A 72089-nucleotide genomic window follows, 5' to 3' on the forward strand; every position below is an offset into this window, starting at 1 on the left:
CTACATTTAAGATGGCTGTGTTCTCAATCTCCATTAAGTTTAGTCATGGCCACAGCATTTTCCATATGGCGACGATGGGGCAAAACACCAAGGCAAAAGAATTGGGTTTCAAGCATTTTATGTTCTATTGGCTTTACCATCTTTCTCTGTCTTCTGGGAAGGCCATCCATCCAACGTCCTTTCCCTATCTTATGCTCATCTGTCCTTGTTTTAAGCCATTTGGAGTTGGGTAACACCTGGCTCCTTAAGATGGCTTTACTACTCCAATTCAATGTGCTGCAGAAACAGAGTCCCATAGAGTCCCACTGAAAGGCCCCTTACGTCATGTGATGGCCTCCATTGGGACTTCCATGGGGCTTTGTTGGAAATACGTAGTGGAAACAGTGTGTGGAAACAGACGGCTGTCTGATAAGATCTAGTGAGCCAAGGCTAACAAGCAAGGGTGTTTTCTGCAAGCATGGGTGTTTTCTTGTCCAATTTAAATGAGAAACTAAAATCCCTTAGCTAGCTAGCAATGCTCCTTTTTCAAGCTAGACTGCAGGGAAACGAAGAACCTCCTTCCATGATGTGGAAGATCTGAAAATTCAGAACGAGAAAAATACCTTGGAGGACTAGATCAAATAAGCATCTGGACCAGTGACTACTTTTCTTTCTTTCTTTTTTTTAAAAAATAAATCTTTATTAAAGGTTTTCCATACATTTTTGATAAAAAAAGAAGAAATCGGGAGGGGGGGTATTGTGAGGAGGATCAGGAAAGGAATAGTAGGGAGGTTAAGGGACAAGTGTCTACTTTTCAATGGAATTCAACAAAATGGTAACAATCCTTTTTTTTGCTCATCATATGGAGGGTTGCAACCACTAGAGGAGGTAAAATGAGGCTGTTGCTCCCCCAATAAGAATTTTGTCTCCCAAATAAAACATTAATTCCAACTGCTGCTTTTAAAATGTCCCAGAGCCCATCACACTGAAAACTTAGGTCAGTAGAGAAGAGGATCAGCCCCACAACAGCCAAACATCACAATGGACTATGTGTTGTCGAAGGCTTTTATGGCAGGATTCACAGGGTTGTTTTGTGTTTTCCGGGCTGTATGGCTATGTTCCAGAAGTATTCTCTCCTGACGTTTTGTCCATATCTGTGTGTGAAACATCAGGAGAGAGTACTTCTGGAACATGGCCATACAGCCCGGAAAACACACAACAACCATCACACTGGGTTACTCTGCTGTTATATGGGGCAAGGCCACCTTAACATAGCATTGCCCTGTGTTACACAAAGTTGAGGAAAAGTCTGAATTCTGCCTGAATCTATATTGTCATGCCACTGATGTTAAGAAATCACATATCAGATGATGGTGTCTCTATAGTACCTGGTTCAGTAATAGAGGGAAGAAAACACTAAAAATAAAAGATATAAAATGCTAGCTGACACCTAAAAAACCAAAACTGGATTCACTTTTTAACATGAGTCTTTCATAGATGGTTATAAAATGAGACTCTAGAAACAGTACTCATAGTTACAGAAAAAGAAGCCTATCTGTATATCCATTTATCTGTCCAGTGAATATCTATCTATACTCACAGAATGAAGATAGGCTTCTAGTAGAAAGTGCAGGTCTGGTGTGTATTATGTATGCATTCACATACATAGACTAATCATGTCTGCAGAGGATCATCTTTATTTATCTACCTGGGTATATGACACAGAAGGCAGATAAACTGAAATCTCGGTAAGTGTGCATACATGACTTCAAGGTGCCCGTTGACTTATGGCAACCCCTTGAATTTCATCGGGTTTTTGTCAGGCAAGGAATACTCAGTGCTGTCCCTTTAATGTTGACTTTGGCCAAAGATTTGCAAACAGTATAAAAAGTAGCTCCTTCTGTAAAATCACAGTTTTGTGTTTGTCCAAAGTCAAGAGGAAATGAAGGAAATGTTGGTTGGGGCTCAAAATCAAAGCCAACCTTTCCACACTCCCAGTGGGAATTGTCAACAATCGCTTTTCAGCTTTCTTCTAATACCTGAATATATCGCTATGCAAATCTAGTAATTAAGGGAAATGATCATCTCTCCCCCCCCCCCCTCCAGTGTATACAAAGAGCATTAACTATTTGCTGGGGACTTGTAGAATAATACATTTAAAAAGGGGGGGGATATACCTAGTTGTTTAATCACTCTACATTGTTTATTCTTTCTGTCCCTGGAGAGACAGTAACAGGGTGTACATCTCTAGCAGAAGCCATGTGAAAGCTTGCCAAAGTAGGGCCTCTGTTCGTTCTCTTCTTGGAGTCCTGGCACGTAGAATCATGAAAGACAACAAAAGGCATTTTGTGCAAGGAAGAAAAATTAGCAGTAGGAATGGAGAGAAAAGGCACTCCTTATGAGAAGGCTATGATTACTTAATGAAACTAGGCATGATCTAAAATCCAGAAACACACAGGCACCATCTAAAACCGGGAGAGTAAAGTGATCAATAACACAATTGGGCTAGAAACAGCAGCTGGCATACATGCAGGGGTCAGCAGCATACATGATCATCTGCCCCAGCATCCTGGCAAGTCTGTCTTGGCATTATTTCATGTTTACTCTGCCTGGCACTAAAAACAGCATTGAGTGACTAAGCCTACATGTCATTATATCTCCTCACAATACTGGAGATAGCATTGCTTTGGGATATTATGTGGGATTGAAATATTGGCTACTCGTAGTAATTCCTTTCTATTTGGATCATGCTGCCACACTACCCAAGTGCTAATTCTTATATGTTTTGAAATAATAGTGCTTTGAGATGGTTGCTGAATACTTAAAATACATTGCACCTTTATTGTTATTGGGTTTTGCTGTTATTTTATCCTGTTTCATACATTATGTTGGTAATTTATACTTTTGTTTTATGAAATGCTTTGACTGCGGTGGTGCAGTGGGTTAAACTGCTGAGCTGCTGAATTTGTTGACCGAAAGGTCGGCGGTTTGAATCCGGGGAGTAGGGTGAGCTCCCACTGTTAGCCACAGCTTCTGCCAATCTAGAAGTTCAAAAACATACAAATTTGAGTAGATCAATAGGTACCGCTTCTGTGGGAAGGTAATGGCGCTCCATGCAGTCATGTCACATGACCTTGGAGGAATCTATGGACAATGCCGGCTCTTTGGCTTAGAAATGGAGTTGAGCACCAACCCCCAGAGTTGGACTCGACTAGACTTAATGTCAAGGGGAAACTTTACCTTTACTTATGACTTTATATTTATATAATGAAAGTTGCTTTGTGAAGTTGCCTGATAAATCATTAAATGAATGACTTAATACATAAAGCCCTAGGAATAATTATTTGTATGTTAAATCCATTGAGTTCAATAATACATATTGGAAAGTAAGTAGGCCAAGGCTAACCTTAACATACACACTTTTCAGTAAGTGTTATTAAACATATGTTGTTGGGAGTAAGCTCCATTTAATTCTTTATATTCGAGTAAACCTAATCTACCTGGGGCCCCATCTACAATAATCTTGTATGTCGCGTGGGGTCAGATCAGTCTCTTGGTGCCTACAAAACTGAGGAAAGCCTCTTAATGCAGCTGTACTTTGGGTTAATATAACTTGGAGTTAGGGCAGTCCAGTTAGCTGCAGCTAGGTCCTAAGTGGAAGTGATTTTACTTGTTCCACCAGCCATCCCACACTCCCTGGGCTGAGGTGGCCTGGGGAAATGGGATGGTTGTCCCTTCCTGCCACCTCCCCACTATGTCGGTGCTATCTGATCCTGGGGGTTTCTTCAACCTAGGTTTATTTATCCACAAGTCACTGTAAGAACTGTACTTAAATCTTATTTTAAAAACCAAACAATCCCCTTCTCTGAGTAAAGAGAGAATCTAAAAGAAGCACCAACCCCGGGTTGTTGTATGTTTTCCGGGCTGTATGGCCATGTTCTAGAAGTATTCTCTCCTAACGTTTCGCCCACATCTATGGCAGGCATCCCCAGAGGTTGTGAGGTATGGAGAAACTAAGCAAGGGAGGTTTATATATATCTGTGGAAAGTCCAGGGTGAGAGAAGAACTCTTTGTCATTTGGAGGCCAGTGTGAAAATCTTCCCAGGCAGGAAGAAGCCAGGAGATGAAGCTATTCAATGCTAATCAAGGTGATTAACTATAATATTCACACTGGCCTCCAACTGACAAAGAGTTCTTCTCTCACCCCGGACTTTCCACAGATATATATAAACATTCCTTGCTTAGTTTCTCCATACCTCACAACCTCTGAGGATGCCTGCCATAGATGTGGGCGAAACATCATGAGAGAATACTTCTAGAACATGGCCATACAGCCCGGAAAACATACAACAACCCTGTGATCGCGGCCATGAAAGCCTTCGACAACACATAGCACCAACCCCTTCCACTCTCTCCACTGCGATGCCACTTCTGAGCTTTCTGAAAATCAAGGTGGAAAAATGGCAGTGGAATCTTGTCTTATCTATGAGTCATATCAAAATTCACTATTTTGGCTCCCAAATCTGTCCTCAACTTATATGTGAGGTCAGCTTATGCAGAAGTTTATATTAGATGTGTACTTAGGCTTTTTGAGCTGTAGTCTGTTGTGTTTCTCTGTTGGTTGAGGACCCTTTTTTTTTTTTTTTTGACTCATTTGGAATTCTAAGACAGCAGATTGGATGAGGAGAGGATTTCTGTATCTAGACCCCTTGTCTGTACCATCTAAAGCAGGCATGGGCAAACTTTGGCCCTCCAAGTGTTTTGGACTTCAACTCCCACAATTATCAGCTGTTAGGAATTATGGGAGTTAAAATCCAAAACACCTGGAAGGTTGAAGTTTGCCCATGCCTGATCTAAAGCAAATTTCATAAGGAGGACGTTTTCCTCCTTCTCCATTCATGGAAAGCTCTACTGAATTAAAGGGTAGAAAGACACAATTGGATACAACTCATAAAAGATAAGCATTCCTAAATTTATGCTGGATGCTGACTACCTGTTCTGTGCTCAGCTTCTTCTACATGTCCTAAATCTGTCCTGAACAAAACAGGAAGCAATGGTGGCTTTTCTCTTTCCTGTGTTGGTTAAATATTTCAAGGCACATGAGCAGATGACTGTTTTCTACTCTTCCCTCCCCCCTTTAGAAAATGATGTTAACCTTCATTGTCTAATAATGCCTGACCTTGACTTTATGTGGGCTGGAAGGATTTCAGGCTTGGTTTTATCGGGATTAGCTTTTTTATCTGCAGAGAAGTACCTAGGCAAGTAACTCATCTTCTTTCACCTTATACTCTTTGATTTCTCCTCTAATTTTTAAAACAACAAAGAGTAAGTCAACTAAATAATTGTGATGGGGGACAGCTATATGACTTTCATGGCGAGTCCAGGGAGATGAAGCTGCAATCTATTGCAGAACTCCAAATCAAAGCTTTCATATAAAGTTAGCAAGATTATTAAGGAACTCAGTGTAGTCAAGTGGCAGCCCTGTGTAGCTCACTTCAATCTATACTTTTCATTTGAGCATCTGCCATTACTTTTATGTAATGGAAGATAAGGAGGAGGAGGATAGTGCCATGGAATTCCACAAACTCACTGGATACGCACCATTTTCATGTCTGCCCTGCAACACAAATTGACTTTGTGAGATTGGCTCAGAAAATGAATACCCAGGACGTTGCTCTGTGGTACTTTGCTGTGAAATTACTTCTCTGAATGAGGGGGAAAAATATTGAATTCCTTTGAAAGCAAGTAGCATAATATCTCTGGAAATGAAAATCCTGTGGAAGTCACAAAGGAAAGAAGACTGAAGGAGATATGAAAGCTTTATATCTCTAAATGTTAGGCAGACTGTGCTTCTGCCTCTTCCTTTGTGACAACAATCAGAATGGTTCTCTCTGATGTTGATACAGTGAAGGCCGTATGGAAGCTCCTAGATGCTCATATTTCAGATTTGTAGGTTTAAAAAAAAAAATCTCGAACACATCCTGAATTATTACCTTAATTCTCTAGTCTGCATTAGCTCAAAATGCACGCAGTCTCTAGTTTAGTGATAGGTGAGTTACTCAACTCAGTTATTTAGCTTTAAAATGCATCCCAAGTGAAAAAAGTCAGAGTGGCCTATATCTTTTTCTTCCTGAGAGTCAAAAGATCATAACAAGCCTTGAAGACAATTGATCGTCCCCTGATAATCTTTACCATTTTAGAACTAACTGATGGCTCCTGAAGAAGCCCTCTTTGAATGGTCACTCGAAGTGTGTATTTAATAAATAATATCCCTCTCCCAAAATGTTAGAAAATGCAATGCAGCTATAAAGAGATGCCACAACAAAATGGATTCTTGAGCACATGTCTATCATTGCTTTGTTTTCCGTCCGCCTCCCACCCCATGTAGCTTGCTGTTTCCTTCTTTTCTTCTATCCCATATTTTGCAATTATGACCTCACTTCCACCCTTCCTTAGGCTCTTTGGCCCAGTTTATCTAGAATACATCTCAATAGCCATATTAGCGAAAAACCTGTTATCAAAAATTAGACCCCAAAAGTATGAATTATGGGAGACGGTTCCATTGGGAAATATAGCATGCCTATGTTACTTTTCCATTTTGTCTTGTAATAACCTTTAAACATTTTTTCTTGGGATGTGCCTCACCATACCTTGAACTTCAGGAAATGATTCTTGGATTATCATGATCTCTTCATGATACACTGGGAGACTTAGGGGGACACACATTGGGCTTGTGTAAGAACACCAGAGTCCTTTTTCTGGTTTTATCTGATATGATCTGGGTTATCTCTGAGAGTGCTTCCTCTTCTGTGCCCCCAAACCAGACCCATCCCTGCAAAACCCATTAAAACACCCAACACCTTAAGCACTATTTGGTTCTTCTGGACTGAGACATATTGTATTAACCCAGGTTGGAATATTAAGACCCATTCCAGCCCACTATTGCTTGCTCCACCACATTCCTTCCAAATAGTATCCCTTACTTGGGCAGATCAATAAATAGACACTCTTCAAATAATCCAATGAGATTTTATTAAACTTTCCCACCACAACCAAGACCAACTAGCGATGATGTCAGATTGAGCCCGGGACCAACCAGAAAGCAGATCCTAGCTGGATACTTTCTGGACCAATCAGGAGACAGCACAGGAGTCTTGAATAGTTGTCAAACTATCATAAATGTGCTCTGTATTCAAAATTGTGGTATGCCAGTTCTTTGGAGTGCTGTCTCTGCTGACATCCTCTCTGACCACTGAAAATCAAGCCCCTGGTTTTGTCTTCAATCTGTCTTTGTCTCATCTAGCCTTCTGGGAAGCTAAACATGCTAACCTCTGAACCCTAACCTTCTCACAGAAGCTGAAATTCTCTAATAAATTGATGAATATGGTTACACTGAGAGAATCCAAGGCATTAGTTCAGTATATACATAGTAAGTGTGCAATTGGTTTGGAGGTACTTTCCATTACCCCTCATGGATATTTGAAACTGTAGACAATAGCAAACCTTGTATTTTGATTATTTTTGGTTTGGAATCATACGCTAGAATTACACTAAAGGAACTAGAGAGACCCACAAACATTTCCAGGAAAGATTTTTTGTAGCATCGGTAAGTGGAACTGTGGGTGGTGAATTCATGGAAAAGAGGGGTGTTCTGTTATTTGTCTTGATAGTTAATCAGTTTGCTCTCTTTGATAGAAACATCTTCTTGTTCCTGGTTTTCTTTCCTGCTGAAGCCACGCTGTGCAATACTGTTAGGCATCTGTCACAGCAAAGGTTTTCCACAATGTTGTTTTTGAGTGTGTAAAGTTGACTGACCTTCTCACCTCTGTAGCAGTTTTGACAGTAGACATAAAGATAGGCTATATTCTCAGAAAATGTTCTTATGGTTCTTTACATAGACTCTTTCTTCATGACTGTTTGCGCTCTGCCTTTTAGTCTGAATCACCTTTACTCATTGACTCCTCTGCACTCTTCCCTCAGTGCTTCTATCCTGCATCCTTTAGTCCTATGCAGTTGCATCTGATCCCAGATGACCATGCCAGTGAATTATGTGTAAACTCCTAGGCGGGTTTCAGATGTAGCAATTCCTGAGGATTTGCTTAGGCCCATATCTCTGCAAGGGCCGTCTACTTATTTTCTGAAGTCTCTTGGCTCTTCTGTTTACTTCTGTGGTTAATTTTATGTTTTGCCCTTCTGAACATGGCAGCAGTGAAACAACCGAGGAGATGGAGCAATATCTTCCACTCTTTTGGATTTTTATTTTGGGTGGATGGGTGTACAGAGCGATAAGATAATAATGGGACCTGAAAAGGGAGGCAATATCTTGCTTATGATCAAATCCATATTCCAAAAGAACTGATTACACATATTTGTGCAGCCCTACCCTGAACATTAGGAAGAACTTAATAACTGTGAGAGCTGTTCAGCAGTGGAACTCTCTGCCCTGGAGTGTGGCGGAGGCTCCTTCTTTGGAGGCTTTTCAACAGAGGCTGAATGGCCATCTGTCGGGGGTGCTTTGAGTGCGATTTTCCTGCTTCTTGGCAGGGGGTTGGACTGGATGGCCCACAAAGACTCTTCCAACTCTATGATTCTATGATTTATTGGTTGATCTCCATCTGCTGCTTTGGTCAATGCAGAGGTATATTGAAATTCTGATGTTGCACAGCTATTAACCACATAAATATACCATAAGATATCTGAGTGGTCTCCTGAATGGTGATGACACAAATGTAATCCACTGAGAACTTATAATGCTACTGAACTGGAACATCTGGGAATTTCTCTTCCAGACGAAAGATCAAATGTTTCCTAATTCCTTTCAGCTTTCTGCTGCTCAGACCAATGAAAGAGTCCAGAAGAATGTATATATGGATGTCTGACATTATTATAGCAGCTAAAATAAGCTAATCAGCAAGAGGACCAAAGACAGCTTACATCTTTTCTTCTGCTTCTTCTGTCATATGTTAAGAGTAGGGTATAACCCCCCTTAGGTTCTGAAATTGTCTTAGGGATGTTATTTGAGAGCTATTTAGGATATCAGTTGTAAAATGTTGCTAGATACATTTTATATTATTACATTTATTTGTAGTAGGCCCTCCAATTTGGCTGTGGCAGTAGAAATAATGACATAGTGATTTGGGTACTGGGCAATGTCTCTGGAGACCAGAGTCTGTCCACCTTCTTGTCCTTAGAAACCAACTGAGTAACCCCTGGCAAGCCACATATGATCTGCCTTACAAAACTCCACAGCCTTAGGGTTGCCCTAAGCAAAAACAAAAACAAAAACAAAACTCCCCAAAACAAAACAAAACAACCACAACCACAACCTTGAAGGCACATTACATTGAAAGGGACCAGGTTTGCAAAGAATGCTGCCATTTTGGCTACATGTGTGATCATACTTGCTCTGAACATTGGAAATAAAGGAGTGCCATCCTCATAATTGATTCGGTAATATGGCATACAAATTATTCCCCCCCGGAAGGAAAATAGGAAATAGACACAACCAATTCAGCACTTTGTGCAATGGCATAATAGTCTTCCTCTTTAATAGTGGGGAGCTTTTTGGCATTTAGCACTATTAATCAATTTTTAAGGATTTGTCATACCACACTAGAGTTTCTGAGAATAGGCTAGTAAGTCCTGACACCTAGTTTGGGAATGATAAGGCTACAATGGTAGCATGTAACCTTTAACTTTAAGGATTCACCAGACATTAAATCTTCCAATCTCCTGTAAGGTTTTTTTTTTCTCTCCTAGGGAGAGAGAGAAAAGAAGGTAGTGATCATTTGTAGCTGTGTCATTGGAATGGCTTGAAAATAACCCATTACTGTTTGCATGGAGCTTTGATACTCCAGTGAGGGGGAGCCATGTAACTGCCTGGCTGTATAATGAAAAACCATTGACATTTAGTGTGTATACCACAGATAAATCTCTCATAGGAAACAATCTTTGATAGCTAATGTCCATTCCTTGACAGAATGAAGGGGATGAAATGCCTCTCTGGTATCGCAGCAATATCTTCTCTGTAGCCACAAAACTCAATTTAAGCCATGGATGTGTTTTTCCCTTGGTAAGTAGATGGAACATTTTTTCCTCAAGAGCTTTCTGGAAGGCAAGGCTTGAAGTTGCCCGCATTTTCTTTTCTTCAGAATTTTTTTTAGTGTATCAGAAAAGCAGGGAGGGTGATGGGGATATTAAACTATGTGATGGAGGTGGTGGTGGTCCTAATAACGGTAGTTGTGCTTAAAAATGAAAAAGTAATAGCTTTGAATTTTCCATGTTGATTTGACAAAGCCAGCCATGACTCTGGAAACAATACCCAGTGGTGCTGTCATATTGCTGAGTGACATCTTTTTATCTAAAGTGAAAATGAAATGTCAAAGTAATGAAGTTCTATGAGATTTCCACTGTTTCTTGTAAGAGCAATACAACTTAGTATAATCACGATCTGCTTCTGTGCCCCAAATGTGCTTTTGGTTTTTAATCCATCTTTCTTCTCCTGATATGATAGAGATCTAAGCAATATCTTACTTTTATGTGTGTGATTGTATCATGGTGCATATGTGTTTATGGATTTGAGTAAGAGACTTCATTTGTACACTAGTTTTAAGTGTCCAAATGCAGATCTTGCCATTGCAGAACCTGAGCATCTAGGCTTGAGTCTGAACGTTCATCTACATGGGCCCTAAACCCACAGTGGGATATTTACATGATGCCTAAAGATTTCTGATCCTTATTGTAGGGTAAACCAGGTTAAACTCATTTAGTCCCATGCTAAGGAATCATAGAATCATAGAGTTGGAAGAGACCTCATGGGCCATCCAGTCCAACCCCCTGCCAAGAAGCAGGAAATCATATTCAAAGCACCCCTGACAGATGGCCATCCAGCCTCTCCTTAAAAGCCTGAAAAGTCAGTGAACACTCTGGAGTTTGGACCAAACTCCAGAGCAGTCCCGCACTTTGGACACAATGTGGACGATACGACCAATTTGGATGCAGACCAGTCCACAGGGAGAAGGGGACAGATTGGGCATGCACCAACCCTGTCATTGCTGCAGATGGTTTCAGAGCTCTGGAGAACTCCAGCTGCTGTCATCCCCCCATGCTGACGTCTACAGAGGTGCCCTTGTAGCTAGGTAGAACAAGGGAAAGATCACCTTCTTCCCTACTTTCCTACTTCCACCTGGTCCCATGCACCCCTTTGCTGAGATCAGCACCATGCAACAGTGCTAGCCTAGAGAACTTCCAGAACTCTCTGCCTATCTGGCAATAGCAACGGCAACAGGAAGGGTAAGATGATGATGGTCTAGCAAGACTGAACCAGTCTTGACCGAACTCGATTGTGTAGACTGCCACTGTGAGTTGGGCATATAGTGTGTGATCCCCCTCTGTGGCTAATCCAGAGTATTATTGCTCCAGACTGGTCCTGGATTAAGTGGGCAATGTAGATAAACCCCATTTCCCAGAGTACACAGCTAACCTTTGTTTTCTGGGAGTTTAATCCCATCCAACACATGCGGAAACCCTATTCCCTGATCTGTCTTTCAGGCTGACCGGTCTGACTGTTTGTCTGTATTAGATTTAATTTGGTCCTTCTCATTGAGCCCATTATCAGTACCAGACACCAGTTTAGATCCTAAATGACTTTCTTGGAGCTTAATGAAAGGAGAGATATAGTTGGGTATCATTAGCTTTCTGGAGAAACTTGATTCCAAAATTTTGGACAACCTCTCTCAAAGTTTTTACGTGGATGTGAAACAGCATGGTGGAAAAAAAGAGAACTGTAATTGAGTCCAAGAGCCAATGGTGAGGGAGTCAAAGAGGAATCCCCCAACACTAGCTTCTGGGCTTTAAGCTACTGAAAAGGGAAACCTTTAAGTTATGTCTGAAAACATCTAGAGCTGACCTGCATGATACACGGGAGGTGCAAGATAAATCTTACATTTTAAAAAACAAAGAAATTTGAGAATTAGATATAAAGGCATTCATAGGGTGAGAAGGAATGCTCAAACCTTTCCATTCCTGTCATTTGCTTTCCCAAATCTGCCTTGTTTCTAAAAACTGCTTCAATCGGCTGTCTGTCCTCTCCCATGCATCTTCCCTTGTTTCTGAATATGTGAAAACTACTGTTGGGAATTGAACAAAAAAAATGAAGGGAAAGGGTTAAACAACTACTGTTCTTAGATGCATTTTCCATCAAATTACTGATTTGTTTTTTCACTTTATTAAAAATAAGTCAGAAGGCTTTTTATGTTTTCTTTATACTGCTTGGGTTTGGCCAGTAGAGGAAGTGAAGTTTATGTTTTAAAAGCTTAACATATTGTAAAAGGAATATTAACCATTATGCATTAGGGCCTATATATCTTGTGAAATAAAGAGAACGTCTTAAAAGAAAACCAGGCTCTCAATTCCTCCCAAATCTGATCTCCTGAATCTTTTTTATCTATGAGCTGCAGAAAATCTCTTTCCCTCTCTATCCTCTGTATCTTGTGGATTCTTCTTCAACCCACAGCCCCTTCCCTGTTTTGATGTGAAAGTTTTGCTGAGAACATTTGCAAGAATCGCATTTAAAATGAATGGCACTTGTAGCATCACAAGGCAAGTCTCACACGGAGCAAGGTTGAAGAAGAGGTACTAATCAATCTTTAAACTCGCCTTGGAGAATAAATGCAGAGCAGAATTGGTCTCTGCATGCTGATATCATGGATAGAGGGACGTTCGGTTTGAAACAGATTTGCCTGCTCAGTGTAAAATCAGCAGTCCAAGAAAACTTAGCAAATACTGTATATACTCAAGTATACTCTAGTTTTTCAGCCCTCTTTTAAGACTGAAAAAGCCCCTCTCAGCTTATACTCGGGTGAGGGTCCTGGTTGGCTTATATTTGGGTCAGCTTATACTCGAGAATATATGGTACATTTATTATTTTTCTCTATTATTATTGGTATTATTACATTTATTATTTTTCTCTATTATTGTTGCTACTATTACATTTATTTTACTCTATTATTATTATTATTACATTTATTATTTCACTCTGATATTATTATTATTATTTTATCATGACACAGCAAACAAGATAGATATGCTGGATTTCGTATCACAAAATCACAAGTCGAACACTTCCCAAGTGTCTAGGACTGTGTGATGTATTTTCGGATGATGCGTGCAGATCCCAGTAGGGTGGCCTTTTGCAGTTGGCAGATCATGATTTTGTCAATGTCTATTGTTTCCAAATGCCGGCTGAGATCTTTTGGCATGGCACCCAATGTGCCGATCACCACCGGGACCACCTGCACTGGTTTCTGCCAGAGTCTTTGAAGTTCAATCTTAACGTCCTGATAGCAATTTTACTCTATTTATTATTACACGTATTATTTTCCTGTATTTATTATTATTATTATTATTATTATTACATGTATTCTTTTACTCTATTATTATTAAAAGGATACATAAGCACATTTACATTGAAGAAGATGAGAATAATGATTTGATCAGAGTTGGACAGTCTTATCTTAAATTTGAGCTTTATGTAAATATTCAAAAACATTTAATCTACTGATGCCTCAATTAATGTAATCTTATTGGTATCTATTTTTATTTCTGAAATTTACTACCCTCGACTTATACTGGAGTCAATATTTTCCCAGTTTTTTTGTGGTAAAATTAGGTGCCTCGGCTTATATTCGGGTCGGCTTATACTCGAGTACATACGGTACATCTTTCTGTGGCAAACAGATCCCCTTCTGCAAGGTGATATATAGAAACCTTGCTAAATTCCTCATTTTTACAGGGATGTACGCATCCACCCGTTTCATCCTCACATACAAGGAGAAATCGTTATTAGGAAAAATGAGTATTTTTGTTCAATAATAATAATACATTTTATTTATACCCTGCCTCCTCTCCCTGGAGGAACTTGGAGTGGCTTACAGCCATCAAACAATACAGAAAACAATATGGTTATAAGCAGTATACAACAAAACAGTTAGTTACTTAGTACAATTAAAATGACATAATAATACAAGCATTAATAAATAGCAGAATTAAAATTATTTGCCCTCTAAAAACTAAATAGAATCTTCATTTTAACCAGCTATTTATATTGTCAAGCTAGCCAGCAATTATGATTAACATTCTCATGGTCAATTCAAATCCTGTCCATTATCGAATAGGCAAGTTTTAGCTCTTTCCTGAAGATTAATAGGCGGGTGCTTGTCTTATTTCCTTGGGGATAGCATTCCAGAATCAGTCCACTATTAAGAAGGTCCTCTCGCTTGTAAAGGAGGTGGGATCGAAAGAAGGGTCTCCTCAGCTGATCTTAAAGTGATCAAAAGCTTGGATAAGCGAATATCTTGGATAATAAGGAGGGATTAAGGAAAAGCCTATTAAACATCAAATTAGGTTATGATTTTACAAATTAAGCACCAAAACATCATGTTATACAACAAATTTTACGAATTTAGCACCAAAATATCATGATATATTGAAAACATTGACTACAAAAATGGCTTGGATAATCCAGAAGCTTGGAGAAGCAAGGCTTGGATAAGTGAGACTCTAGTGTATATCTATGATGTAATGTTATATAGGGAGGAATGATTTTTTTATGTATATTTATAATCATTGAAAAAGAAGTTGTAAGCCTCTATGCATTTTCTCATATCTCACTTGTTTTTTTTTCTGTTGTTCTTTCTTCTTTCATTCATTTTACTTTTATAGTGTTTTAAAATATTTACAACTCTCAATGTGTTTGGAAAGTTCTCAATAAAAATTATTAAAAAAGAGAAATATAATGCATGTGGCTGCTCTGTATAAACTCTATATATTTTAGACACACACACAGAAGTGTTTTGTAAAGGGTGCTGCTTCCAGTGCAGAAAAGAGTCAAAAGTGAGATGACTGCTTTCCTTCTATTGAGGTTTCCCCATTTTGCATACAAGATCTTTGTACAGAGCTATGGTCGTTTTCCTTTGTAAAGCATACATACACACACAGCAAGCCCAAAAAGGACTCATGATCAAGTGAAAAGATGCAAACAATTTATTCAAGTGCTTCTATTTTTTAAAAATCCATAGAAGACAGTAGCTCTGTTTTTTTTATTTTGTTTTTTGTTTTTGCAGTTGAGCATTATGTATAAAAATAATTATTAAAATACAAAAACTATCAACAGAGAGAAAATATATATTCTCTCCCAATAAGGACGGAAAGGCAATTTCTCATTTTTTTTAACATGTGAGACAGGTAAGGATGGATACGCCTGGTTTGCAGATTATCTCGGTGAGAAAGCAAAGGATGAAGGGTTTTCTCTGAAGTCTGCTATGAAATCCGGGGCACAGATATGTCGATCCAAAAGGCCCAGTATCTGAGCTCTGCTCTTAACCCCATTGACCTTACATCTCCTGTGTGATGAAGTCCTACTCCCTGCAAGAAGTTCTAGGATCTATGTTTGGCTACCCATATGATAGCCACTGAAATGCAGACAGAAGCCTCTCAGAGAAATATTCTTCTAAGGTCCTACATCATGGGTGCAACCCTGTGTCCCCATTGTCCCCCAAAGCTGTGTTTGTGGCCCACAGACTGACCAGATGTTCTGTTGAAGAAAACAATAAATTGACTTTTGTGGACGTTCCAAGTTATAGAGAATCCAGTTAATATTTTCTATATACAATTCCCTTCCTCCTTCCAACCCCACTTGTGGGGTTTTTATGATGTCTATGTGCCCCTGGTAGCACAGTGTGTTAAAGCACTGAGCTGCTGAACTTGCGGACCAAAAGGTCCCAGGTTCAAATCCTGTGAGTGGAATGAGCGCCCACTGTTAGCCCCAGCTTCTGCCAACCTAGCAGTTCAAAAACATGCAAATGTGAGTAGATCGATAGATACTGCTCTGGCGGGAAGGTAACGGCGCTCCATGCTGTCATGCCGGTCACATGACCTTGGAGGTGTCTATGGACAACACCGGCTCTTCGGCTTACAAAAGGAGATGAACACCAACCCCCAGAGTCGGTCACGACTGGACTTAGGTATGGTTCTTTGTAATCTTGGAAAATCAATCCAGTTTCTCTTGGCCTTGAGCATTGTCACACATGCATAAAGATTTCTGAGACTCTGCAAACAAGAAGCCATAAGAAGCAACAGAAAACTGAGCTAAAACTGTCACTGAGACTGTTGCTCCTAAAAACCCATGCTACTTCTCTTTAAGATCTTTGCTGATGATTCGGCATATGGGGCAATCAGTCCATTAGGATCCGGGCAGCAATTCTATAACTCACACAGAATTATATTGGGCCATAAATATCCCCATGCTTTCTGTAAGGTGTTTCATCTGATCAAGTAGTCTTAAAAACAAAGTATGGTACTGCTGCACCTCAATTAATGATTAAAGGTAAAGGTTTTCCCTTGACCTTAAGTCTAGTCGTGTCTGACTCTGGGGGTTGGTGCTCATCTCCATTTCTAATCCGAAGAGCCGGTGTTGTCCATAGACACTTTCAAGGTCATGTGGCTGGCATGACTACACCGAGCGCCATTACCTTCCCGCCGGAACGGTACCTATTGATCTACTCACATTTCATGTTTTTGAACTGCTAGGTTGGCAGAAGCTGGGGCTAACAGCAGGAGCTCACTCTGCTCCCTGAATTTGAATTGCAGACCTTTCATTCAGCAAGTTCAGCAGCTAAGCGGTTTAACCCACTGCGCCACTGGGGGCTCCAACTTCATTGAAACATAATCTAATTTAACTTACAATCCAGAATGGTATAGGAATGTGGAAATGTCACAGTGAGTGTGTGTTCTTGGGAAAAATAATGTAAGAAAGAGTGGCATCATTAGGGTTAGTGTCACCCATTATTACTCATGGCATCAACCCCATGGACCTCCTGCTATACCAGACCATACCATAATATTATACTGTGATATTAGAAAATTTGACAAAATTGGCAACTATAAATAACCACCAGCAGCTAAAATAACAGTGCATACTTGAGGCATGTGCAGATAAAACTATGTGATTCAAAGCATCACCTTAACGGGGTAATGCACATGTCCTCCAGCTCTGACTGGAGGGTATGTGTATTAAAAGGTTCAAAAAGTAAATCAGCATGAAGTTTTAGCCTTGTGGGTTTATTTATACAGCGTGTGTAAGCTGGGTTTATGAAATATGATTTTGTGGATAGGTCTAACTATGGTGACATTTTTGTAAAAATAATACATTTCTGCTGAAATATTGCAAAGAAATGTTACAGTCATGTTGGTGTCACTCCCTCTGACAGTATCATCCGGTGCAGTTCTCATCCCACACACCCCCTAGTGACAATACTAGCAAAAAGCAAAGCCTGGTATAGTTGGTTATTGTGTTTAGGATTTCAATAGTGGCTGCTGATCCTTTGTCATAGATGGAACACTTCTTTTTATATTGCTTTTTAAGGCCGGAGACAAAAGGACCTATCTGTTGAAATCTATGTTTTATTACACATGAAAAACTTACAAGTGCAAAAAGAGAGGGTAGATTGAGAAGTGGAAAATGATTGTACACCCTGGCAAATTTTATACTGTTAGTGTCATCATCATCATCATCATCATCATCATCATCATCATCATCATGATTACTCTCCTTCATTCTGCCTTTTTCTGTGTTACTTTCTACAACAGATACCCCAAGGCAGTGTCTACAAATGGTATAGGTGATTCAAAACACATTAAAATACTAGAATTTTTTCCAGATCTCCAAGGCACCACCTAAAGAAAAGGGTTGCAAGATGATAATCTGAATTTTGGCACTCCTTTTGAAGAAAAAACTTTTTGGGAAAATTGCTCTACAAATTGCAATGTTTGCCAAAACATTGTCCGCAAGAGAGATGATGGTTTTGCTCAGTAGCAAATATTCTGTGCAAAAGTGAGTTTTGCCATGCAATTTCTTTTCAAAAATGGTCAAAATCTGAAAACATATTGTAAATGTGCAAAATTCTTGTAATCATGCTTAAAAATGAGACACTCAAAATACTGATTTGAATTTTTAATCTAGAACAAGTTCTTCAAAGTGTGCATATCTAAAACAGAAAATTCAGCATATCTCAAATGTGTTTTTTTTTGTTTGCTGTCAGATCAGTTTTAACTATTATCTGGCCAAAATGAATTTGGCCAAAATGTGTCTGAACCACATGTCCAGATGGTCACACAGGCCCAAGATACCCCAGAGCAGAATTTTCCAAACATTTCATATTAGTGACACACTTTTTAGGCAGGCATCATTTTGCGAAACACTCAGTTTTAATAGCAAACCAGAAGTTAAACCAACCCCTTATAAGACATACGGGCTGCAGTGGCACAACAGGTTAAATTGCTGAGCTACTGAACTTGCTGACCAGAAGGTTGGTGGTGCAAATCCGCAGGATGGGGTGGGTTCCTCCTGTTAGCCCCAGCTTCTCCCAACCTAGCAATTCGAAAACATGCAAATGTTAGTAGATCAATAGGTACTGCCTCGGCGGGAAGGTAAATTGTACTCCATGCAGTCATGCCAGCCACATGACCTAGGAGGTGTCTACGGACAATGCAGGCTCTTCAGCTTAGAGACAGAGGTGAAAACCACTCCCCAGAGACAGAGATGAGCATCACTCCTCAAGAGCTGGAAGGGGAAACTTTACCTTTATCTGTGCTGGTTGTTTCTAGGCACTGAATGTTTGCCTTGTGTCTGTGTTTGCTGGAATCTGCCCTGAGTCCCCTCAGGGAGATAGGGCGGAATACAAATAAAGTGTTGTTGTTGTTGTTGTTGTTGTTGTTGATGATGATGATGATGATGTTGAATTGTAACAATGAAATGTGTGGTGACAAATCTCATGAAACCCTTTTCTTTATATATTTTCGGGGGGAAAAAATCACAATTTATTGCTTATTTCACATAGACTCAGAGGTTTCTCATTGAGTTCATGCAACACACCTACACACTGCAGCCGGCGTACTAATATGTCATGACATACAGTTTGAAAATCTTTGTTTTAGTGTTTTCTGAAAAATTCCAGAATTCCCCTGTTTATGCCTAAACTAGAGCAAAGTTTAGTTAAAAGGCAAGTTTACATAGTCAGGGCTGCATTCAAGATGAGTCCACATTGGTTAGTCATGTAGACAAGCCCTATGAGAATGCAGGTCTTGCAAACTTCAGGCTGTGGATTTTTGATTAAAGCAATCCATTTGTGCTTTGGTTTCCTCTTTCCCTACAACCTTTGATTTTATCAAGCACTATAATATTTTCCAATGAGTCAGGGAGTCTAATGATACGTCCAAAATATGATAGCCTTTATGTTATTATTTTGGCTTCACCTGATAGTTCATGTCTAGTTTGCTCTTGTTGATTGTATCTTTCTGGCAGTCAATGGCATCTGCAGAACTTTCCTCCTGCATTATATTTTAAATGAGTTGAGTCTCTTCCACCGCATATAGAAATTGGAAATACTATGGCCTGGATGGCCCTGAATATTTCAAACATTTCTAATATTTGTAAATATTTGTTTAATGACTTTGTATGAATTGTGAGCATATAATCCTAGTTCCCATCCTATCTCATCCCAATGTAGAAAAGGAAGGGAGGCACCAAAAGAGAAACAAAGAGAGGAGGAAATCTCTGGGTGCTCAAAATATATTTGTTAGATCCAACGTGTTTTGAATGAAATCTTCCTCAAGGGTACTGTAAAACAGCACTCTGTGCTCTGTGCTTTCTAATTACCCTCTTACAAAGTGATTCATTTTGCAAAAAGAGGATTTGGAGAGTGCAGAGCACAGAGTGTAGTATTTTACAGTACTCCTGAGGCAGACTTTATTCAAAACGCATTGGGCCTAATTAAAAATATTCCCACCCAGAGGTTTCCTCTTTATTTCTTGAAATCCAACCTCAGTCACAAACTTATTAGGTGGCCTTATATGAACCACATTTTCCCGTCTCTGCCTCAGCATTTTGTTTGCAATATGGGGACCATCATGGCAGCTTAATCACAAGGGTTTCCCTAAAGCCAAGAGAAATATAGCCCATGGGTGACTTGCCATCTATGGGGCCATTTTTGAGCACCAATACCCCCTCTTTCCCCCATTTTTCCTTTAAAATTGAACTGCATTATATGACACTGTAGACTCATATAATCCAGTTCAATTCAGTTAAACTGCATTCTGAAACTGAATTATATGGTAATGTAGACTAGAAGAATAATGACTTGAATACGTCAGTATACATAAGCACATTAAAGGAATGCAGTGACAAATAAAGTTTTGTGATTAACTCATTTTTTTTGCAATAACTAACACTATAAGTTATAACATGATTTGAAAGTAAGGAGAGATTATACCTTTCTTGTTGTGTAATTATAATGTTCTCACTATGTAGGTGAGTTTTGTGTCACAGGCCAGTGGATTGTAGCATTCTGATGATTTTTTAAAATTAAGAATAACTATATTTTGCATGATGAGAAAGAAAATATTACTTTTTAATACATTAACTATAATAATAATTTCCTTCCCTTTTGGTTTTGAGGTCTTAGGCGATCCCTCCTAGTTTGAGGATTTAACATCCCAAGATTCATTATAAAATGCTTATTGTTATTGTTGTGTGATGTCAAGTAGTTCCTGTACCTCGGTCCAAAATATATGACAGCCGCAATACAAGCCACAATAGCCCGAGGATGGAGGGATGAGACAAAATGGAACGTAGAAATTTGGTGGTCTTATATATCAGAATTTGGTGGTCTTATATATCAGAATATATAATCAATGATTTCATTAATCAAAGGAAAAGAAAATATACAAATTGTCTAAAAGAACCTGACTGGTTCAGGAAATGGTCAGTCCTAATTAACAAAATAGGTGGAGACGAAAGATACATCACCTTGAACCAGGCGTTCCACACAGTTAAAATGATACAATGATAATATATTGAATTGCTGTTCCAGGGGGGAGGGGGAACGGGGGAGGGGAGGGAGGTGGGTGTTACATTCCAAAGGATCGTTTAAAATGTCATTTAAGCATTACTTACTTTTGGTATTATGTATATTGAAATAAGACATGCATCGCTAAAATTTTGTTAATTGTTGGAATGTAATAAAAATAAAAAATAAAAAAGTAGTTCCTGTACCAACGTGACCCTATCACAGAGTTTTCTTAGCAAACTTCAGGGGGTGGGTAGGGGGTGGAATGCCTTTTCCTTCCTCTGATGCTAAAAGAGCATGACTTGTATAAGGTTACCAGTGGTTTTCATGGTCAAGAGAGAATCTGAACAGCAGTTTCCAGAGTAGTAGTCTAACATTCAAATACATTCATATATTAACTACTGTACCTAATTATGTACAGTGTTGCACCCCTAGGCTGCAGAGACACCTTAAAACCACACTGGAGCCCCAGGTTAAGTAATGCATGCTGTTTATTGAAGATAATATGTAATCATTAACAAATTTAAATTCAAAGTCACTAAAACAAGCTTATAGTCCACAAGGTACAAGGCACTTAGAAATCTTGAAGCAAGGGTCCATAGAAATCCAAACACAAGCATAAACTTCAATCAAGGTAGTCAAAATTAGTCCAAGGAACAGGGTCATGAACTGGAACAAAGAACAGGATTGTGAACTAGAACAGGAGATTCAAAATGCAAGGCTTTTAGGAACATCACATGATTATTCAAAATACCCAGGAACAGAAAGAACTGGAACAAGGCTCAAGGTACAAGACTTACAGGAACTTGGCATGAAAACCCACAGGAACAAGGCATGAAAGTCCAAAGGGAACATGAAACAAGAGTCCATGAAGCAGAATAAAACCTCTCGATGAGCAAAGTTACCATCTCTGAGCTCACTCTCAGAAGCCGTTCCTCTTAAAGCTAGAATCAAGGCCCCTTTCCATGGGAAGCTTCTTCAAAACCCTTTCTCATTAGTAACCATTTGCTCCTTCTCAAAACTTCCCTTTCTTTTCTCTGTTGACATATTGCTTTCTTTCTGTCAACCTCGTTACTCTTATCAAGACTCCCATCTCCCAAGGGATAACTCGACCTTCACTCTCCCAAGGAATGAGGTTCAAGCTACTTGCTTGAAACCATTGTATGCCTGCTCCGAGAATCCTCAGGAACAGCAGGCTCATCTAAATCTGGCTGTACAGAATCATCTACCTCTGGCTGCATGGGAATCCTAGGACCCGATCCAGATTCATCTGACAGGTCAGGTGCAGGTACAATCACAGGCTGAACAGGCTCAACCTCAGTCTCACCTGACAGCTCAGATGCAGGCTGGAATGCAACACACAGGCAGTTCCCAAGTTATAAACATGATCAGTTCCACAGATTTGTTCTTAAGTTAAATTTGTATGTAAGTCAAAACAGGTTTTGGATATCATAGGGATATGTGCTTGCTTTGGATATCATAGAGAAGTGTTAACATACCTGTGGTGTTTGTTTTGCTGTCTGTGCTCCTGTTTAGAAGATTTTCTCTCTCTGTGGGAATTGGATTTTGAAAAATGTGGCTTGTTGTGGAAACAAGATGAGGCAATAAAGCTTCAGTGGAGACACATTTCCCCCATGAGAGTGAATTTTCTTTCCTAAAGGTAGATTTCTTTTGCTTCCTATTGTCTCACCCCGATTCTTAAATATGAGTCATTTTTAAGTTAGATGTTTGTAACCTGGGGACTGCCTGTATTTGCATGTGAAAGTGTAATTTGAAGCAATAACGGAAACACCTCTGCTTTTCTTTTTGTACTTTTTGATGCCAAGGTACCCTTTATGTAACCCACCCCCCTTCCATCCTTTTACAAGCTTCCAGAAAATGACTTCGCAACACTGCTGTAATGCTTAACTTTTCAAACGGCCTTCATTCTGTGTGGCGTGCAGGCTGAATATCTGAATTGTGTCCTTCCAGAAAGTGGGTTAGCTGGCAGTGGTTACTTCTACTGTTCATTGTCTGTGAAGAGATAACAGAGGAAGGCAATGCCCTCCTCCCTTATCTCCTAGCAGACTTTGAACAAGTAAGTGGCTGGGGAAAGTCTTTGAATCTCGGAGAAGGAATTCACAGGGTTCTTTTGTCAAGCTGAAGGAAATACTGCTGTTCCAGCCAACCCCCAGCCGCAGGACTACAGGCTGCTGAATTATCTTTCAATGGTTTTTCCATGATGCCCAAGGTAGGGAAAGAAAGGATCAAGTGTATAATGGCAACCTGCAAAGAAGTCAGACCAAATTCTTTTGAAAGAATTTGGTAGGCTAGGCACCCACACAGGTGGTGGTGATGGTGGTGGTGGTGGTGATGATGATGATGATGATGATGATGATGATGATGATGATAATATAATGCAATGGATTTGGGGACTGCAATTGTTAAGTGGCTACTAATACAAAATTAATTAAGATGATGATGACAATAATATAATTGCTTTCCCAGATGAGTTCTTTCACACAATCTGGTTTAGACACCCACACACCTCACTTGATGAATGATTGTCATATGATGATGTGTTAAATATAGGTTGAGTATCCCTTTGGGACTGGAAGTGTTTGGGATTTGGAAGTTTCTGTATCTGCATACACATACATCTTGGAGAAGGGATCCAAGTCTAACAACCAAATTCATTTATCTTTCATATGTATCTTATATAGGGCTGTTGCCGGGGGGGGGGGGGGCATTAAGGGTTCACACCCCCTGAAATTCTTCAGTTTTTTTTTTTTAAAATCTGGTTTACTCATTTAAATCCATGCGTGAGTTAGGGCCTTTTACCCTAGCACTCAAGACCTGGCTCTTTACTAGAGCTTTTAATCTATGTTAATTTTATCAATATTTGTATGTATGTATTTTTATCCTTTACAAGTTTATCTTGTAAATCGCCTAGAGCATCTTGGATGGAGGGCGATTAATAAGTAATTAAATGATGATGATGATGATGATGATGATGATGATGATGAATTAACCAAATCCCCATGAGTGTCCAGTGAAGTTTATTTGTCTTGAGTGTCCACTGAAGTTTATAAATGGAGCCTGATTTCTAAATTATTTTGTGCTATGGAACTATTCTTCATGATTCGCTAAAAAATGTCCCCCCCCCATTTTTTTCTGGCTATGGCCCTGATCTTATACTCATAGACTGAAAGTAATTGCATACAATATTTTAATGATTTTGTGCATGAAACAGTTTGTGTACACTGAATAATCAGAAAGCAATGGTAGCGCTATCTCAGCCACTCATTTTGATAATTTGGGACTTGGAGTATTTCGTATTCTGGAATTTCAGATAAGGGATGCTACGCCTGTATACAGCAAATTCTAATAGATCCTACCATTAGATGAATTTTCCATATCACATCTTAGTATTTCAAACATAATGGCTAATTTCCCTGTCCATTGCTGGCATCACTAAAATGAAATAAAAACAGGCAATATGGTATCATGGATCCAATGTTAAGACCAGGGTTCAAATCCCTGCTCAGTCATGGAAGCGCATCAGATGGCTTTGGGTATGCCACATTCTCTCAACCTCAGAAAAAGGCCATGGCAAACCTCCCGTAAACAAATCTTGCCAAGGCAAAGTTGTCATAATGCGGAGTCGACTTGATGGTAACTAACAATGCAGTGATTTAAAATGTAGCAGAGTATCACCGACTTTACATGCCCTTTGTTACATATCTATTAGATGTCCCTTTTAAATATTACATCTATCCATAATTTCAACCATACAATTCTATAATGAATTAGAGAAAATATGCCAGAATGCTTTGCAATGACATCTATGCTAAATTCATTATCTCTCAATCTCTCTTAAAAAAAAAAATCAGCATGTATATTATGAGAGGAATCCTTTCTAAGGCTGACTCGATTAACCATAATGAGCACTTTAAAAGAAAAGCCAGGGAAAAGAGTTCTCCTCAAGTACAAACATCCACATCCGTTTAACTAATCCTACATTTGCTCTGACGAAGTGGTGCTGATTTTCTATGTGTGCGGTGATGGGAACTTGACAGGAATTTGAGAAAATGACAATTTAACTGGCAACTCCTCTCTTGCTTTGGAGATCAAAGGCACACAAAAGCTGCAAACCTGGAATAGGAAGCATGCAATAAAAATGTGGAAAGATGTAGCACATAACTTCATCAAAAAGGCAAAATTTCAAGGCTGTCAGGAGGACGTTGAATTGACTATAGTTGATTTTAGTCCACTTCAGAATTCTATTTTAATACTTTTTTCTGATGCTTACACAAAACTGTCCCTTAAGCTGGAGATGGCATTTGCTGTCAAGGAAGACGTATGTTAGTAATAGAAAGATGACTCTCTCAGCCTATTATACATTATTCTTCTTTTGATTAATCACATGTTCTCCAAATATTCTGATTTGGTAGAGAGCAAATTGATTAATCCTCTGTCATCCCATTTTCTCAGCGGTTTTTATGATGTCCCAGTTTCAGTCTCCTCCTCCCACCTTGCCTCTTTGTCTTTAGCTTACTTCCATTGGTACAAACCTGCTGGGTTTAAATCCTGCCTTGACGGCTTCCTCAGCTCAGTTGCCTTCAAGCACTCCCCACTCTCTCACCATCTGTTCTTTGTGTGTGTGTGTGTGTGTGTGTGTGTGTGTGTGTGTGCCTTTGTCACACCTTTGGGGCGGTTAGCTTGGGCCCTGGATCCGGTTCTGGCTTGTCGTTCCCACCAGGAAGGAGCATCTGAGTGTCCATTGGGGTTTGTGTGTATGTATTCAGGGTTTCCATGGTGCTTCACTGGACAGGAGTCTGCACCATGCCCCCCAGTCACCTTGTGCCATTCGAATCTATTCTTGGCCTCCCATTTAGGTGCTGTCAAGCCAGCAGCCGGGCTCTTCAATGCTGTGATCCAGGACCCATATATGGTTGCCAAACCTCTTTTAGCTGTAACCAATAAATCAAGTTGTGGCCTTTGTTATCCCAAAGCATCTGTGTGTGCCTGGTTCTTGTTGGGTTGAGTGGTCGCCTTGCGTATGCAATAGTGTTTAGAGCATTTCAACCAATTAAACGGAGACAGTTTAATACCAATTAAAACTCTTGGATACAATTTAATAACTTGGACATGGTCACACTGTGAGGAAAGTAATTAGGCACTCAAAAACTTTAATAAAAAATCAGGTTTTACTTGGCAACAGGATGACACCAGTGTTGGTACCAATCAGGTTTTACCGGGGAGGGTGTTCTATCATCAGGTTAACACGGCAAAGAAAGTCTTTGTGCACGTACTGCCACACCATATTGCTCCATCTGGCAGGAAATACAGGAAGACCTGCCAACATAGTCAATGGGCAGGTGTTTTGATCATTGAAGGTCATCACCAGAACCTTGAAATCAGACTGCATATTGGCAGCCAGTTTAATCCATTTAAGGTGGATGTTATAAGAATTCTATATGATCAGACAGTTAAGAATCTATCTGCTGCATTACACAATTTCTATAACTTTCAAGTCATCTTCAAGGCAGCCACATCAGGACCATGTTGCAGTTGGGAAGCTACTAGTGTATGAACTAATGTCTAGGTACTGCCTGCCCAAGAAGGCATTGTTGACACACCAAATGACGTTTTTGCCAAGCACTCAGAGTGTATATCTGGGCTTCCAGTTGCAGAGATGGATTTTGAAGTGTTCCACAGCAATGTGCCTGCTCTATCTGGGAGTGCAAACTCATCCAGAGTAGATAATACTTGTGGAAGTAAGAGGTGCCAAGCTTCAGAGCTTCCATTTCATTAGGAGTCAACTTCAATTTATTGGCCTTTCTCTGGCCTATTACAACATTCAAGTTGGGTGAGACTCCTGTTGCAGAAGGATATGCCAAGATGGAGCATATTGAATGTATTTTCTTCTGGAAAAAGTAAGAAATACCTTTAGAGTGTTTTCTTTAAGCAAGAGGAAGGAGTTACTTCAAAGATAAGAAAGAATCATGTCACATCAAGCTCCTGGTTGCTTTCTAAATCATGGGATCAAATTATTCACTTTGATATTTTATTGCACTAGTTCTCAAACTTTGATCCTCCAGGTGTTTGGGTCTTGCAAGTCTCAGAAATCCCAGCCAGCTTTACCAACTGTCAGGTATTTTGGGAGCTGAATACAAAACACCTGAAGGAATCAAAACTGAAGGAATGGGCCTCATCAGAAAGCCCAGGTGAAGTGTCCTGCTTCGTCAGGCTTCTGCGAGGAAGGGGAAGCAGCGGGTCAAATCTGTCTCCCTGTGCATAGCTCCCTCTTCATGACACTTTCCCCATCACATGGGGAAACTGTTGCCCTTGTGGGGAGGCCTCACGGGAAGCCTCCCGTGTTGGGGTGGAAGCATCCGGTGATGTTTTCAGCCCAGTTGTGGGCAGGATGTCACACAACATTGTGTGATATCCAGTGTCGGTCTTTGTCTCCCAGACAGGGTGAAAGCACCCTAGGATGATAAAGTCACCCCAACTGACAAGGTAGTTAAATGTTCTCACATATAATTTTAAAAGCTGTATTGCTACAATCTTATGGTTTCTGGGACAGTGCCCATAGGCACCATATGATATTTCAGACTTCTCTTTCTAGTGATGGAAAGGATTCCTTTTTGGAGATATTCTTCTGTAAAGTGTTTTCAGCATCAAGGAACACAAAAAGGGAAATGCCCAGTGAATGTGCTGTGGGCCCACACACCTTACAAACCTCCAGTGTTGTCCAACATAACGCATAACAAGGGACAAATTACACTATTCCTGGAACTAGTGTAGATCATGTGCAGGCCAACAGAAAAATCCTACAAAACATCTCTGCTCATGTCTCATTCAAATAAAAGGTAACAATGTTATTGCATTTCTTCAGAATCTTTACTTTGGACTTCATGCCACGGTGCCTCTCCAAGCGTTTCTATACACTTAAAACACAGAGCCCCATGGAGATAATAAAATGATATAGGATCCTTCTGTGGATTCCCTGTTAGAGCTAATTTCTTAAGAGTGTAGAAATGCAAGGATTTTAAAAGATGTTTGGAAATCGATTTCAGGTGGTTCCCTCTGCATAGAGATGGTTTCAAACAGTGAAATGGGAGGGAAAGGGGAGAAGGAAAACATGTGTGATGGGAGTAAATTCGTTCTCCGGATCCTTTGGAGATGAAGCGACACAAAATGCCACACTAAGAAGAGATTCCCCCTCCCCCTGTGGGATGGGATGAAGTCCTTAGGCTGGAGAGAACTCAATAGTTTTTGTTAACCCTGTTATGGAGAAGGGAGAAGAAATCATGTGTCACAATACTAAGTGGACTTTTTATTGTAAAATCAGGACTTCTGGCAAATTGTGTGTTGCCCAGGATAATGATGATCTGGAGGTAGAGGATTGTTTTCCTTCAAAACTATCTGTATATATTTGACCTAATTCTGTGATTATTTATCTTGTCAGTTTTTCCATTCAGGCAGCTCTTCAGGTTTTCCAGAGCTGTTCTCTGTTCTAAGTGTCTTTCCTGGTAGTGGATGATAATGCTTCTTGCAGCTATAATGAGGAAATGGATCAATGTTGTCTGGCAGTACTTAGACAAGTCAGTAACTTCACAAAAATATCCCAAGAAACTCCCAAACTGTCTGCTGTTCTTATGTCATACGAATAAACTTCGCAAATCTGGTCTGCTTCACATCACATCTCTTGGATGGTGGTTCTTTAATGAATTTTTAAAGATATATGAGTCAATTTTGGGGCTAGGAGCCTGAAGGCCAGTGTTTGAATCCCTGCTTAGACATGGAAACCCACTGGATGACCATGAGCAAATCATACTCTTTCAGCCTTAGCTTCAGAGGAAGACAAAGGCAAACCCGCTCAGAATAACTCTTGCCAGGAAAGACCCATGATAGGGTTGCCATAAGTTGGAAATGACTTGAACATATGCAGCAGCAGCAAATATATTAAACAACAGGCACGAGGGAATTTTCTAAATATCAGAACACATCATATGCAACAGGTACAAAAAACAAGATTCAATAACTGTTTGTTTTGTTTCTTTTCAATATCACGTCTAAAATCCCTGAAACCTAAATAATATATTCTTTCATAATACCTAAACATACTTGTTGAAGGACAATTAGGTTTAAGTGATGCTTCTAGTTTCTTAAATTGCTGGTTCATTTCCCCCATACCATCTCTTTCGCATGTAGCATAATCCTAATCTCGTTTACTCAGAAGTCATTCGGTGTTCAGTGGAGCTTGTTCCCAGGTAAGTATATGACTCTGGCCTTAATCTTCTTTTTATCCTGTAACTTTATTGCTTTTGAATGTTTTCTTTTAGATTTGTCTTCCTATAATAAGCTTTCCTTTCAAATAACAATAGTGATGATGACAAAGTTGCCATAAATGTGGGGGGCACAAAGGGGCAGCTGCTTTGAGGAATTTATAAGATACACTTATAATAAAATCCCTAAATGGAAGAGATAAAAAGGGGAAGGGAAGGAAAGAAGCATGCAAGGACTTGTATTTTTTGCAAACCTACCAAGAAAGGCAGGAGAAGTTGTCACATTTTGTCCTGAAATGTTGGTGCAGAATTGCATACATTATCTATGTTAAAAACTTAGTTATGCATCAATTTAATTGTCATGTCTTCTTTCAACACATTCTGGGAATTGTAGAATTGTAGACTACTGAGAATTCTCTTGGTGTGTCCATCTTAGGGCAAGGCTATACAATGTTCCCTCACTACTTCGCGCTTCACTTTTCACGGATTCGCTGTTTTGTGGTTTTTTTAATAAACTCTAAAAGACTATTATAAATCATAAAAAATTACAATTTACAGCCTAAGGAAGGGAGGAAGGAGAAGCCAAAGGGAGAGAAAAGGAACCCAAGCAGCAACGGGAGGAAAAGGAGGTGATTTATCAACACACGATTGGTTGATAAAGACTTGAAATAGTGTATAACTACTAAAATAATGTATAAATATTAAAATAAATATAGTGTCCCTACTTCACAGATTTTCACTTATTGCTGGTGGTCCTGAAACCTAACATCCACGATAAGTGAGGGAACACTGTATAGGCATGAAAACCCAGACTCATCCTAAGTTGGCTTCTAGGTGTTTTAATGATATTCTTCTACATCCAATAAATACCATGGGTTATCCTTCATTAAATTGGCTTTGCCCTCCTTCAGGCAGAGTTTGAGGATGTTCTCAAATTTGATTTAAACACTGGATTATCCTGTGACTTTGGGGCAATGGGGATAGTTGAATCAGGTTTGATTCAGATCGATCTCCTGCCATCACATTTTCCTTTCACTTCCCTGATAAAAACTCAACATGGCATGCATTTCTTTTAATTATTTAATTTGTAATTTATTTTAAAATATTAAAAGATCTCAAGGCAGGTACAGGCAACAAAACAATTCCGAAATAATTTTAAACAATTTGGAAACACTATAAAACTATGAGCATAGTGTACACTGTATAAGAATTCCACACTCTAGACAGGTCAAGATCCCTAGCCACCTAAAAGCCTTGGTGAAGTGCTAACATTTAAATTTAACATCAGGACCATTTGGGTCTTCAAGAGGAACCCACTCCACAACCAAGGGGATGATCTGCTAAGAAACAATTTGTGCCCCATGTGTAATTGAGTAAGTATGTGCAAAACAACACATTAGGAAGAATAAACAGAACATACATTTTGCATAGATATGATCATAGTTTCAGTTTCTGGCATCTTCATATAAACAAGGGTATCAGTAGGTCATCACCTATACCCAGAACCTGTCTTAAGGACTAATATTTACTGGTCAGTCGTCCAGTATCTGGATCCATAAACTTTATTTACTTAGGCAATCCCCGTATGATAGCCTTCTAAGTGTAGTGTCTTGGCAGTGGGTACGTAAGTGACTGTGGAGTCCTATTCTTGACCCGCATGTTCTTCCACAGTAAGGGCATCGGATTCCAGATGGAAGGCGGCCCCAGTAAGGGTTGGCTTGATGCTCCTTCCTCTTGGCACATTTCTCCCTTTTGCCCTCCATTTATGCCTATTCAAATTCCACTGCCCAGCTGACCTCCAGTTAGAGCCTTCAAAGGCCATAAATAGGTGTCATAGCTATATAAGCACAATACTTTATTTTGTATGTCTGTGTATGTTCTCTACTTCTACACCTGCCACTCACAGCTAGATCTGTGACTTGCATTTATGCTTGAGATTTTTGGATTTTCAGTCATAGCATTCCCATTGAAAAGGCACTGCTGGATTAAGTTTTCATAATGGATATTATGCAGTAAAATGGAAGAAGCTGTTTAAAAGCAGGACCACAGTCACACTATAAAATAATAGTGCCACATTCCTTCCTGTAATGAATCACTGTGACCATGATCACTGTGGTCATGAGTTTGAGGCCGCTCGGAGCCTATGTTTGTTTGTCTTTGTTATATGTTAAAAGGCATTGAATGTTTGCCTATATGTGTAATGTGATCCGCCCTGAGTCCCCTTGTAAATAAATAAATAAATAAATAAATAAATAAATAAATAGTGCCACATTTCTTACACCACAGTGGCAATATCCCATTAAATTTTAGGAAGTGCACTTTGTTGTAATTGTGTACATTTAAGTTATTTATGACTGATGATGGATCTAAGGTCAACTTTTCTTAGCAAGTTTTGTTGGGGGGGGGAGCTGCCCTTGCCTTCCTCTGAAGGTGCTCAAGGCCATCCATTGGGTTTCCATGGCCAAATAAGGATTCAGATTCAGACTTGTAGTCCATCACTCAAGCCACTACACTACATCGGCTCTTACCCTCTAAAGGTTCCTACCAAACAACTAACATATGCACTCATGAAAAACTTAACCTAATGTATAAGTCAATGATAGTATTTTAGGCCAGAAATATGGATTTTGATTGGATCCTTGAATAAGTTAAGAGTCATTCTATGAAGAGCGGAAAAGATCAATGCTGCATCATTGGGCCAGCCGCTGCTGTAGTACACCACTATTTCCTCATCCTGGCATTGAAAAAGAAGAAGCAGCATGACAAAGTGTATAGAAGACAGTGATGTTTCTTTCTGGTTCTCTCAGGAAAGACTAAGCTCTTGGTGACTCTACTCAGAGAGAGGGGAAGATTCCTTTTTTTATAAGAGTTAAGAAACAGTATTCACATTAATCTATGAATAAGTCAAGACAAATTTTGGGGTTGATTTTTTTCAGGAAAACATATAGACTTATACATGAATATATAGAGTAAATATCAGAATTCCATAGGAGAGAACCATGAAAGTTAAAGTGGAATAATAGCACTATAATTTGTAGCATAAATGGGCCCCAGAAAAGAGAGACAAGTGAAAGACAACTCCCTTAAAAATACCATGAATGGGGCAGGAACATTGTACACAAAAGAATTTGTTTGAAACTATTCCAAGAGATGCAGCTTCATCTATGGCCAAACCCACCCATTTCACAAGCCTTTAGTTTAAAACCAAAGCATCCTATTTAGAACAAACAATATTATTTCTCTACCCCTCATTGTGCACCCTGCTTTTTCTACAATGCTGATTTGAAGTTTGGAAGTTTTTCAAACCTGTGAAAGCTTCAGTAACTAAATTAAATTGTACAAACTTTTGACTTTGCTGCTGCTGTGCTTGCCAATCTATTTATATTTCTGCCCTCCATTAAGATCAAGCATCTCTTTATTTTTTTTTAAAAAAAAACACACACCATACACTGATTCTTAGATTGCAATTCAAGTGAAAATCAAAGAGACATAAGAACATTTTGCGACTTTAAAATTGTTCTTTTCTTGAAGTTGAAATATGCAGTTGGAGATCTGTCTTCCTTATCATATGGCCAGAATTACCTGGTGTGATCTGGATTATTCTATTCTTCTGGAAAAAAGAATCTTTTGATCCTTTCTTTCTTTTTTTTAAATGTTACTTACAATTTTTCCCCATCTCTGAAATGCATTTTCAACCATTGCTGTTAACGAAGCTCAAGACTTTTCAGATCTGTTTTAGAAGAGATAGATTGGGAAGTTAAAGGGAAGAGATATTGCCAATTGAAAGCACAAGTTATTTTTGTGTATCTAAAATATTTAGCATGGAAAATTGATTTACAAGAATCCCTTGGTTTTCACAAAGAACGTCAATCCTTTCACCAGGCAACAGAATTGTACTTTGGTATTTCCAAAATTGTCCTAGTAAGATGTTTTATATCATGGTATAAATGACAGTGTCTAGATCCAGGGAAGTTGTGCTACCCATCTTTCCTGCCGTGGTCAGACCACACCTGGAATACTATGTCCAGTTCTGGACACCACAATTTGAAGGAGATGTTGACAAGCTTGAATGTGTCCAGGGGAGGGTGACTAAAATGATCAAGGTCTGGAGAACAAGCCCTATGAGGAGCGGCTTAACGAGCTGGGCATGTTTAGCCTGCGGAAGAAAAGGCTGACAGAAGACATGATGGCCATGTATAAATATGTGAGGGGAAGTCATAGGGAGGAGGGAGCAAGCTTGTTTTCTGTTACCCTGGTGACTGGGACGTGGAACAATGGCTTCAAACTACAGTAAAGGAGGTTCCACCTGAACATTAGGAACAACTTCCTCACTGTGAGAGCTGTTCGACAGTGGAACTCTCTACCTCAGAGTGCGGTGGAGACTCTTTCTTTGGAGGCTTTTAAGCAGAGGCTGGATGGCCATCTGTCAGGGTGCTTTGAATTTAATTTTCCTGCTTCTTGGCAGGGGGTTGGACTGGATGGCCCATGAGGTCTCTTCCAACTCTATGATTCTATGTTTCTATAGTTCTATGATTCCATGATTCTATTATTCTATTCTAAGTAGAGAGTCTGAACAGGCTATAGTGTTAGATAAGATAAAATCTGCCAGGGAGGCTCTTCTCTCGGTCCCGTCTTTGTCTCAAGTGTGGTTTGTGGGGAAGAGGGAGATGGCCTTCTCGGTGGTGGCCTCCCTGCTCTGGAATGCCTTCCCCAAGGAACTTAGGCAAACCCCCACACTACAGCACTTTCGGAAAGAACTGAAAACTTGGTTCTTTCAACAGGCCTTTGGTAATGCCTAAGATAGCAGCCAGACTATTCTTTAGCCAGGGAAGGCTAAATTGATTGCATGGATTTTTAATCTCTCATTATTGATATATTTTATTTTTGTCAATTTGATAGGTCTGTTTTTAAATATGTTATTGTATTTTTAATGTCGATATGCTGTATTTTATATATAGTGTGGCACCATGTGTGTTATTGTAAGTCACCCAGAGTCCCTATGAGAGATGGTGGCGGTGTATAAATAAAAGTGTATTATTATTATTATTATTATTATTATTATTATTATTATTATTATTATTATTATTATTATTATTATGACACAGCAAACAAGATAGACATGCTTGATTTCATATCACAAAATCACAAGTCGAACGCTTCCCAAGTGTCTAGGACTGTGTGATGTATTTTCGGATGATGCATGCAGATCCCAGTAGGGTGGCCTTTTGCAGTTGGCAGATCGTAATTTTGTCAATGTCTATTGTTTCCAAATGCCGGCTGAGATCTTTTGGCACGGCACCCAGTGTGCCTATCACCACCGGGACCACCTGCACTGGTTTCTGCCAGAGTATTTGAAGTTCAATCTTGAGGTCCTGATAGCGGCTGAGTTTTTCCTGTTGTTTTTCGTCAATGCGACTGTCACCCGGGATGGCAACATCAATGATCCAAACCTTTTTCTTTTCCACAACTGTGATGTCTGGTGTGTTGTGTTCCAGAACTTTGCCAGTCTGGTTTGGAAGTCCCACAGTATCTTTGCATGCTCATTTTCCATTACCTTTGCAAGTTTGTGATCCCACCAGTTCTTTACTGCTGGGAGGTGGTACTTGAGGCATAAGTTCCAATGAATCATTTGGGCCACATCGTTGTGCCTCTGTTTGTAGTCAGTCTGTGCAATTTTCTTACAGCAGCTGGGGATATGATCAATGGTTTCATCAGCTTCCTTAAATAGTCTGCATTTTTGGTCAGCTGATTATTATTATTATTATTATTATTATTATTATTATTATTATTATTATTATTATTGTGAGTAATCATGGCTGCAGATCCTTCTGCAGTTGCCATCGTTTTTCCTCCCATTCTCTCTCTCTTTGCTTATCCTCCCTTTCTCTTTCTCTTTGCTTATCCTCCAATTCTAATTTTCTCAATTCAATTTTATATTTAAGGGTTTCCCTTGTCTCAGGGGTTTGCTCAGAGTCCGAACTATCTCCTTGGTATTCACTAGCCTCTCCTGCTAATTTCTTTTGTAGTCTAGTAGCCATTTTTCTTAACTTTTACCTCACAATTTCTTCCTATGTGGTCTTAAGGCACTTAGTTTGAGATGTTAAACGTATCCCACCGCTTGGCACCAATTGAAGAGAGCCCAATTTGTGGTGCTCAACTCAGGCAGGGGAAATCTTTGTCTAAATCCCACTGCTGCCTCCAATTCAGGAGTTTTACTCAACCTTAAAACAGCTATCCAAGGTGCTGAACTCTCTCTTCAAACCAGGTTCAGCACCTTGGATAACGTTTTTAAAGTTCAATTTAAAACCCAGAGTAAAGTGCTCAGATTTGGGTTTTTTTTCCGTGTCAGGAGCAACCGGGGTTGCTTCTGGAGTGAGAGAATTGGCCGTCTGCAAGGACGTTGCCCAGGGGACGCCCGGATGTTTTGATGTTTTTACCATCCTTGTGGGAGGCTTCTCTCATGTCCCCGCATGGAGCTGGAGCTGATAGAGGGAGCTCATCCACACTCTCCCCAGGTGGGATTCGAACCTGGCAGCTTTCAGGTCAGCAACCCAACCTTCAGGTCACTTAGTCCACTACGCCATCTGGGGGCTCAAGTGCTCAGATAGTTTGACTCTTTCACCTATTTATTATTTTGTCTTTCTGGTAATCTTCAAATTGTCCTGCCCTTTTTTATTTATGGGTATGGATAAGTTACTACATGAAGAAAATGATTATGTTTAGAAAATGATTAAAAAGAAAATAGAGATCTGGTTAAGTTTTGGAATATCTCATGACAACAAGAGGCACACCATTCTAGCCTTTTCTTTCTTTCTTTCTTTCTTTCTTTCTTTCTTTCTTTCTTTCTTTCTTTCTTTCTTTCTTTCTTTCTTTCTCTTTTGAACAGGAAATTAACTTGTGTTGCTTTCGCCTAATAACCTTTTCATATTTTTATTGTGTGGGCATCATTTCAAAGCAGTTTTTTAGCCTTACAATACAATAGCCAAAGCAGTAGCAGCAAATGTATAAACCATCAATGACATTCTGCAGTGAGATCTCTTTTGCCCAACAGAACAATACAAAAAATGTTGTTTTGCTACCTTCTAAATGCTCCACCTTTTTACCTCTGCCATGCAAATGTGTTTAGTGTAGTCGGCTGGTGAGCAACTCATGTGATCCAAGCCGCAGTTCATGACTTTCATCCTGTTAGAGCACCCACTGTGTAAATAAATCAAAACATTGCCTATTTTGGGTTTGGAATAATGCAGTGTGTGAATAATGCATGGCAAGCAGTCCTTTTTATTATTATTATTAAGAAGCCCTTGGGCCAAATTCTGAGCTGTCCTCAATCTCAACAACTCCTTGGAGTTCAATGGAGATGCATAACAGAATTTAGCTTACTGTATATATTCCCAATAATGCATGCATTGAAAGAATACAATGGAAGGAACAGAAAATCTCTTCTTCTTGCCTTATCATTTCAATATGAGAGGCATTATCCAGCAAATATTATTCTTAGCTAATTTGCCATTTATGCCTAGTACATCATACCTGGTCAATAGAGTTTACTGTTGGTTCTTCTAATTATTTTCTGAAAACTGTAAATGAAAATATCTGGGTAAAGATATTTAGCCTAAGTCTTTCATAATGGAATGCTTCTTTCGCTCCCTTGTTACTCAGCTCTCTCCATAACATGATGTATTATTACTACTATAGCTTGTCCTAGTGTAACTATTCTTACTTATTAATACTTCTTGCCATTTTAATCACATTTTGATATTGCTTGGCCACATATGTCTTTGTTTTCTCCTGCCTAATGCTGGAGCCCCGGTGGCGAAGTGTGTTAAAGCACTGAGCTGCTGAACTTGCAGACCTAAAGGTCGCAGGTTCAAATCCCGGGAGCGGAGTGAGCGCCCACTGTTAGCTCCAGCTTCTGCCAACCTAGCAGTTCAAAAACATACAAATGTGAGTAGATCAATAGGTACTGCTCCGGCGGGAAGGTAACGGTGCTCCATGCAGTCATGCTGGCCACATGACCTTGGAGGTGGCTACGGACAACGCCGGCTCTTCGGCTTAGAAATGGAGATGAGCACCAACCCCCAGAGTCAGACATGACTGGACTTAATGTCAGGGGAAATCTTTACCTTTTTAATGCTGGACGGTATATAGCAGTGTTCCCAAGTTCCCAACCTTTGGGCCCCCATATGTTTTGGACATCAACTCCCAGAAATCCCAGCCAGCTTACCAGCTGTTAGGAACTGGAGGAGCTGAAGTCCAAAACACCTGGAGGCCCAAAGGTTGGGAACCACTGGTTTACAGGGATCTGTGGCATTGGCCCTAGGATGTTCTGGTTAGAATCCATTGTTTACAAGCCTGATCCTACTGCCTGCTATGAGAAAGTGATTCAATGAACTCATCAGCTAAACACTTGTGATGTTTTCTTCTGCTATAAACTATATGCTGCAGTAATTTACTACAAATCAAGCTAATCCTATAATAGTAATCCAAAACCCAAAGTACACATTGTAGTGATACCTTTAGTAAACCAACAGAGGGTACAAAATGATTTACACTAGTTTTTGATGGCCAACACTCTTCTTCATATTTATTGCTTCTTGGGGAGCCCGATTCTCCACACTGTTGATGGGAAGATGTCACAATATCTTCATATGGTCTATGGTTGGTAGAGTATCAGCCATCTGTAGGTCCACAATTAGAATCCACAACATAGGAATTTGTTCTGCTTTGCTTCATGTAGCATCCACATCTACACAGCAACAATATACCTACAGAAATGACATCACCGCCAGCCTAAATAGCAAAAAGCTCATCTACAATACAAATCAGATACTTTGACATCGGCATTAGCATGAATACACAGATGCATCCCATTAACATTTACCAACTTGAATCTAATTTTGGACACAGCCAAAGCAAAAAATAAAGAGAGCACATATCTCAATTTCTCCCTCCCCTCACATTTCTTACTTTCTTGAATTCTATCGCTACTCAATCCCTCCTCCTACTCTTCCCTCTCTCCCTCCTGTTTTAATTTTAAGAGATGCAAAATGCAGGAAATAGTAGCCTTGCAAAAAACTGATCATTTAAACTAGAGATGTCACAGACTGAATTTAGAATCCCTGGCTCATACATGCAAAACATGTGCTTTGCCATTAATCTTTGTAGACTGCTCTTTTTGACAGGGAGTGGAGAGGCAGAAAGAATGAAATGAACCCATTGTGCAGGAAAATGTTCTGTGTGTGCTCAGAGGCTCACAACATATTACAAAGTCCCCATCTTTGATTCATTGATCATCCTGGTAGCTATCCAGTTATGGCTGCACTTGCAGGAGTCAGTGTTCAGTAACTGAAAGACATCACTCACTATTAACTTTTAACAAAGGAAGTATTTTAAGTGTGAGTGAAATGTCCAGGTTGGTGGGGACGGAGAGAAGGGAGAGATGCAAATGACCCACAAACATAATTGAAGATGTTGTAAGATGAGATGCCATGCTTTGGAACAACCTTTCACAATATAACAATTTCCAGATGTGTCAGACTGTGTATTCTGGGCAACACTTATATTATGGTCCTTGTAGCCCATCTGGAAAATGAAAATGAAATCCAGATTGGATTCCAGAAACACAAATTGTAAATGATAAGAGCCAATAACATAATGTGGCCTTAAAATGGTCAGTTACAATCTCTTATGTAAATCCCATAAACAAATGACTTATGAAGCTAGCTATTGAGCAATAACTGAACTAAGTAAGATCTTTCCATAAAAACTGTTGATTTAATGAATATTTTTTTCCATTTCTGAAGTTTAATGTTTATCGAACTAAGTGTTGAACCTAATGGTTCAAGCTTTGGAGAGGAAAGACTTCAACCAAGAGTTTAGAATCTTTTCACCATGGGAAAACCCTACACAGCTACAAAGGTGGAATGAGAGTCTTTGGCAGGCAGAGTTTTTAGCACTGTAAAATGCTCAACCATCTTTGTCTTGTCATTTTTAGTTTTCACTCTGCTTCTCCAACCATACAATCACAGAGGTGAATGGTCCAACCCACTACCTTTCAATATATATAGTAACTGAAGCATTGCTAAGAAATGGGCACCCAATCTTTGTTTAAACATTTTATTTTATTTTATTTTATTTTATTTTTTTACAGAAGGGAAGGCTGAGAGGAGACATGATGGCCATGTATAAATATGTGAGGGGAAATCATAGGGAGGAGGGAGCAAGCTTGTTTTCTGCTGCCCTGGAGACTAGGATGTGGAACAATGGCTTCAAACTACAGGAAAGGAGATTCCACCTGAACATTAGGAAGAACTTCTTCACTGGGAAAGCTGTTCAGCAGTGGAACTCTCTGCCCCAAAGTGTGGTGGAGGCTCCTTCTTTGGGGGCTTTTAAACAGCGACCGCGTGGCCATCTATTGAGGGTGTTTTGAATGTGATTTTCCTGCTTCTTGGCAGGGGGTTGGACTGGATGGCCCATGAGGTCTCTTCCAACTTTATGATTTTATGATTACCAATGAGAATGTATTCTACCTTAAAGGACGAGTCTGTACTGGACATGTTTCTCTGGTGTAAATCTATCCCAAAGCAGTCATAGAACCAGCATATATGTGATGAATCCACGGCTCGTTTCCAGATAGGACAGGACCATATTGATTCCCTGCTGGGATGTCACTTCATTTTCTGTGTTGCTGCTGCTACATGCTGACCACAGAGCTCCATCTGAGCACCTGACCATCCCTTGTTATGTCAGAATGAGGTGCCTGTATGGGAAGATCACCCCCTCATTCTTTGTGTTCACACAGACAGCCCAATCTGATACCACCAAATGTGACTTCGATGGCCAGGAATTAGACTGAGCTCATGGTTGTCACCCCAAGTGGTGACATGGGGATGAGTCATCCCCATTCCTTTTGCTGCTCAGCAGTGGGGAAGGGTGATGGCAGCAAAGACTGTCTGGACAGAGGATTGGGCCAATTTGGGCCCAATCTAGCTATTCAAACTCCCAAAAAGCTTCAGAATACCCCAGAGTTTCTAGCAAAATCTGATTATCTCCTGACTTTGCATAAAGCAGGGAAAATTTGGATTAATAGCCAAAAACCTGGATATATTAGCTGGATATCATTGTATTAGGGGCCCCTGATGGCACAGTGTGTTAAAGCGCTGAGCTGCTAAACTTGCGGACCAAAAGGTCCCAGGTTCAAATCCCGGGAGCGGAATGAGCGCCCGCTGTTAGCCCCAGCTCCTGCCAACCTAGCTGTTCGAAAACATGCAAATGTGAGTAGATCAATAGGTACCGCTCCGTCGGGAAGGTCACGGCGCTCCATGCAGTCATGCTGGCCACATGTCCTGGAGATGTCTACGGACAATGCTGGCTCTTTGGCTTAGAAATGGAGATGAGCACCAACCCCCAGAGTCAGTCACGACTGGACTTAACATCAGGGGAAACCTTCACCTTTTATCATTGTATTATAAAAACTGCCAATGGTACATTCACAGTGACTGGGTATTATGGTCAGTACAAGGCCCTCTTCTTAATTCTTTATGTCTTCATCCTCCTGCTACTTTGGATTTGTGATTGTGGGTTATCTTCTGCACTTGCCAACATCTCTGTCACCCTTTTTAAACAAAGGTTTCCCCAAATAATAATTAATAGGTTAATCCTTACCTGAAAAAAGTCTTAAGAAACATATTCAAGGGTAGTTGTGTTAGCCATGCAGCAAGCAATGCAACAACATTGCAAATCCACAAAACAGTGATATCTTTATTGGGCAAGCTAAAAAACACAAAATACTGTATATACTCGAGTATAAGCCTAGTTTTTCAGCCTTTTTCAGCACTGAAAAAGCTCCCCTCGGCTTATACTCGAGTGAGGGTCCTGGCCGGCTTCTATTCAGGTCGGCTTATACTTGAGTATATAGGTATTCAGAGTTGGACAGTCTTATCTTATTAAAGTCTTATTATTATCTTAAATTACAGTTTTATAGAAATATTCAAAAACATTTAACCTACTGATGCCTCAAATAATGCAATTTTATTAATATCTATTTTATTTTTGAATTTGACCTGTAGGTGCTGCATTTTCCACTCTTGTCTTATACTCAAGTCAATAAGTTTTCCCAGTTTTTGTGGTAAAATTAGGTGCCTCAGCTTATATTCGGGTCGGCTTATACTCGAGTATATATGGTACATCATGCAAGCTCAATGTATTGAAACTACATTGAGCTCTTCATCAGGCATAGATGTTAAAAAGTCATACAGGAGAAGAAAGGTGACGATGAAAGAGTCAAAGGCTACATTTTGTCTCAGATGTTCCTTCTGTTGTCAATTAAGACAGTCTGGAAGAATATCAATACAGGCAGGGACCAGTCTCCTTCTTGACCATGTAGGGACTAGAGATAAAGGGCAGTAAAAGCCATATAATAAAATTTCACCTCCATTAGCAACAGCAAAGTAACTTCCCTCGAGAACCAGTCTATTTCTGCCATATCAGCCTCTGTCTTAGGCAGATAATATTACATTTCTCGTGATGTTTTTGTGCTGTTATATCTGGAATAAGAATTAGGTACTATATTGGTAAAGCCTGTCAGTCATAGTCAAAATAAAAGAGCTTTCCCTTGGTTGGAGGTAGAAACCGTGAAGAGTTAACTCCTAGTACATTGGCTCCCTCTCATTTGTGATTTGGTATTTTTTTAATCCCAGAAAAATATTCAGAGTTAACGGTATTGGCCATGCAGCAAAATATAACAAAACCCGTAGTGAACTAGTGATACCTTTAATGGACCAACCAGACTGCACAAGACACATTGCATAAGATGAAAAACCTAATGATCCTATCTGGAAATCATGACACTTTTTTGTTCCTTCCTTCAATGTAGCTCTAGAGAGAAAAGATGGAAAAGAAGAAAATTGCTTTGTATGTCCTTGCCAAAAATAGCCCATCCCAAAATATAAAAACTTATTAAAACTCCATGAAGTATCCTAAAAACATAAACAATAACTTAAAACCCATGTAATGTTGCACTTCAAAATTATTTACAAGGATAATTACTTTTCAGGTTACCTACTTAAGAAGAATCTTGGGTTTCGGGGCATATACAGAATTGATAGCAGGAAGGTCTGAGAAGGGTATCCTGTCTGGTTATATGTTGCTAGGAGAAAAATGAGTTCAAAGCCACACATTTATGAGAACCTGAAATCTCTGAAGGGAGCCACTTTGCAGAGACCACCTGTTGTTCTTGTCCAATGGAGTGATAACTTTCTGCTGTTGGTGATATAGCCTGAAAATCAGAAAATCAGTAGCTGATCCCACCTTGCTAGTACCTCCAAATATACTTTCTCAAAAAACTGTCTGGTTCTAACCAGGTGGGTTGTGCTGAAAAAGAGCTTTACGGTAAGTTCTGAAGTTAAAGTTCAAACATGGATTGTTATTCAGACTTCCTCTCAGGTTGGTGAAAAGCTCCAGGAGAATGTTCGGCTGTTGAGCTTCATCAAAACTGAGGGGTTTGTCGCATATAAAAACTATTTATTCACCCATACTTTTTACAATAAAATACAGTGGCTAACAGGATTATCTGTATCTCTTGGACCCCTGGTTCCAGCCTGTGCCTTATATACACACATGCAAATACATAGATATATTGATTAAAATAATTGCAGTAGACAGATGACCCATAGACCAGGGGCCCCCATCACCCATTGAAATACAGTCAGCTCTCCACAATGTCAGGTTTACCTTTTCCAGGTTTGATTGGTATGATCAATCTTTAGGTTCTCCAGGTTAACTCTATGGTCAATTATTTCTGGCATTGACCATAGCTTTGCTCTGATGGATCTAGTGATTCCTAGAAAGGTATTCCCTCCGGTCAAAAAAACCTTTTAATACACTTCCCCCCACTTTCACGGATAGCCGGGCTGTGGCACAGGCTGGTTAGCAGCCAGCTGCAATAAATCACTCTGACCATGAGGTCATGAGTTTGAGACCAGCCCTTGCCAGGATGAGCACCCGACAATTAAAATAAAAAATATAGCCCCTGCTCGTTGTTGACCTAAGCAACCCAAAAGATAGTTGCATCTATCAATTAGGAAATTTAGGTGCCACTTATATGTGGGGAGGCTAATTTACGACACCATAAAATCACCCAGCCGCCGTTGGAATGAGGAAGTTGCAGTCGCAGTGGATGATGAAGCAGCTGCTCCCCCTGTGGCCGGAATCAAGCATACCCTCAGGAAGCTGGAAGCTGGAGAAGGTTTAAATTGCCTCTGGGTCTGTCTCTGTCTCTGTTCTATGTTATATGACATTGAATGTTTGCCTTATATGTGTACAATGTGATCCGCCCTGAGTCCCCTTCGGGGTGAGAAGGGCTGAATATAAATACTGTAAATAAATAAATAGCCTACTGTACATTCCTTTTAGCACACTACGGTTTCAAAATTATTGCCATGTGCTTCTGACTCTTGGTGATACTATCATGGAGTTTTCTTTGTCTTGTCTGACCTGCACATCACTGCACCACACCAACTCTGATTCATGATTTCACTTCAGTGGCTATTTACATTCCCCCGTCTCCTTTAAATGCTCAGATGTAGCCTATGAATGTTTTCCTGACATACTGGAAAACTTACTTAAAGATGCAATTTAAAAAATCATGTTACTTCATAGACACACATTCTAAAAAACAGCCGAACCTCTCCATAGCTCTCAGACTAGACAAATACAGACACACAACACTAACTAACTTGTCTGGAAACAGTCTCACGGCATCTACAGGTTGGACGTGCTAATAACTCATGATGAGTGTTTCGAGGACAAAACAGCCACTTGGCAGATAGTTTCTGCTTCTGTTACCAAATATGGACCACCTTTACAAGATTGGCAATTTGGCATTTAGCAAGACAGGATAGACATTTTTTTCACGTTCAGAATTACCTATTTGCATATAACGAATATATGTAAGACCATCTGGATATTGCTACAAGAGTGCACAGAGATTTTTGCACAGGTGACATTTAGGAAGCAAATTTTAAAAATTGGCACTTTGGGCATGATTAATGAAGTTGGTTGCTAAGCACTTTGATATATTTGGAGTGGAAGTCGGAGAGCTCTGTGCAAAATGTACATATTTCTTAGTCACATTTCCATCCTCAGGAAGAATTTAAGTGGTGCTCGAGACATTACATTGACTTGCTGATCCTCAGCATTAAGGGGAATGTTACCCTTGGGAGAAGCTTATTATTAATCATATACTCATATTCATATGCTGTTTTAGTAACATTTCATACCCAGTGTCAAGTGACCATTTTGCAAGGTTTTACTGGCTGGCATACACTGAAAGTTTTTCAGGCAAGCATCCTGCATTCATTCTCATTGCCAGTCCTGTGAAGTGGGGCATTATTCCCATTTTATGGACGAGGAACTGTGCTAAGACTTGTGTACACAATAAGTTCTAAGCCTGGGAAACAGAGTGGTGATAAGAGTCAGGAATCAGCTTGTGTATTGGTTTCTCTAGCTTGGAACAACAGTCGAAGTATGAAAAGGGCTTCTATAGAGAAGAATGTCAGAAGGGACATGTGGTCCTATTTCACGATTCCTACCCAGGTTTCTAGATCAGATTTGTTCAGTGGTCTGCACTGCAAAGAGATGTTGCTAGTCTCTGGGAATGGCTCTTTGTGTCTTGACAGGAGCTGGGGTTAACAAAGTAAAGCTGACAAGGACCAAGGACTTCATCACATAAGGCAGAAAAAACAGCATTGCACCATGTACATCTTGTGGCCGGTTTACCTTCCCCTCACATGATTCTTCTGTCCCTAGCTATTGATGGGTCAAACCTAGAAACTGCTCCCGTCAGTTACTGACAATAGAATTGCATTGGAGGATCTAGAGATTCCTAAAGAAAAGTTCTCTCTAGGAATCTTGAGGTATTCCAGTATGATTTCAGATTGAAGTTCAACATAGGTCACACTGGCGGTTTTCTTATGTTATTTGCACTGGACATTTAGGTTGGTGCAGATAACGTAAGAAACCCGCCAGTGTGACCTATGGTGAACTTTTCAAGTTGCTCCTGACACGAAAAAAAAGCAGCTAAATGCTGTATCAAGGTTAACCTGGGACAAGGCCACCATAATGTCACCTTTCCCTGAGTTAACCTAGGTTCGGGAAAAACCCAATTCCCAAATGGAGTCAGCTACAACTGTCTTCACTGCCATTCCACATTAGATGTCAGTGAACATATTAATCATATTTCTGAATAATCAAATCCACAAGAGTTAAATGTGCAAATGTGGATAGCTGACTGTATATTCTTCTTACATGCCCATTCTGGCTTCTTCTCCAGATTGCTAGTCTTCTTCAAGTGTGAAGTAATGCCATGTAGATGTGATTTTACCTTTGTTGAACCTCACCTGTCACTTTCATCTGTTAACAAGGTTTCCATAACAAGCACTGGAGTGTGATGGAAAAAAAAAACACATTATCCCCTGCCCCCCACTGTTTCTGCTGTCATTCTTGCTCCTAACAATGGTCTTATTGGATGAAATACTCGGCTCATATTGGATGAAGTGCTCAACTTCATTAGATTCCTCCCCACACATCTCTTACTTTAATAAATGTACCTTTTCAACACAGAGATCTTGTCTGTGTGGGTGAGGGAAAGTTGTGTGGCGTTGCAGGGTTTGAAACACTGGCTGCTTTTTGTCACCTCTCTTACCCCAACCTTTCCTTTCAAATGATCCTTGAGAAATTCTCCAGTGTTCAGCATGTACAAATGTGTCTGAAAGAGATCAAAACAAAAATGGGTTTTGGAAAAGCTGTGTGCACATGTGTCTGTGTGAAAATTAAAGGAATTCAATTTACAAAGTAACATTATAGAATGACAGCCTTGGTATCCTTTTGTATAGGTCTGTCTTTTGGTGTGTGTTGTATCTTGGCAAAAGGACAGGTCCCAGCCCTAAAGAATTTACAGTCCAGATTTTTACAGGGAAGGAGGAGCAAAGAGAAACAGGAAGAAAGGAAGGACTAGAGTTTAGTGGGGGTCGTCAGAAGCTCCAAGGCAGTAAAATGAGGTAATGACAAGAGTGGCCGTCTAGTGTCACCATACTGCGTTTGGTAGTGCTGGACAGTCAGGTTTGGTGCTGTTGTGGGAACTATGAAAACTATCCCAGAGTTGATCTGACATATGATAATAATAATAATAAATCTTTATTTATACCCCATTACCATCTCCCTGAAGGGACTCGGGGCGGCTCACAGAAACACTCTAAGTGCCACATATAAACAACAATACATAAGTATATATTTATTTATTTACAGTATTTATATCCTGCCCTTCTCACCTGGAAGGTCACAGAACACACATATGACAAACATTTAATGTTGATTATACAATTATACAATTAACAAGGACAGACAACACAAAGGTAAAGGCAGGTTTTGCCATCTTATTTCCGGTATATAAGTATATACACAGTATTATAAGTATAAAAACAACAATACACATAAAATCCCATCAATAAAATTGTAAGAATGATAGCATTATAAAATTTCCTAAAATGCAGTAGAACCTACTTGAGGAACCATATTTCCTTCTACCAACCCACCCGAGCCCTGAGATTCTCAGGAGAGGCCCTTCTCTTGATCCCACCATCATCGCAGGTGTGTTTGGTGGGATCGAGAGAGAGGGGTCTTTTCGGTGGTGGTCCCGCAGCTCTGGAACTTCCTCCCTAATGAGGCATGATCAGCCCCCTCCTTACTAGCCTTTTGTTTGCAAATTAAAACCTTTCTGTGGAGCCAGGCCTTTCCAGACAAATGATAATAGGCACTGTCAGGCTGATAAATATTTTGATAATACTTGACAAATAACTTCAGTAGCCAGAACTTATGGATATCTTTAAATGGTGCTTGCTGTAAGTTTTTAAATTGTTTTATTTGATATGTTAATTGGGTTTTTATATCTGGATGTGATGTTTTAATTCATTATGTATTGTGGTCGGATGTATTTGTATGAATTGTATATATTGTATGCCACTTTGAATCCCACCCACGGGAGAAAAGCAGGATAGAAATGAATAAATAATAATAATAATAACCTTTGAATAAAGATGGCTATCTGGAGTAACAAATCAACGTGTGGAGTCACAAAATCAGTGGATCATTGAGTTGACCATATATTATGCAGAGTCTGAAGAGCCATGTTTTTAAACTTGCCCAAAAGTCTTGAAGAGTGGGGGGTTAATCTAATTTATTTAGGGAGGGTATTCCAGAGCCGAGAGAAGGTTCTCTCTCTTGTCCCCACCAACCGTACTTGAGATGGTGGTGGGACCAAGAGAAGGGCCAACAGATCTCAATGCCTGCTCCGATTCATAGAAGGAGATGTAGTCTTGAAGATAGGTTGGACCCGAAACATATAGGGCTTTATAGGTAATCACCTGCACTTTGAATTGGACCTAGAAACTTGCTGGAAGCAAGTGGAGATGCCTTAAAAGGGGTGTGTTATGCTCCCTCAAGCTCACTGACCTTTGCACTAACTGTAGTTTCTGAGTCATCTTCAAAGGCAGCCCTAGGTAGAGTGTATTACAGTAGTCAATTCTGGATGTAACTAAGACATGAATCACTGTGGCCAAGTCAGGCTTTTCGAGATATGATCACAACAGGTGCGCAAATTTAAACTGTGCAAAGGTCCTCCCGGCCACCGCCGACACCTGAGCTTCAAGCTCAGGAGAACCTCCATATAGTATGCCTGATAAGCCCCAGGATAATGGGTCAGTGTAGATCCGCTCCAAATAAACTCTAGGCATTGTCAGATTTCTCAGAAACTCAGACTCACACAGGATAGTCCCTTGGAACAAACATTCAGAGCAGACCTGAGAGGAAACCTTCTCCTTGGCCACTACTAGGCTGGATATTTAAAGGATATTCATACATTTTGGATAAGAAATGGGTTGTTTTTTTGTTTTGTTTTTTGACAAATTGCCAGGAAAGCAATCCACTGCATGGCTCTCTTTCACACAACTTTGCAAAAGACAGAAAAGAGAACAGAGGGTGCAACTACATTGTGGAATAAATAGTTTGACTCCATTTTAACTGCTATGGCTCAATGCTAGGGAATCTTGGGATTTATATTTTAGTGAATAACCTGCAGTCTTTGGCACAGAAAGCTCAGGAGGTGAACTTTTAAAACGAAAACTCCCAGAATTCCATAGCATCGAGCCATGGAAGTTAAAGTAGTGTGAAGTGGCATTAATTCTACTGTGTGGCTGCATCTTTAAAGATGAGAAGAATTGGATTCTACGTAGATATTTTGGTTACTTAAAACAATAAATACAATACCAGAATGCCAAAGGGATATATTTAAACATTACAGGCAATGCTTAACTAGACACAACATCGATCCCAGTATCTCCTTTGGCTATTCTGTATTGAAAGAAGTTATATGTTGGGGCATATTTTTCAAAGGTCCTCAAACCATTTAACTAGGAGACCAAACATCTGCATGCTTGTGAATAAATGGACAGTCTGTCACATTAAAGCATTCCTTTCTTTAACAATCACAGGTGGCTTTCTTCAGCTAAGAAAATACCAGGCTTCAAGTGAGGAAAGGAAAAGATGCAAGCCAGTTGGGTAAGTAATTAATTCTTTGCTTCTTTCTTCTTGAAGAAAGTATTGAGTGATTTTAGTCATTTTCTTCCCATTGTGGAGAAAGCCATCAAAAACTATATAGGGTTGTTTTTGGAAGTCTATTTATAGTTTAGGAGTCAAAGTGTGTACTTTTTTTTTGCACAATAACCTGTTTTTCCTGTACCAGAATTTTCTATACAAAAATATTATTTCTCTGCAGAAATATTTGACACAGAAAATGCTGAGTTATGTACAAAAAAGATCCACATGTGCATTTTGTCCTGAACTGCAAACATTCTTAACAGTCCAGGATTCTCTACATCAGGGTTTCTTGAAAGTTGAGAAGAACAGTTTCCTACCAACTCTGAATATTTTGAAATATTCTTCCCATTCCCACGAGACATCATTTAGCGCTCTGACAACAAACAGCTGGCATTTCCCAACTTCATGGTTATATCTCTTTGGAGGTTGGTTTTCTGAGTGACTAATTGACAAAGTACGCACATGCTAAACTATGGAAACTAGAATTTGAAGGATGAGTTTGGAGAAATTATTTATGGACTGCTTTCTCCAGAATCCCCTAGCTGTTATGGGCACTGGCTATGAAGGCTGTATATTCTGGGGTTTTAAATCCAAAAGAGTCAGAACTGCACAATCTTGTCCTACCAATCTTTAGGTGAAGACTGTATGACTTGACAAACCACAAAAAATGAGGTGACTGAAGGATGTCCATAGAATGCTTCTAGGCTAGTTTGACACACAGATAAAAAAGCTTGATTTAGAATGTGCTTTACATTCTGGACTGGGATCAGAAAAGGATTGAGTGGTGTCCAAATTTAGGTTTTATCCCTGCTGTCCTTTCAGTTATATAAAGATTTCCCCCCTCCAATGTCAATAATGGTGTTTTATCCCTTTCTAGACATATGATCTCAAGCACAGGAAAGATTGACACAACGGTTTGCTCTCAAAGATATTCAAGATTCAAGTGGAAGAATTTTCTGATTAATTTTGTAAGGGTTCTGAACCTGATTCAGAAATGAACTTTGACCAGGATGAAGCTTATTCTGACCTTTCGCCCAGTTCTCCGAGCTCCTTTCAATTACAGACCCCAGCTGTGGATAGCTCCAATGCTTCCTTAATTGGGAGAGATACTGAAAACATTACTCCTGTGGTAGAACCAGATGTCCCGAGTTCTCCAGGGAATGTATCCTTTAACAGAAGGGAATTTTGCATCGCCAGAGATCAGAAAAACAGGAGCTTCGAAGGAGTCAACGTTTGGCATCTAGAGGGATAATGGATAGGAGATTCCCTTGGGAACCTTTGGGGAGTTGGTTTCCCTTCGCTGTGATTAGATCTAAGTTCCATAAAAGTGCCTTACACTGTGAACAATTTGTGGTGTCAACGTAGCGACTTCTGAGAATACTTCACCGATTCCAGTTCCCTGATTTCACCAAGCCAAGTCTCCTGTTCCTGGCAGCCAAGCCGAGCCGCGACTCCCGATTTAATCCGGTGGAAATTCACGTCCTTGCCTTGTTCCTGAACCCGGATTGCTTTTAGCTTCGTCTTCTGCCTGCCTTGATATCAAAGACTTCCTAGTGACTTTGGACCTTTTTATTCACTCCTGCTTTCTTGTTGCTTCCCCGCTCAATAACTTCCCAACAGTTTTGGTTTCTGGACTTTGGACAATAATATTGGACCTATCTCTTCAACTCTTTTGACAAATTCATACCATATCATAAAGGACTATTGCTCACTTTAGTGGAGACTAAAGACCTTGAAAAACTGCAATTCTCAAGATTCCATCGCAATGAGTCACAACAGTTAGTGTCAAAGAGCTGTGTAGATTCACTCTTGTCATATCTTTAGCAGTTCGGTGCATTGTATATTGCTATAGGGGTGCTAACTGGTTGCATAATAAATGATTTCATTTTTCCCTCTAAAAAGTAATTTGAACAATTATACCCACAGTCACTTTTAACATCTGTCAAAGACTCTTCTCTCTTGTTCTTGTGATGGTGAAAGACATGGGCCCTAAAGAATGAAGTGCTATTGTTCTGTTGTGAATTCTTACTATAGCTGTGGAATAAGGACAGCTATGATTTGCCCAGTCCTATTATGGATTTTACACCATTCCAAAGAATCCTGGGAAATGTAGTTTGGCAGGGAGTATTCTCTTATAAGAAAGGCAACCTTTCTCACTGCACTACATTGCAGACAGAGTGAATTAATCACACTGATTTAAATCTGATTTAAATTGGAGTGGTTACTCAGCACATTCTCAGTTCGTGACTCATCAAGAGCTACCTTTCTTTCTTTTAATTTTTTTTATTGAAAGCACCCATCAAATAAGGCGCAGAGTAGCAATCCTTAATTTCTACCCCGCCTTTCTGTTAAAGTTTCCATTAACAAAAGATTTTTCTATGCTAGGATCAGTGAGTCCTTTTTTGACCAAGGCTCCTCATTGTTCTCAGAGTCTTCAATAAAGCACAATGGGGTAAGATTTTGAATCTCTTGAATGCAACAATGTCACTATGGGTGGTCACTCTTCAAGCTACCACATGCCAGCTTTGTGCAGTGAGTTGTCTGTTAACTTTGCAAACAGGAATGTTTCTCTACTTTTCCTTTGCTCTGATGCCACAGGTTTCCACTGATGTTAAAATAACCACCTTTTGGGATGAAGGGACTTCTAACATTAAAGCATGAAGAGGTATTTGCGTGCCAGGAGAACACCAAGAAGAAGAAAAAAGGAGTGGGTTATTCATCTAAGACATTAAAAAAGTGAGTTTTAAATAAATTCATGTGCACATCCTGACGACCGGTTTAAATATTTAGCCATTTTCATATTCAGTGAGTACAAGAAATGAAACGGCAAGGTCTGTCATTAGTATTTCAAATCTTACCAATTGCACACTCAAGCCAAGAGAGGTATTTTCACATTATGCAATTACAGGCAGTCCCCAAGTTATGAACAAGATAGTTTCTGTAGGTTTGTTTTTAAGTTGAATTTGAATGTATGTCTGAACAGGTACATTGTATAAGTGTAATTCTAGCCATATATATATATATATATATATATATATATATATATATATAGGCTTTGAATAGAGTAGGAAAAGGTCAACACCTCTGTGGTGTTTGTGTTTTTTTTTGTCTCTGCCCGTGTCCCTGTGATAATTGGATTTTTGGATAATTGGATAATTGGGGGCTTGTTGGGAGGAGCCCCAGTGCTGCTGAATTCTGAACACATAAACAACAAATCCAAGAATTCTCTAGGATTTTCTGTGGTAGTTAAAATTGTATGATACTGTTATAATGGCACACTGTGAAGGGGCCTTTAGAACAGATACAACAAGCAGGTAACCAGCTATAAGCAAATAGAAGCAGAAGATATCTTCCCCTTCAGGTGTTTTGGACACTGGTTCTGGTTTGCAGTACGTGGCTGTATAGAATTGACTTAAGACTGGCCAAAATTAGCCAAATGAGAAGAATGAAACTGAATGTTGTCAGAAGTCTCATTCTGTAATTGAAGTTCAGTGGGCCTTTGGTATCCACTGGGGTTTAGTTCCAGATATTCACTGATACCAAAATCTGTGGATGCACATGTCTCAACATATCCTACAGCAGTGGTTCTCAACCTATGGGTCCCCAAGTGTTTTGGCCCACAACTCCCAGAAATCCCAGCCAGTTTACCAGCTGTTAGGATTTCTGGGAGTTGAAGGCCAAAAACCTTTGGGGACCCCAGGTTGAGAACCACTGTGTTAGGATTTCTGGGAATTGAAGGCCAAAACATCTGGGGACCCACAGGTTGAGAATCACTATTCTACAGCATAGTATAGTGATTATCTTATATAAAATGATAAAATCAGAGGTTGTTTTTGAGTTCTTTTCCTTTTTTGGAACATTTTCAAGCCATTCATGGATAAAGAGGGTACTAGTGGGGGTGCTCTGTACTTAGGGTTGCCAAAGTGAAAAATGAGACAGCTCTTGTATTGATTATGTCGAGGGGGAGATTTCAGTAGGTCTTGCTTGATCACTGCTTACATGACTTGTTCAAATCCCTTCTTCCACACCACTGCTATTAAAGGTACAGGAGCCTTCTCCAGCTTTCACTCTTGCACTCCTGTCTGCAAATTGTTTACACAGTGAATTGCTGCTTGGTTTCGCCTTCTTATTTGACCAGAAAAAAAAATCACAAGCCAAAAAAGAGGTGGGGGTTAGCCTTGAGGTGGCCATAGTTTTCTGATCTTTCCTCATAGGTAACATGCTGGCTTAAGGAGGCAGCCAGCACTAAGGTAAGTTTCAAATGCCAGTTTTATAAATGGAATCAGATATTGCCATTTTGTTTTTTGCCTCGGTCAGCAGAGCATCTTGCTCCAACTCTTGTAGTCATAAAGGTATAATTTACTTCCTTTTCCAGGAAATAGCTGACTAGACCAAGGTACGGGGGATAGAGTACATTTGGGCAAAACAACTTTGGTTATTTCATTTTGCAATGTGGGAATGAAACCTTCCACGTGTTTTACTTCCAATGGGCACAATTGTGAGAGTTTTTGCACATTGATTTTTCTCATGTTGAAGATTTTTGGCCAACAAAAACTGTGATTTTTTTGTACAAAAAGGACCATTCCCATGTGTAAAATACAATACTTTTACATAACATTCTGTATATTTTGTGCAAGAACAATTTATTTTTTTCTCTTTCTCTATCTCCCCTGCCTGCTGCTGCTGAAGCAAAAATACTCATACCATTGACAGCTTTTCCAAAGAAGTGTCTTGGACCATGATGGCACACCCTTTCTTATCCAGGTTGAGACAATCTGCAAACATTCCTTACATTCCTAGAGGCAGTAGCACAGGATTTTCCGCATTTGAATCTCCAGAGCAGGTGGATGCATCTGGGATGCAAGTATTTTAATTCCTCTATCCAGCAGACTTGGCAGAACAAAAAATATGGAATCTTTGTTTTCTCATGGTATCTGATATTTTCCTCAGCATTCTTCCATTCATGCTTACTTCTATATGGATTTTAATTAACGTTGACCTTAAGTCTGGAGCAAAGATTAATCCAACTGTGCATGATAGTCTTAAGCAAAGTGCAGCCTATGGGATGCATGTGGCCCTCAGGTCCCCAAAGTATGACTCTTCAAGCTCTCCAGAAACTCTGAAACTGCAGACCCAAATCTTGTTGGCGATACTTTATGAACTACGTACTTTATATTAATGGTGACAACTGCAGCAAAATGCAGCAGTTTTGCCCTCACAACTCTCTATATCCCCAAACCTTTCATTTTATTTTGATGCTAAAAAAACCTGAAAATCTATTCCAATTGCCTTAGGAACACCACTCCAGTGCACTCCCAGCTCCCTCTGCACTTGCGCACCCCTGCTCTATTCATACAGAATTGAGGGCTACCATTCCCACAATCCTTTGTGCCCTCTGTGCTCCTCACCCATGTCCCAGCTTTAAAAGGAAATCAGTTGGATCTCTTTTTTTGCTGTTGATCCTAGCAACTCCCCCACTATCCTTACAGTTCTGGAGAGTGGCCAGATGTGATTTCCTATTCTTTCTTCTTGTTGAGCTCTTATATTTATTCTAGGATGCAGCTGCTCTTGACATGTGCCTGTAAGCTTGTTTTAGAAGAGGGTATTATTCTCATTAGTAGGTTGACAGCATAATCTTACACATGTTTACACTCAAATAAGCTTTGCTTCATTCAGCAGGACTTATTCTCAGGTAAGGTGTGCATAATTTGTAACCTAACTGCACAAACCTATTAGCTATTACCTTTTACTTGCGCTTCCAGACAGTGCCAAAATTTGGGACAAAGAAGTGGGTTTCTAAAATGCAGGACCTCAAAGGGAGTCCAAACACAGACCTGTCAATCCCACTGCATACTAGTCCTCCACTGTCCTCACAGCTATTTTTTTGAAGCAGATTAAGATGGAGGGTGGATGGATGAGGGACATCCAGAGGAAGTTTTTTTTAAAAAAATTCACTCCAGAGATGCACATATCTGAATATGAGGTCCAACAAATAACAGAGCATTAAAAAAACTTCCCTCAGATCTCTGTCTTCCCTAATTGTTAATTCAAGCTCTGTTTAACATTAGAAAGTGTAAAAGACAGAATTGTAGAGAGTTGTCTTTGCTTTCCACGTGTGCTTCCCTGAGCCACCTGTCTCTCTGTTTGACAGCTGATGAGCTATTTTGTGCTTTTTAGAAATGCTCTTGAAGATTCTGGGATACGAGGGCATGGAAAGGTGTGTGTTTCTCAGGAAAAATCGGGTTTAAAGGGCACCTTTTAAACACGTGTTTTCTAGCCCTTAACCCGATCCCTCCTGATTCCTCCCACACTTTGGCTAAACATCATTTAGCCACCAGCCCTTTTTACCCTCATCTTTTGGGTTTTAATGCATGTGTAGAAGGGCCCTTACTGTGTGAATGTACAGAGAACCTTCATATTGATACTTTTGTACATTGTTTATCCAGTAAACAATATTTTAACCACTGTGACTTACTATCCTGTGCTGTTTCTGGTTTTTGCTCTGGTGGCATTTTTTTAAAGTGAGCTGTTGGGAAACTTACATTGATGAAAAAGTGCTTGTTGTCTCCAGAGACAGAAGAAAGATTCAAGATTTCTGATGATACCAGTAGAATGTGAACTGTCAGAAGACACTAACATGACAGCCAGCAAGACATATGTCTGCAATGTACACATAGACGTCAGAAAGGCCTCTTCACGCTGACTGAATGCAAAATACCTTGAGAAGAATTGTTTAGGCTTAGAAAATAGAACAGTCAGTCCTCCATATCCACAGAGTCAACCATCTACATTTTTTAAAATCCTCCAAAGCAAACTTTGATTTCAGCATTTTGAATAAAGAACATCATGTTACTACACCACTGAATATAGTGGGACTTGAGCAGTCACAGATTTTGGTGTTTGTGCGTGTTCCTGGAACAAAACCTCAGTGGATGCCAAGGGGCCATTGTATGGCTTTTGGAATCATTAAAATGAACACCTCATGACCTAATTACATGAGCCAGGAGAAGCATCCTGCTTTGTCTGGCTTTGCTGCTGAACAGAGGGGCAGCAGGGCAAATCTGTCACCCTGTGTATCACTCCCTCATGGCAATGCTCCCCCCATCACACAGGGGAAGTGTCACTCAAGTGGCAAGAATCCATGCTGGCTCCTGTGTTCAGAGGGAAGCATTGTTTGACGCTTCCATTACAATTGTGGGTGCAGCCTCTGCCAGAAGTCCCACGACATTGTGGGTTGGGCAGTATGCCCATCCATACCTGGACTAGTGAGCAAGCATCCTAGGATGCTTCCCAAGCCCTATCTGATGAGGTCCCATGAGAAACAATGTAGTACTGGCCATGACACCTGCAGTGACATAGATGGGATGCAACATGGAAGGGTGATAATGTGTAAATTCTTCAACTGTGTGCATTATGTGGTTTGTTATGTGGCCATTCTCTATGAGATACACTCCTGTATGTGCGGAGGCTGACTTACATGATACTACAAGGTTCAAAAAGAGCACTTCTAAATGGGACTTAAGGACCTATGTTCATATCAACCCACTTGTAAACATCTAAATTGTTTCTAAGAGCCGAAATAGACTTCATAGTGTGTGTGCTGGAGCCATTGAAAGCTATAAGTGTTGCCTTCTCTTCTCTGTAGCTCCCAGTATTGGGGAGAGTAGACAGCTGTAGCAGGCTATGGGGCTGATTTTGCCTCCAGAAAACCTTGGAAGGGGGCTGTGATACTTCCTCTCCACAACATCCCAGCATTTTTATTTACAGTATTTATATTTTTTAAGGGGGGGGGACTGTGTGGGCTGCAAAGAGAAAGCTCAGAATCATGTCATTAATTCTACAGTGTAGATGCCAAAGGAGGGTTGATTAGAGTAGTAATCCAAAACATTTGGAGAGCCACAGTGCCCACATCTTCATTCACATTTTACTTTCTTCGTGAAGGTAACTAAATCTGTGGTGACAGTGGAAGAATTATTGTTTTGACGGCTGTTCCCTTCTGTAATCTCATCACTGGCCTTGCAATTTTAGAGGTTCTATAAAACTTAAACTTTTAAGACTTGTGATAGATCACAAGCATCTTCATCTTGATTTAGAATTATAAATGCCTCGTTGTCTTGATGGCAGATGACAACTCGTAATGCAGGATGGCAGCCACTGTTCAGGCTCACAAATCACATGACTCTTATTTCATAACAAATCAGGATTTTAAAAGTCAGCCTTGTGATTCAAAGAACAGAGGAGATTTACAAACCACTGTGTTGATTCACATGTTTATTAAACCTGTCCATATTCACTAGGAAATTTTGAAACTAGGCCACTTGTTTAATTGAAAAAAGGAGATATTTTAAATATTTTTATGCCTGTACAAACTCTATACCAACTGTATCTTCATTTAATTGCCACCTTTCCTCCAAACTGAGCCCCTGGTGGCTCAGCATGTTATAGTGCTGAGCTGCTGAACTTGCAGATCAAAAGGTTGCAGGTTCAAATCCAGGGAGCGGAGTGAGTGCCCACTGTTAGTCTCAACTTCTGCCAACCTAAGAGTTCAAAAACATGCAAATGTGAGTAGATCAATAGGTACCGCTTTGGTGGGAAGGTAACGGCGCTCTATGCAGTCATGCCAGCCACATGACCTTGGAGGTGTCTGCAGACAATGCCCACTCTTCGGCTTATAAATGGAGATGAGCACCAACCCCCCAAAGTCGGATGGACACGACTGGATGTCAGGGGAAAACCTTTACCTTTACCTTTCGTCCAAACATTTTTGAGAATTATCAGTCATATTCTGTTTTAATGTGCCACTAAAATATAATAAAAAGAAAAGGGAAAGGGAGAACAGTATACAGGATATGAACATATGCTAGACAACATATGCAGCAATATATTATCTAAGATACATTTTCTTGAAGTTGACTACATTCATGCATAGCTAGTTAAGGCAGTAAGATGTTCTGCCAAATGGGAAGATGTCGAATGCCTGTCTTCCTAACCTTGGAGTATAAGGTCCTTTCACACTATTCATTTATAAGACATCACTTTAAGCATTAGGATTACAACCTATGAATTCTTGGAATTTGTAGGTTTTTTGAGGTGTTTGGAATTCTCAACCACACTAGACTAGAAATCCCAAGATTCCTTAGAACCCTGCCATAAAAGTTAAAATGAAAACAAATTCCTATAATTCACCATCTTTCAGCAATGCTCAAAGTACATAAGAACCAATCAGGAAAATTCCAAATCATGGTGCTGCTATAAGTTTACTGTGATTGTTTACATTTTTTTAAAAAAAACTAATACAAATTAATGCATTGTAATATTTTCAACCAGAGAGGAGTGATCACTGAGCGTGACCATGTCATATGCTACAAGGGAGCATTGCTGGTATTACTTTGTCAATATTTGTTTTAAAAGGTATAATGTTGTTCAGTAGAATGGGAAACATCACTTTTTGCTGAGCCATGGTTTGAAGTCTTAAGAGATTGCTATTGGTTGATTTGCACAGGACAATATAAGCTCTTTACTCTTTTCGATCCTAACTTCATTAACATCAATGCTAGTGATTTCTAGCAAATATTTATAAACCAGACTTCTTGGTAGGAGTTTCTGTGAGGCTATAAACATTGTTCCCAACACAGCAGGAGTGTCTGAAGCATTATTCAGAGCTTTTGGGTGGTACGCAAAATCCTCTTTTAGAGTTTGCTAGTCATCCTTATGAAACTACAGATGACAGGATTCTCTGGGAAATAAACCTGAATGGCAGCTAATCCATCTGAACTAAATTTCCAGGGTAAATAGGCCTTTTGACAAGCAGGTTCTCAACCTTGTTGTGACACTTCCTTGGAACACTTGTCTCTGAATTCATCTCCAAGTAAGTATAAACTATTTTTGTATGTTCAAGGCTGGCCACACCTTTTAGCTGAGGTAGACTGTGGACCCAAGCAAGTGATTTGCAATATTCTGAAAGCAAGATGTCAATTAATTGTGATGATTTCATACTGCCAAAGAAGAGGATGTATTTATGGGATTTTTCTCTTTGAGTTCCAAGTCTGGATGCAGTGCACTTTGACTTCGAGTCGGTGGGTAGATAGTATTGGTCTTTTATGAAATTTATTGAATCTACCAAAATGCATGTTCATGGGGAAATTTAGCTTAGAAGATATGATAAATGGAAAGTATTTACAAGACACCCCCATCCTGTTCCACTGGAGAACAGCAAGATGTCAATCCTATAGAGCATGGTCCTGCCAGCCTATAGAAAACTGGAATTATTAAATTTGTGGAAAGGAGTGCCTTTGAGAATGTGGACTTTATCACACAAAGCTGCTATTTCATGGCATTTTCACTATCACTAACAGCAGCTACATATTTGCGCAATTGGTGAGGATGAGAGACAGGACCTTCTCTTTGGTGGCCCCTTGGCTATGGAACTCCCTCCCCAGTGAGATCAGATCAGCCCCTTCTCTCCTGACCTTCAGGGGAAAAAAACTTAAAACATGGCTTTGGGACAAAACTTTTGACAGGTAATTGGAGCGGTTCAACAAGTCACTATGAAACATTATGATTGACAAATGGGATGGCCCTGGATTGTTTTTGGTTGGCGTGATTTTAATTGCTGTTTTTAATCATTCAATTTAATTGTTGGTTTTAATTGTAATTGTTTATTGTTGATATGGCATCAATTTGCTGCCTGTTGTAAGGCTGCTTTAAGTCCCTTCTGGGGTGAGAAAGGTGGGATATAAATATGGTAAATAAATAAGTAAATAAATGAGCACCCCTGTTATTACACATCTCTCCATTTGTGCAACTATGCTGCTTTGTCGATATATAGTCCTGCAGTCCCACTACCTTGTAACATTGTAGTCATGCCTGTGCCGTCGCGCCTGGGGCTATAACTCTTAGTGAAAGAGGCATGGACATGACATCTTTCCCCAGGGGATTGCTTCTTGCCCTCCTTTAGGGAAACTGGAACTCCCAAGGACCAAAACACTGTAGATAACTCAAAAACTGGTTTTATTGTTCACAAAAGGTTATCCCTTTAAGGCAATAAGCTGGAAGTTTCAAAGGGGTAAAGGAAAATATACATTACAGTCTTTGGTTGTCTTAAGTCCAAGGAGCTCTGTAGCTGAGAAGCTTTTCCAGGTCCCTCTTTCTCAATGACTGTGAATGCCGAAGCAAACCTCAGCCTCAGTCCAAATGGCCTATGTTTGAAGACGCAGTTTTCCTTTGGTGCCAAAGAACTGATTTGAAGGTGTTTGAGACTCCTCAAGGTCGTCCAGGTTGGCCCTGAACATGAAGCAGAAGTCTCAAGGGTAAGAACCACAGAATTGGTGCTGAGAGGTAACTTAATCAAGGTCTTTTAGAGCCAAGTCTCTCTCTCACGTCCATCTGGTAGAAAGTTTGATGGTGGAATGAAAAAAGGAAACACTGTCCTACTCCAGGAAGAGGTGGAGCCAAACAATTGAGCTGAGGAAGCAATATAACTGTGCAAACAACACTGATTGACAGCTATAAATAACCAATCAATCAATGTACAGGGTAAAGGCAAAATCAGGCATGATACAATTCAAATCTTGCAACTTACAGTTCAACATATAGATGGCGCCGCTCGCGCCATCACAATGCCCTCCCACACTTGCACTGATCCATAATGTTTTACAACTATTATTAAAATATTTTTGCAATTGTTGGCATTTTTAATATATATATATATATTTTAAAAAAACAACCAAAAATCCAAAAAACACTCTCTTGGGAACAGTGAGGGAGGGGAGACAGTTGGAGGGAGAGGAATCCTGCCCTCTGACATCAATTCAGTGTCAGCATACTGGCACAGAAGCCTAACAGCCCCATTGCACCATGTAAGTGAAGGGAACATGGCACAATTGGCAGATATTGATGGGTTTTGTCTATAAATAATGGAGGATGGGTCTATCATGGAAACTGATATGCTTCGAAAATGACCTGCTTTAATTATGATTTGCTTCCTTCCATATCTGGGATTTTCCTCAAAGGAGAGGAATCTGTTTACTGAAAGGCTGTGGAAAAAAGCAGAGAAATATGTTTGGAGGGGGAGGAAAAAGATAGGGTACCATTCAGTGCATGCCAGGGAAGCTATTTTGCCATTTGGATCAAGACAGGGGGCGATATGCCAGTGAATTAGGAGCCTTCTTGTTGCACAAGCCCTGGCAGCAGCTGGGTGTCAGCATTTAGATCAATGGCTGATATTTTTGCCAAGTGTTTTGTGAAGGCTAGTGATAGAGATGGAGACTTCCAGTTTAAACAAAGGCAATGGAGAAAAATAGGACATTGAGGACTTTATTGCATGAAGCTGCTATCCCATGGGAGTCACACAATAAAAAAATGGTGGCAACATACCAGGGTGATCACCTTTGCTATCACAACTTTCTACGTTTGTGCAACTCTGCCATTTCACTGATCCCAGATCAGTGAAACGGCTTCTGCACAATTCTGCTGCTCCATAATTTTTAAAATTATTATTATTATTATTATTATTAATCATCATCATCATCATCAATTTCTCAATTCAGGTTAAGGTTAGTAATTGGGGCCTTAACAATACCATTCCTATTAGGAATGATGGACTTTCAGATTGATCTAAATATGGATAAGCTTTTCACATACATTGGCGACATCAGCCAGGATATGTCTAGAAAAACTATGGAAGACACAAGAAATCCCATCTAAAGAACAATGGCTTCTAAGATTATTAGATATTAAAAATATGGACTTACTAACACAAATAATATCACAGGACAGTGCCTCAAGGCAAGAGACAAATTGTTCCAAATTGAAAGAATATATGCAAAAAGAAAATATTGTACACTTGTAAAATAAGGTAGGAAATTATCCTAGGCCTCAAAATATGTTCGGAAATTTGGCTGATAAATGGTCAGAAATGAAGAAAATTCTTTGAGGTGCAGAGGATCTGGAAGGAAAATTAATGTTGTTTGGGGTATTGTATTGGCTTTTTTTTCTTTTTCTTTTCTTTTCAGTTTTTTCAATTTAATCTGTTTCTAAATTTATTTCATTGTGCTCCTACGTCTTATATATTTTTAAAAGGATACATAATTTTTTTAAAAAAACAATAACATTTCAAATCAATGAATTACTGCCTGAAGAATAGTGGGGGTGAGGGGGGTGAGGAGAGTAACTGCTATGCTGACATAGAAGTGGAGTGGACTCATCACACCAGGTAGATGGCAAGAATGTAGTATGATCTATGGCTATTGTTGGGTTTTCCTTCCAATAGCAAGGGATGGGTTTATCACGGGAAGATGGCAGATTGGCATTGCAATGCACACAGTGTCATGTGACTGGAACCACAACCAAAGATGATGGTTCTACCCTAAAACTGGTTTGCCACCTTCGTACAATAAAGTCATGACTCACTTGTGCATTTCAATGTGTCCTTGGGATTCCAGCAAGTTACTTCTCTTTTCCAATTGTTTCTGAAATATTAGTTTTCAAGGTATTCCCAGTTATATTTCATTGATCCTCAGGCTCACAGTGTGAGTACATGGTGTAGTTCTTACCAGATAACAGTGTGTGGATTTGATTCCCGCATTGCTTTGAATTCTTTTCATAGGCTGTGCAAGGTTTTACATTCATTGTCACTTGTGTAACACATGAATGATCCCAGTCATTCTAAAAGGCCACATGCTTGATTTGGCAATTACTATAGGTCGGCCTGGGGCTTGTTGCATTGAGTAGCTTTTCTCCTTGTCTATTATTTAATTATTCCATGAGATCGTACTCTAGCATGCCGTCAATGGGATCATGAGGCATTTCTCATCACAAATCTGTGGCTTGAGGGCTACACATGTATGTCTTCTCTTATATTTTGAATGAATCCAAACATTCACACTTGTTCAGTTTATGCATACGGATACAGGCTTCCACATGTCTATCCTTGGTTTATTAAGGATATGCTTTCACAAATGGGTTTTAGCATATATTTCAGAAGCCCCAAAGAACTGAGACAGGAATATCTAAGCTACTAGAGCTTTCAGAAGAATCTTGGGAATTGTCATTTGGTGATAAAATTCTCTATATAACATTATACACAAAATCTTTATTGGTCAACCAAAATGCAGAAATACACCATGCAAACTGTTGAAACATCTTCATCAGGCAAATATGTTAAAAATCATACTAGAGAAGAAAGGAGATGATGTTTGAGTCACAGACCTGCATTCTGTCTGAGATGTTCTTTATTTATTTATTATTATTTATTAACATGGTCTAGATTATGGTCCTCAAACATTTTAAGCTCAGGGCTGATTCATGATTCTACAGACTGTTGTTGGCCGGACTATAGTTGAAAAAGACACTGCACAAATTTTATTTGTAGTGAAAAAAAAATGAAAGAACAATACAATATTTAAAATGAACAATTTTAACCAACCTAAACTTACCAGTATTTCAGTGGGAAGGGTGGGCCTGCTTTTGGCTGATGAGACAGTCAGATTAATTCGGATTATCGTTATGTGTCTTGAAGTCATTTCAGATTTAGGACAACCCTACATCTGAAGTTTAGGACAGGGGCTGGGTAAATGACCTTGGAGGGCCACATCCATCCCTTAGATCTTACTTTGGGGATCCCTTATCTAGACTCTAGATCAGTGGTTTTCAACCTGTGGTTCCCCAGATGTTTTGGCCTTCAACTCCCAGAAATCCTAACAGCTGGTAAACTGGCTAGGATTTCTGGGAGTTGTAGGGGACCCACTTAGGGACCCACAGGTTGAGAACCATTGTTCTAGATCATCTTAACATTTCCAATTAATGAATCACTGCTTGAGGAATAGTGAGGAAGAGTGGTGGTTCTAGAGGGGACTCTAGAGGGACACGTCCCTTCTTGACCAGATGAGGACTGGGACAAAAGGCCATAAAAGACAAACAATACTATTTGATCTTCATTAGCAACAGAGAAGTAACTTTCCTATATGTTCAAGCTGCCCCTGTTTTAGGCAGAGAACGTTGAGTTGCTCAAGAAGTCCTTGTACTGTTATATTGGGAAAACACTGTATAAGTAAGATTTGCCCATTTTAGCACTAATGAAAGAATGTTACAATTGTTGTAGATAAAAACCTTTAAGAACTGGGTTCCAATCCATTAGCACCCTCTTGTTAAAATTTTCCCTGATGTAGCAAAAATTAGTATTTTCAAATCTAGAGAATTCTCAGTTTGAGATGCATTAACTCCTCTTACTAACAATTTTGTTTGAGGGAGAAAGAAAAGAGCTTGAACTACTTGTTATGTTGGCCCTATTCAGACGTTCAGGATAGGATTAACATAGGACTTTATCATACAGAGGTGGGAAATCAGCATAGGCATTGTACTATTCCCATACCCAGTTCACCACCTCCCCATGAGAAAGGTGTCCCCAGTTATTGATGGGTACTTTATCTTGCGATGAGTTCCAGGCACTTCAGCACTAGCATGCAAGCATAGGAGTGACATCAGGAGGTGGGATTACTCAGCTCTCCCACACTCCCTCTCCTAATAAAGAAGGAGTTTTTAAAAAAATTCCTCCCAAATTTTTAAAAATGCTTACTTGATATGGAAGTGTCAACAAGAATTCCAGCTTTAGAGCAGTATAGTGGCGTAGTTGTGCCATCATGCAGGCATAAAATTATGAAGATGACTATATTGGTAGCGTCATCTAGCTGCAGGATGGCAGCTTCATGCAATAATGTCCAGAATGTGTGGGAAGAAGTGTTAAGCTAACTTCACTCCCTCTGGACCTCATGAGACAGGCAGGTGGAAATTGGGGGAAAGCGTGGGACAACAAATGGAACTCTCTGTTACCTCCCATCCAGGTCCAATTTCTGCCATCCCACATCCTTTCCTCCTTCAGGTCTGTCTTTCTCCAGGTGTTCCCCTACTTTGTGCCATTAAGAGTCCCACCACAAGTTTCTCTGCATCATGTGATTGACTCTGTGGGACTCTGTTGCGGTAGCCTAGAGAAACGGAGAGAAGATGCACAGAAGACTGCATCTGATGAAGTCTATAGTCACTCTCTTCCCATGAAAAATGAGCCTCAGCTACACATAGAACTTCCCCCTACAAGGCAAAAAAGACAATGAATGAGTCTCCTCCATCATCATCATCATCATCATCATCATCATCATCATCATCATCTCTTCTGGAAGCACCTGGGGATGGCAATCTTTTTAAATAACTCACATTCTCCCCTGCACTATGTAATAGTAAAATTTTCCATTTCCCAAAGATGGACTTTCATACACTGCTGGTGTTTATTCCCCAAGTTTTTTTGGGTGGATGGGACATTCCAAATTATCTCAGGATGCTCCTACAGCCAAAAAAAACTGGCCAGCAGAGCTGCCAACATTGCCTTTCTTGCCATATGCATAGCCGAGACTTTTCTTTTCGTTCCATCACTTGTTTATGTGAGGAAATGACAGATGAAGAGCCAGGCTTCACCTCAACATTCTTTTCATGTGGAGAGCAGTATGTCTGAAAAAGAACACTTCCATTGTGCACATCACCTCAGTTCATGCATGTATTTTAACCCCCTTTTGAACACTTGGCAAGCTCAATAGTGTGTAGCTCTTGCTAGTTTTTATTATTGAAAAGTGTGTGTTTGTGAGGAGATGAAGGTTTGCAATGGAATGGAACTGCCGTACATGGGGAGGTTTAATGCCATTTTCTCTACTGTAGTTCCACTTTTTGTGAATGCACATTTGGGAGAGGGGGATTGACATTGGCACCAAGAGGAGCCCTCTTCCATTGCAACAGTCATGGAGGAGCAAGGATAGGATATTTTCCAGAATCACAGTTAAGAGATAAGAATAAAACCTTACATTCATGTTTTTAAAAAACACTTTGAGCCAATCTGGGTCAGGAATATAGCACCAATCCCAAATGGTTACATTCTGATCCAAGATTCATTAATTCAGAGTTTCTAGAATAGTTATTAGTAGTATTGTGATTTTGTATGGAATTGCTGTTTGTTTTGTGTAGTTTCATTCATGTCATCTCATTTTCGTATTTGGTTCCCACTAATGAAAATGGGCCATCTATACAACACAAATTTTCGTCTGGCTAACGAAAAACTCAAACATTTTCATGCCGTTGGTGGCAATGGAAGGGCTTCCACGGCTCACCCCCACCTCAGTTTTTGGGATAGAGGGCTGAAAATCACCACACACGGGGGGCATTTCGACCCCTTTCAGCCCACCAACTTTTAAAACATTTGGGTCTTCCCCAGAGTACTATTGCTATTATTAATATTATTATTAACACCCATTGGCACATATCTGTTGTCATGGGGAGGCACTCCTCTCCCGGACTCAGCTTAGGGTCCCAGATAGCTATCGTGTTATATATATATAAAATAAAGACCCATTGGCTCACATCAGGTGTAATGGGGAGGCACTCATCTCCCAGACTCAGCTTAGGGTCCCAGAGTAGCTATCATTATTTATATTAATATTATTATTAACACCCATTGGTACACATCAGCTGTAATGGGAAAGCAGCCTTCTGTCAGTACCTGCTTATTGTTATGGGGCCGTGGCCGAAATGAAAGGAAAACGAAAGCAAGCATGATGACTGTGTGGCTTTCATTTTCGTCTCGCCTCTCATTTCCTACGAAAATGTCATCATTCCTTTTGTGTAGATGAAAGGTTGAAACAAAATGATAGCACAAAGGAAATGAAGGAAAAAAGTTTTGTGCACATTTCTAGTTATTAACTATATCAATCCATACCAACATAATTATTTAGTTTATATAACAAACTCTGCCTTTAATATTATGCAAAGGAGTTTAGCTACAGGGCCAGAATGAGGGCATTTCCCTCCAAACAAGAATTCTGCCATCTCAAATGATATTTGCTTTAAGTCCCCAAATTTCTGGCACTGCAGTACTGTAAAACTTCAGGGGAGCAGTTAGAGAATCAGTTTAAACATCCAAAGGAAAAGGGGCTGACAAAGTCACCAAGGGAATGCAAACTCAGCAAATATATGAGTTCTCTGTGTGAATGAGTTTTAATGGCTCATTCTCAGCAATACTAGATATTTGGAGACTAAAGGAAAATGAACACAGGCAAAGCAGAATCCTAATTTGGTGGTCATTTTCATTTTGTTCACTTTTAGCTGAACACCCTGTGAATACAGTTCAGAAACTTCAGGTGGTCCAATGCAATGTTTAAATCATATTGTACCAATTTAGAAAGAGCTATAGTAGCTTGCAGTTAATTCCTGGACTAAATTAAAATACTTGTTTTGACTATTTAAAGCAGTGGTTCTCAACCTGTGGGTCCCCAGATGTCTTGGCCTTCAACTCCCAGAAATCCTAACAGCTGGTAAACTGGCTGGGATTTCTGGGAGTTGTTGGCCAAAACACGTGGGGACCCACAGGTTGGGAACCACTGATTAAAAGCCTTAAAACTGGATTTGGCCATTTAAATCCCATACTCTCTCTGTCACATATATGTACATAGTTACAGATTCCATCCAGAGGCAGCTACCAGTGTTTATTTCCATGTCAATGAGATGGTGATGGACTCCAGGTTTGAATCTGAAGGTGCTGGGGACAGGATTCAGCAGTTTTAGTTAGCTCCAGAAACTCTACTAATTCTGCCACTGTCAAAGGTACCAAAGATAGTACTTCCTTGGTTATGATTTCTGACTGTGGAAATTTATGTGGTTATAAGACAACTTTCCAGCACTATGCTCTGCTGTGGATGTTTGGGAAGGAATGTTGCTAGTAGCTTTTTTATTTTGTGACATGTTCCAAGCATTAAGCTCATTTAAAAAAATATAATACTTAGGATCTCATCCCATGAACAGGGGGAAAGCAAAGGGAACTGTCTTACTCCGTTCCCCATCACTGAGGTCAATTTTTTTGGGATGGCCAGCCATCCCACATTCTTTCCCCATCTTTGCCTATTTCATCCCATTTTTCCAGTTTGGAGTCGGGTAACACCTGACTCTTGAAAGATGCAATCTGGACTCCTTTTCCATGCACTGTGAAAATGGAGTCCCATGGAGTCCCACCGAAAGTGTCATGTGATGGCCTCCATGGGACTCCATTTCCAAGGTATATAGAAACTGAGCCCAAACTGCATGTGATGAGGTCGTAAATCTTGAAAAATGGTTGATAATTTCCTAATTTTATTGAAATACTATTTTACACATAGAGTACTTTTAATTATTGAGTAATTCTAGCAGTTTTAAATTTCAAATCGTTATATTAGAAGTTCTGAGAACTTTTGGTCAAAAAGCAGCATTTAAGCAGAAACGTACAGATGTGGGAGGGAGGGAGGGAAGGAAGGAATTTCTTTGTGTTAGCAAGGGGGATTTTGCTATCATTTCCTAAAGGAATAATTTGGTCTTATTCAAGACATAGCTAAGGGGGATGCGATGAGGATAACAACTTTACCTCTAATAAAAATCCTGTTTGCCACTAAAATATTCCTTTAGTTACTGAACTTTTACCATTGCAGGAACCAAAAGCTTCGGCTGAGTGTTTAGAAATACTATTTTGGCATCTAAAGAAAAGGGACAGGCAAAGTTGCACAAGGAATTTGGACAGAGGAAATGGAGTTCTAGGTGTGAATGATTTTCAATGTCTTACTTTCTGCAATGCTAAGAAATTGGGGACTGTAGGAAAATGTAACTGGGAAGCAAGAATCTTATGGGGGCAGTGTTTTGATTTTTGCCCTCCTTCTTAGGCTTGGGCCCAGATCAGTTTGACCAAAAGTGATTTGTAATATTTGGTGGTTCATTTTGTATAATTCCCTGAAAACAGAATAGGGAGGACGGAACTGGAAAGCTGGCTAAAACGGATCAAGCCGGATATTTTGGCAACTGGAGATGATGGAGTTAAGTCTATAATATTCCTGAGCCAGGGATCTGCTGCGGGGGCTCCTGGAGAAGATGGGATTAACTGTAGCGTCTTCTCTCCTTCCCTGGCAGCAGAAAGGTTCCCTAGGCTCTCCTTCAGAGAGGACCCTGCTGGGAACTCACTTTCCCAGCAGCACCTGCGTGGGGGGTGTCATTGAAAAGTCTCTGAGTTTCTTTTGGAACATGATGGGAGTTGAAGTTTTTTTTTCTCTTTCTGTCTCTCATCCAATAAAAGGCTTGATTGTGTCCATGCTCCGCTTGGCTGAGAATGGGCACAACTGGTGACTACAATTCCCAGAACCCTCTCTTGCAGTTTGTTGTATTTTTAAAAATGTTATGGTAAAAACTTAAAATAATTCTAAAAAATCAGTAGATTGGTGAATTCTTCTAAAACTTGGCAGGCCTACAGTTGTAAATGGGGTATAAAACTGAGGTAGGTTTCATGCAGATAGGCCTTAAAATGGCTGAGGATTGAGCCTTTCAGGTTTCCCATTGTAGCTAACGGGCTGAATCTTTGCCAAATGGAAATGGCAACACTACTCCCGATTCGGGTAACTTCCCAGTAAACCGAATAAGGGGTTAACCAAAAAATGGATCCTGAAACAGCATGCCTTTTGGCCAAATTGCACAAGTCTACTCCCTATAGCTATTACCTTGGCTCTGTTATACAGATTGACTTAGTTCCTGGATCAGACATTTCATCCTGTTAAAATGCAAGCTGAAGCCTTGTCACACTTGCATGTTCTGTTGGATGGGGGTCACTGTGTTTTATACTCAGATATAATAGATCGTAAAAGGTGCTATTGCTTACTTATGCCACTTCCCCCACTTGCCCATGGCCTTATTCTTTCAAACAAGACAACATTAATAGCTAGGAAGATGGATAGTAATAGGTAAGCTCAGTTGCTACTATCAGCTTCTGTTGATAGCAATATCATTGCAGGTTTTACACCTACGCACACGAAGCAAAAGATGAGCTGTATCTTATACAATATAAGCAACAGACTAATGATATTTCACAGAATGTTAAAATAAAATGATTATGAGCTTTGTGAGTTCATTGCCTGCAGGGGAGAATTAGTATTTAGGTAATTGTACTTTTGACTTAATGATCTTTTAAAGGGATCTCTGTTTTATATTACGTCTTTCTTATGCATTACCCCTGTTACTCCAAAAAGTGGTAAGTATTTGGAGTTCCACCTACTCATACCATACCATTGTCAAGTTTCTGATTAGCCTTTTCTTTCTTTGGGATGACTAATACAGATTGCCACTAGTGAGTAATATAGCACATGTTGGTGAGAATGGAAAAGGTGTCTGATTTTCAGTCACTAAAATTCATTCATAACAGGCACCTTGTCATCTATCTATGCATCTCATTTTCTTGGATTAGATTGGTAGTAAACATGTCTGAAAGTAGCCTGATACTGTCAAAATAGGGTCAGTTTACAGGTGGTTCTGGATTGTATATTGAGATACTTTATGCTTAAGCTTTCAAGATAAATAAATATCATTTTCCTGCCCAATCACCTATTTAATTAGGTAGGTCTTGCTAATAAATGTCATCAGGTGTGTTCAGTGCTGTAGTATTTCTAGTTATTTCTAAATATTCCCACACCTGGGACAACAAGGGAGTACCTGCTTCTTCCCATAGTAATTATTTTAATTTGGGTATCCATAGCTTGGCCTTTCACCTTAAGTCCCCTTGGAGAGATAGAGCAGGTTAACAACAACAACAACAACAACAACAACAACAACAACAACAACAACAACAATAATAATCTATTTAAAGATCGAATTACAAAGACTCTGGCACAAGCCAGTCAAGATGGTCCCAGTGGTGATCTGGGTGCAGTGCCTAAAGACCTTGGTCTGCACTTAAACACAATCAGCGCTGACAAAATTACCAGCTGCCAGCTGCAGAAGGCCACCTTACTGGGATCTGCACACATTATTTGCCGATACATCACACAGTTCTAGACACTTGGGAAGTGTCCAACGTGTGATCCAATACAACAGCCAGCAGTGTGTCTGCTGTGGACTCATCTTGCTGTGTTAATAATAATAATAATAATAATAATAATAATAATAACTTCAAAGACTCTGGCAGAAACCAGTACAGGTGGTCCCGGTGGTGATCAGCACATTGGGTGCGGTGCCAAAAGATCTCAGCCGGCATTTGGAAACAATAGTCATTGAAAAAATCACAATCTGCCAAATGCAAAAGGCCACCCTACTGGGATCTGCACACATCATCCGAAAATACATCACACAGTCCTAGACACTTGGGAAGTGTTAGACTTGTGATTTTGTGATACGAAATCCAGCATATCTATCTTGTTTGCTGTGTCATAATAAGATAATAATAATAATAATAATAATAATAATAATAATAATAATAATAATAATGCATCACACAGTCCTAGACACTTGGGAAGTGTTCGACTTGTGATTTTATGATACGAAATCCAGTATATCTATCTTGTCTGCTGTGTCATACAATATAATAATAATAATCATCATCATCATTATCCTCATCTGAAATTCACTATATTTTGATGCCATGGAGAATACTATTTTAAAAACGACTTAATGTATAATTTCTGTCACAATTATTCAAAGTTTCCAGAAGCCTTTGCTTGCTCCTATAAGATCTTGAAAAGGTGTTGTTTTAATAAGGACAACAATATCTATAAAGAGATGCCACTAAGCATTGTACACAAAGATGCCACTAAGTATTGTACAATAACAGTGACAAAATAAAAATTCACAATCAAATAATGAAATCAAACACAACATGAAACTACCAGGAAAAGATGCAATAGTCACACTGTCAGAAATAAAAGTGTACAATATTTTACAGGAAAGTTTAAAATGTCTAGGAGAACACAAAAAGTGCACCTTCCATAGAAGGGCATTTTCATTGGGGGTAGTGTCAGTGACACATCTCAAGGGAGATTTGCCAGTTCTCTTGCCAGCTGTGTTGTGTATGAGAGTGGGCACTTTTTAAAACCAGGGTGGACAAAGTGTGGCCCACGGGCTGCCTGCCTGTGAAAAAGCAGTTCCCCTAAATTTTTACCACTCCTTTTTTTCCAATTTTTTTTTGCCTCAAAATGCTTTCTAGAGGCCCAGGAATCTGAAGACTGTAGACTGATCTGAAGACTGGTGAGAACATCCTCATGTTCCCCTACAAGGAATTCCGGTGGGATAGGGGATGACCACAATATTTTTTGCAGGGGGTATTAAGGATTGTATCCAAAGTCATGAATGGTTTAGCACCTCAATAATTTTGCAGGCTATTCCGTATGTAAACCTGCCCAAAGACTGAGAAGACCTCCTCCATGGTAGGCCATTGGGAAGACTATGGTGTGGTAGATGTGAAGGAGGGCTT

The 72089-nt window shown here is 39.7% G+C and overlaps 1 long non-coding RNA gene across 1 annotated transcript; it reads left to right on the plus strand.

Moving 5' to 3' along the window:
• Positions 1-22646: 22646 nt before the first annotated feature.
• On the plus strand, positions 22647-50427 carry LOC134296549 (uncharacterized). Its single transcript, XR_010003345.1, has 3 exons — positions 22647-23112; positions 48703-48769; positions 49686-50427. It is a non-coding gene; the product is annotated as an uncharacterized LOC134296549 (long non-coding RNA).
• The last annotated feature ends 21662 nt before the right edge of the window (positions 50428-72089 follow it).

The sequence above is a fragment of the Anolis carolinensis genome, chromosome 2 (genome assembly GCF_035594765.1).
Source record: "Anolis carolinensis isolate JA03-04 chromosome 2, rAnoCar3.1.pri, whole genome shotgun sequence".
Lineage (NCBI taxonomy): Eukaryota > Metazoa > Chordata > Lepidosauria > Squamata > Dactyloidae > Anolis > Anolis carolinensis.